This window comes from Myiozetetes cayanensis, unplaced genomic scaffold (assembly GCF_022539395.1).
Source record: "Myiozetetes cayanensis isolate MyiCay16 unplaced genomic scaffold, myiCay2020 scf7, whole genome shotgun sequence".
In the NCBI taxonomy this organism is placed as follows: domain Eukaryota; kingdom Metazoa; phylum Chordata; class Aves; order Passeriformes; family Tyrannidae; genus Myiozetetes; species Myiozetetes cayanensis.
The window spans coordinates 45511673-45583761 of record NW_026087964.1 but is presented as its reverse complement, the minus strand read 5'-3'; the positions used below and the strand labels follow the sequence as shown (position 1 = coordinate 45583761).

The 72089-nt window shown below is 38.6% G+C and overlaps 1 protein-coding gene across 2 annotated transcripts; it reads right to left on the bottom strand.

Moving 5' to 3' along the window:
- Nucleotides 1-27494: 27494 nt before the first annotated feature.
- Nucleotides 27495-69599, bottom strand: DKK2 (dickkopf WNT signaling pathway inhibitor 2). 2 transcript variants are annotated; one of them, XM_050338663.1, is made up of 5 exons: nt 69497-69599; nt 67933-68141; nt 31275-31425; nt 30452-30601; nt 27495-29926 (listed from the first exon to the last, which is right to left on the bottom strand). In XM_050338663.1, exons 2-5 carry the CDS (start codon nt 68065-68067, stop codon nt 29676-29678), a joined length of 687 nt encoding a protein of 228 aa, XP_050194620.1. In that variant the 5' UTR covers nt 68068-68141; nt 69497-69599; the 3' UTR covers nt 27495-29675. The 2 variants fall into 2 exon arrangements, with proteins under 2 accessions (XP_050194620.1, XP_050194619.1); XM_050338662.1 differs by lacking the exon at nt 69497-69599 and having other exon boundaries at nt 67933-68701.
- Between the last annotated feature and the right edge of the window lie 2490 nt (nt 69600-72089).

Here is a 72089-nt window from a genome sequence, read left to right as displayed (position 1 = left end):
GTACACATTTCCCAGTCTGTTTCTTCTTAAATTACCAGGAATGCAAAAATAACCAATAGTTTGACCTCTTAAATCACAAATTGGATAGGCTTACCATTAAAGGACATTGTAAATGTGTTTCCCATTATTTAGTTCATTTGGTGTGTTCAGCAGTGAGCTTTTGGATGTTTTGGGGTTTTTTTTTTAAATTCTTTACAGAAATCATTTGATAACTTTCTTTCCTGGAGTTTGATTAGGTCCTCTGGACCTACAATAAGGGAAACTGAAGACTTTATAATGAAGGTTGGGTGGAGCTATAATATTGTTGCTGTAGAAACTAATAGGTGCATATTTTAAAGTATGGGTATAATGAATAGAGTGACCTTCATAAATTACATCTATCCATCTTTTATATTTAGTGACTGGAGACAAAGATTATACCAGAGAACTGTCTCAAATTGAGATGTGCTGTATACAGTTTATCAGAGACTGTTTTTCTGCCTCAAAAGGAAACAATTTCCTGAGAAATTTCTGCAGAGGGTGGGATCTGTAAAAATTCTGCATGTTGGTCTGATCTTTCGATTTCAATTGATGATAATGTTGTGCACTCTTTTTTTCGAGTCCTGACTGAGCAATGTGTCTTCTTATTGCTTTCTGTAAAGTTTGTATTTGTCGTTCTTGTATCTCTTTTAATTTTTTTATTAAGTTTTATCTTTTAGTAGATCCATTCGTTGGGGACATTTTAATATAGAAGGAATGACAGTGAGGATTTTAGTGTTTGTAAAAAGCTCTTTTAGAACTTTTGTCTTCTGAATTCTTTTCCTACTTTCATTTATAATTTTCTGGTCTGCAAGTGTAATAAATTACAAATGGAACAGGAAGTGTCCTCCAAGTCGTATCTGTATTTGGGGTATGAGCTGGGAGAAATTAAGTGGCTGCATGTTGTTCACACTGTGGTAGGCTAGGTCCTCTTCACACTACTTGTAGGTAGATTGTGATTGCATTTTGACTGTAATTTGCTAGACTCTGCAAAAATTTGAGTTGCCTTTGTTTATTTAGCCATGTGCTAAAGCATTTGCAGAGTTAGAACCTGCTGGCACACTTATTTTTCTTGCGTTTGTATATTGGTTGAGAATGTAAGTATGAGGTTCCCAACTGACAAGGACAGTCACCTTCCTCACTGCTGCACTCTCATGGAGGACACGTGGTCAGCAACTCTTCTACAGCTGACAGGCTTGAGAGGTGTCTTGGTTCTGACCAGGAAAGGGATAATTTTTGCAGTAGCTAGGAGGGGTCATAGCCAGAACCCAGAGGTTATTCAATACCACCTCATGTCATTTTCTGGGGGTGGGGAAAGGGGTCTCTATCACAAAGAGAGAAGTGAATAATCAGGTGTTTTGGGCTCTACACGGTGAGCATTTGCATGTGAATCATTCCCCTCTCTTGTACACTTTGTTAGTAATATTGTTGGTGTTACTGTTTGTTCTCTTATTTCATTGCCATTTCCAGTAAATTGTTCTTATCTCAACCCGTGATCTTTACCTTTTGTGCCTCCAATTCTCCTCTCCAGTCTGCCACAGCAGGGAGCAAGCAAGTGGCGTGTGGCTTGGAGTGTTTCAGTGGGAACACTAAATTGGGGGATACCATTCCTAAACCACAACAGAAGGAGATAGGTGGCTTCATCATAGCTGTGACTATGCTTCAAAAATTTTAAACTCTTATAGCTACCCAGTTTTCTAGAAGGGCGTCAGTGCAAAAGGCAAACTTCTGCTTTGGCTTTGAAAGTCCAGTTCATAAGAGTGTATGCAAAATTAACTCCTGATCTGAACAGTGTACCTTTGTTTTTCATCTGGGGGGCATATAAAGTGGCCTGCTGTCAGACAGAGGAAATGAAGAAGAGATGAGATAAACAATTGGAAGTGCAGGTGGTTTTACCGTTTTTGTGATGAAACTGTCTTCTGCCTTTGATTCCTTTAAGGGAAGTATTCAGTACAGCAAACCCTTCCTTCATTTCAGTGCATGTGAAGGTAAAATGTGTTTCATTAAAACAAGCTTCTAAATGTGTTTCATTAAAATAAGATTTTGAAAAATATTTAGATGATGACGACTAGATTCTCAAAGATAGTTTAAGGAAATGTGCACAGCGTTCTGTGAACAGATAAAATGTCACCTGTAATTCTTTGGATATATTGCCTGTAATATGCACTGTCATCCTCTGTTTAAGGTCTTACCAGTAAAACATATAGAATAAAATTGCTATCAGTAACAGAGCATTGTTCTAAAATGGCTTTGCCTGTCAAATGAAAGTCAGGACCAGAAGGGGTATTTAACTGTGCATCTGCTTTTAATGGAGATACGCAAGCAAAAGTTACATAATAAATGTTCTTAAAATTTTGTATGGCTGTTTCTAACTTTTCTCTAGCCAACACATTTATAGAAGTTGTAGAGTAGATAAACAGAAAAAGTTCAGGATTCTACTTAAGTGTTCCCATAGGCTGAAACACTACTGATATCTCATGGAGTAAAAAATTTATACATAATCAGTCTGTGACCAATGCATCCTAAGATACTGGATGGAGGATGCAAGTCCCTGAGGTGCATTGAGGAAAGAAGCAGTTTATGTACATATGCAACATAGATAAAGGTCTTTTGCTGTCACGGCATTTTCATTAGGTTTTTCTATGTGTTTTAGTCAAGTAATTTGAATTTCCAATTTATTAGTAGTTTGATTAGTTTGTTCACCCGTCTTACTCAGTGTGTTTCCATTGCTTGAAGTACAGCAAAATGCAGCATGAAAAGATAGTCTGTGACCCTAAGAATTTATCATCTTCGCAGAAGAAAGAAAATCCTATGTACATAATAGAGGAGAGTAATAAAAGAATATTTGTCTACAGGACAGCAAGTGGTCTCAGCATGCAAGGAACTTAAACCTTGTCAGATTATTTTGGAAGAGCCATCTGTAAAAGAGGGATATGAACCCTGTGATATGCATACACTGAAATCCAGTGTAAATACCAAGGTTTCAATTCAGCCTGGATATTCAGGCAGTAAATCTTATGGGAACATCTTTTTTGGCCTGTAATAACTCAGAGAAATAAGTAGGACTAGAGTTTGCTGTCAGTCAATGAGGACAGGGTCTATTGAAACTAACAACACATGGTTAATTAATGCCAGGTCTCTGCATTCTACAAGCCCATATATATATATATATATATATATATATGAATACACTTGTATTTATATTTTCTGTTTCAAAACTATTTTCTTTTAATAGGATGATTGCCTATAGGAATTTGTGGCATACCTGTCTGTACCCATTTATACCATGTTTCAAGGAGGAGGGGAAAGTTTTGCAACAGAGTCCTCACCAGGCTGATTTCCCTTCTCAAGGAAAATGGTGAACAGTGGAAAAACAAACGTGCATAAGTTGTTGAAAAAAAGATCAGATTTCATTATGTTATTGACTAAATACCTACAGATACATATTATTTTTTAAAAAATAAAAAGAACTGGGGCAAACATTCCAAAAGGAAGAAATAAGGAGGTGAGGAAAGGGCTATGGCTCTGAGGCACCAGGAATTAGATTATTGTAACACCTGAAGAAAGAACAAATGGGAATGAGTTTTCTAGGGTTACTGGGTTAATGCACTTCAAGGCATGGCACCAATTGCATGGAAAGAATAGAGGAAGCAGCCCAAGGGTTATCTGGTGAAGTAGTGAATTCATGTCTCATTCTGAGGAGATAATTTCTGTTAATATCCCTGGTGACCTGTGAAGTTTCTCTGTCAGTGGAAATGACAAGAGAAGGTGAACAACCTATAGCATCACCTATCTTTGCTTTTGACAATAGATGCTAATGTGCAGCATCTTGGTCAGATAGAGAGAGGCATAACTCACACTTTTGCCTCCCAGAGTTATTCCAGCCAAATGTCTGTCATTATCAATACATCTGTCATGCTGATCCTTATGGGTAAGAGGTAATGGTGGGTGATCATTTATTTTGTGGAACTTGTGAGGGTTTTATTGCTGTGTTGTTTTGTGGGGTTTTTTTTGTTGTTTTGTTTTTTTTTAAGAAACTACTCAACAGTTCCCTTTATAGCCAAGCAGCACATTAGAGCATAGAGTAATAGTGCAATCAAATCCTTCTACAAGGAAAGCAGTGCTGCTTTTTTTTCTAGAAATTTAGCAGCATCCAGTAATCACAGTGATATATGCTAGGTTCATACGTTCTCCCAGGGAGGGAAGGTAAGGGAATAATAGCAGATGCTAGGTTAGGTATCGGTCTCTTGTGATAATAAAAACAACATTGAAGGTTTCAGTTGGGGAAGGCCTAAATGCAGAAAGTGTTGGAAGAGCTGGTTGAAGATTAGTCTTAAACCTCACGTGGGGAAAGGGAGGTGAACTCTTTTCCATAAATCATCCGGATACTTAATTTGATATCAAACATGAACCTTAACATGTGTCATATAATCTGGTTTAATACACACGGGTCTCATTAAAATAGTGCGAGCCAAGGACTGTGCTGATTTACACAGATTTGAGCAAGTCCTTTGCAAGGCTTCAAATATACCTAATTTAGAGTGCTTTCATTTAGGGATAGAATTTAGGATGTCTTTAACAATTCTAGTAGTTTTTCACATAATGGTGCTGATCGGGATCCTGTTGGTGTAATTGGAAAGATTCTTACGACTTTAAAAAGGGAAATTCATCCCTTTAAATGCAAATGTTTGTCTGGGGCATGGTGATTAGATAGTGAGAGAAACACTCCTGGAGTAACTGTGACCCTGTGTCCAAATCTGGAGCTGCTTCAAACTGGGAGACAAAGCTGAATGCTGTGAACACCCCTTTTTTTTCTACCCCCTCTCCTTTGTTTTTGTTTGTTTTTCTTTTTTCCTTTCTTTCCATGTTTTTAAATTTTTTTCCTTTACTCTTTTTGATTCCTTTTTGCTTGCTTCTTTCCTTCTTTCTTTCCCCAGCTTCCACCTTTTTCTCTTTTCTTTTTCCCTTTCCTCCATCTTTTCTCTTTTTATCACTGCTTCACACCAAATGTGAAGTCTTTGGTTCTGAGCTGGGAGAAAAAGTTCACATTTGGAGTAAAGCACATCACTTACTTTGTAGCTTTGTGACCAATATCAAAAATCAGCAGGTTGAGCAGACCACTTCCATTGAATGTGGCTCCCTCAGTTGGAATTATCAGCCTTCCTTCTCCCACTCATGCACTCAGTGAGGGCTCCAGGCTCTGCTTTATCAGTACACTCAAAAAATACCAGTAATTAAAGTGTGCCTAATAGGCTGATAGTTGAATGAAAATGGAGGGGGAAAAAAAGGCAAGTTAAGGAGGTGGGCTGATTTCTTGAAGAAGCATGATTTGAACCATCACCTAACAGGCAAGCCTTAGAAAAACAAATGGAGTAACTATATCAAAATATATGGAGAGAGTCCATTTTTATCTAATTGAATTTATATTGGGGGTTTTTGTATTATCAGTGATTTATATGGTGTGAGTTAGGTCACACTGTTGTCCATTGTGAGGTGTGGTGTTTGGCTTTTTCTCCAGTTAAATAGTTCCAAAATATATTTGAGTAACTACACAAAGAGATATACAAGAAGATGTGATAAACTTCTGAGTGAAAGAGGAAGACTCAACCTTCAAATTATTTTGAAGCGCAAAATGCCTGTAAAATAGTTGCGAAGATGTATCAGTTCATAAAACGGTATCTGTAACAGCTTAAAAATGAAGTGAAATCAAGGAATACAGGAACTGCAGGAATCCCTGCAGGAAGAGAAGTGCTAGTTGTGTTTGAATTTAGGAATTTTCAAGCTGCCCTACTCCAGTCAAAGGACAGAAATAAAGTTTTTTTATCTTGACATATTACAGAATTCCTACAGGAATCCTCATTTAAACAAACAAACAGAACAAGATGATGATTCTGGCACACTAGAAACATCTTAATCTGACCTATGAGAAAAGATTCCTGAAGGAATCTGGAAATGACAAAGATCTTAATTTAAATACAGGAAAATTCTGAACTTCTGTGACCGAGTCACAGGGAACTCAGCACTTTTAAAAGTGTTAAAAATACAGATGATTTATTACCATAGTTAGATGTAAGGAAACTTTAATCTTATGGGATGCCAGATCAGTATTTTTGATTAATCAAAACAAATACATAAAAATAAGGATTTATCTGATATATTTATATTATATATTTGCTCAACAGTATCTTTGTTCCTGTTTGAAGCTTCTTTTTTTAATTTTACTTCTTACATCTTGAAAGCATTTCAATCCTTTCTATAAATGTTTTGTGGCACTGAGAGTGTTCTATTGTTCTATTTCCCAAGTGTTAATAATAGGGAATAGTTTGTCTTGTGTTGGGATATGATCCAACACTTAACTGAAGGAAGAGGTACAGTTCCATTGAATTTAGCTCCAACTGAATCAGGCTAAAGGTGTTGCAAAACTGAACCTTCAGCACACATTGAACACATCTTTGAACTGGAAGAAAATTGGAAGCTGAATTCTGCTATCTTTCCTCTGGCAGAAGAGTTTTCTTTATTCGACAAAAAATTACTTCAGTGGGACTTTCCATGACGAGAGGTATTAACATCAGGATTGCAACAATGTCTCATAAATTTGATCAAAAATTACACACCAAAGAAAGGGTTTCTTTGGTTTTGGTTTTGTTTCCCCTCCCCATCCCCCCTCTTGAAGTTATAACCAAGACTCTAATTGTTCTGCAAAAGGGTTTGGAACTGCTTTGATCATATCACGTATTATTGCAGGGAGTCACACAAACATAATTCATGGGACTTGTGGGGTAATAACTTGGTGTGGTTCAAAAAAGTTTGAATGGTAGCATTTGGGTATGGTTATCTTTGTATAGGTTTGTTCTGTTTGTTCTGTTTGGTACTGTTAATTGAAGTGGTAACAAAAATAAGTGTATCGTACTTAGCCGTAAGGTCACTGCCTTGAACAGCTAATTAAAGAATCCAAATCTCCCACCAAAGGGACTGAAGATGAAAATGTCAGAACATGAGCATTATAATTTTAGAAACTTCATTTCTTTTGAGTTGGTAAAAAATACAAGTGCTTCTAAGTTGGAGAAAATATTTGCTTAATAGATTGACCTTTGAAGCAAAACTGATGACCTAAAACAAATACAGGATGCATAGTTTCCTCAGTCGAAGGAGAAATATGGTAGGTGACTTTTTTTCTGTAGCTCTACGAATCTTTCATTCAACATAGTGTGCTGACGGCTCTCTTTTCCTGTCTGCATTCCTCATAACCTGTCTAAAAGATGCACGATCTCATTCTCTTTAGTTCCTTCTCAAATACTCCATTCAGTGTTACCATACATAACTCCCTCTGTTTTACATGAGTGACTTTGCAGACATCTTGTTGTTTTTCGGGGTTTTTTTCGAGTGACTGGACATATGCCTGCACTTTTGGTTTAGACATTTAAATTTTCTAAAAATACTTCATGCTTTTCTTTATCTGAAAACAAAGCAATAATTACACACTGCAAGATCAATGGAAGAATTTTGGTGAAAACACAGAAAATACAAAACTTTCTGTAAAGTAGAGTGAAAAATAGATTGAGAAGTTACAAGAATATTTTAAAGGTCTCTGTTTTTAGTAAAGGACTTGCAGTACCTTATTTCCAGTACCTCTAATTTAGCTTCTGAGAGGTGCTTTTGATTTTGGGAGGGGAACTAAAACTCTCTAAGTAATCATTGTCCTTATTATATGAAGCACAGCAACTGATGAAGTCTTGTGTAGTGAAGATTGTATATGAATATGAAATTATATGATCGCTAACAGATGTCATTTAGGCTCAGTATTGTTTTTCTTCCATACCACAGTTAAATATAAGAAAAAAAATATGAGGCTGAATGTATTCCATTTTATGGTTGCCATTAGAGAAGAACAAACCTTGCAAATTTCATTTCATGATGTGAAAAAAATAACCAGCAGTGATAGCCTGTGTGCAAGAAGTCTGGCTTTGAATTCTTTTTTCATGCTAATTGTGTACCCAGGTAAGTCTATTCAGAGGAGTAATTCTTGATTTTTGTGATTGTAAACATCCAGAGAAAAGTTCCAATGAATAATACTTTGGCTTCCCTAGAGCCGATTTCATTGATGACAGAGTTTATCTCACCTAGATGATTAATTACACAGAAATAGAAAAGAAATAAATATTATTAATTGAGGGAGAGAGTAAAAGTACAAGCTGATCTCATTTGAGCTGACTATTGTCATTATTGTTACAGAATGCCTTGCCCCAAGAGTTTGGTTTGTAAAGAAATTCTGTATTTTCCTGATTGTGCAAATGCGCAATTAAATTCTAAATAAATAACTCTTTCCTGGAATTTTGAAAGGCATAATTTTTTCTTAATGTAATATCCATTCTTGTTTGCACTAAAACTACGTACTTCAGTTGATTATAATTTGAAGTAGTCAAAAATACTTTTATTTCAGTATCTCACTGAAAATGTGGCCTGTAGGAAACAATTTAAACTAGTTTATGTATGAGTTTTCTACAAGTTCATTATGTCACAATTGTTACTTAGCACCCTAAACAAGGCATCATGAAGCTTGATAAAAATAGCAAAGAACAAGCAGTCCAGTTTTTCAATATGCTCACTGTCATGGGTGTAAATATTTTATAATTTATATTTTATAAATGCATAGATTTATATTTTAAAATATAAAATTGTGCTTATAAATCCACACAGTTATTATTTTGTATTTATTTCACAACAATGCCTATTCAAATACAAAACTTTCAAGCCTCTCAATTCTTAGGCAAAATTTCACCAGTTCAGAAATTTTTTGCCAAAAACCCACATTTAATACAAACACAAAATGTAGGATTATTTTTATACAGATCTTTATTGCTTGCTTTTTTGAGTCAACCTGGATAGGTTTATATTCTCAGGCATTCTCAAATCATCACCTTCCTTGCTGCACATTTTCCATGGATATGTTAGATCTGTTCCTGTAATTGCTTTTTTATATGTAAAAACTGCTACAACGCATATACGTACAAGGAGATTAATGCACAATTTGGGGAGTTACAATGTGGAAGCCTTTTGGAAAAAAATATTCAGGTACAAAAGCGGCTAAAGAAAGTTACTCTGGAAGTGTAAGTTAGAAGGAGCAGGAGAAGAGGAATTTCTACTTGTGGGTTCTTTTCTTAATTTGTATTCACTGTGTAGAAATATTTGTCAAGCATAAAATCTAGGTGGATCAGAAATTTTATAGCAGAGTAGAAATCTCACTGAATTTTTTAATAGTGTTTCTTACTAATGGTGAAAGTAAGATATCTTAAATTTGATTTAGTAAAATCCTTTAACCGAGATAACGTATGCTAAATACAAAGCTAAATAATTTGGTTTACTTTAATATTTTTTGTTATCAAATTTCCCCTCTGTAATTATACTCTTGAACAATTCTCTTCTTGTATATGCTTAAAGAGGTTTTAGTTAGAGAGATTTAGATTTGTTATTTATATGCAACATGCTTTTTCAGAATGGTTTGTCTACATTATATTAGATGCAATTTTATGTTTTCAGTGGGGTAAGCTGTGGCATACATATGTCATCAGTTCAGTAAATTTAAGTATTATTTTATTGCGTTCAAAATTTTTCAGCATGCAAACTAGAGAAGGTTAGATTAATGCAAAAATTTGCTGTGAGTGTGAGCGAGTAAAGCCTTTTTCACATAAGTTGATTTCATTCTTTCTAAGACAGTGCTTTGGTCTCTATTCCCACTCCAGCAACAGTTTTAGTCCTGTTTCTGATCTTAAACTGAACCTTTGTTGATGACTCATCATTGATGGAATTTTTATTTTGCTTAGCATTATCATGTTGGGGGAATATTGTCAATTCACATGAGCTTAAATTTTGACCTGTGGTTTATGTCCCAGTATTACTAGTTTTGCTTGAGGCATAAAGGTGAGGAGTAGAAGGGCCTCAGCTGAGGGGGGGAGGAAAGCATTCCTATGCTAATTTAAACAAAATTATCCATCTTTCTGCTTCTCTTATTTAACTTAGAAAAATATGATCAATAACACTTAACTATCTCAAACTTTTTCGAGTAACACTGTATTGGAACATTAATTTTAGAAAAACAGCATTTAATGTTTTGGGCTCTGGATTTAGACTCAGCTAGAAGCTCTGTAGGCAGAATTTTGTTTTGAAGCCTTCCTTTACGTATATGATGTCGAAACACAATTGAGGGTTTGCACAATCATCCATTGACATCTATAGAGAGCTCACATCACAGCACAGAGCACTAAAACAGAGTTTTCTCTGAACTTGGTAGGGCAGTAAAAATACTTTTCCTGTAGTTGCTTCTGCATTGGTGGTGTTTGCAAATTTGGAACTAAAAGCTTTTTTAGGATTTGATCCAAACAGATAACAGATTATAATGCTGCTTAAAAAAAACCAAAACCATTTGTAACACAGTTGCCAAGTTTGAGAAAGAGCCCAGTTAAACCTATTTAAGTCCTCTCTCGTATATCATTAGAGATTTACCATTCAAAATCTCTCCATTAATGTTATTTATGGACCATTCAAGGTAATATTATTTTATGTTTGGGGGAAATAAAACTTTAGGGATTAAATATTTTACTTGTCAGTGTTCATTCCAGTAAATGTATTTTTCCCTAGCTAAATCCCAGTGTTCTTAGGATAATAGTTTGCACTTGTAAATACTTGTATCTGTGACCCTGATCACTCTGCTCTCATCAAAAATGAAATAATTATATTTCACAAATGGTTCAGCCAGCCAACCTTTGCTACACTGTCCCACCAGTTCTATTTCAGTTTTTCTGTAACCTGAGGCTGACATTTAATAGTAAAATCAGGAACATATCTATGAGGAATTTACTCCTTCTAGCAAGATGCTGGCTATAACTTTATGAAAGCAGAGGTAAATCTGGTTCAGTTACATACCACTCACACTTGATCTCAGATTTTAGAGTAATAAAGTCATCATTCAGCTCCGTGGTTTTGTAGGGAAAACCAGTTCTTCCAGCTCCAGCCCTCTCAATTACCGGCACCTCTGACAAGGACTGAGTGACAATTTGAGTTGTGGTTTTCCATATGTGATGGATAATGATATTATATGTCTGTCAGAGTCACCCTGAACAAAAATGTGGGTGCCTGTGGTATATGGGACAACAACTTTTGTTCATCTGATATACTCAGGAGTTATTGCATATGCATGACATAGCCTTTGTCCGTGTAGGTCATCCCTGTAAGGTCATTCTAACGAGTCCAACAAATCCAACCTGGGAGTGAGTCTACTGCACTCCATGGTGGGGGGTTGATTTTGGCGTAGGGAGGAAGCTTAGCACACCTGGTGTATGCTGCACTCCTCACACATCGCTGGTTACTTGTGCATGAGTCACAGTGCTAGTCTGCATGTAAGCAGTACTGAATTCTTTAGGGCTAAGTCTGACAGCCAAGACCAAGTCAATCACAACTGTGCCTAAAGTTTCAAGCTTAAATTCTTGCCCACAGCACTATCTTTTGTACATTCTGTAGTGTTCCACATTAATCAAATAAAAAGTAATGAATGGGTCAGAAAAGCACTTCCAATCTACATATGTGAGCAGAGGAAGAAAGTTTCTGGGTGATGCCTGTGACTAACCATACAATGCAAAGCACCTGTGTTCAAAACCCAGTAAATTGTGGGTTGCTTGATTGACATGAAGTAGATGTGTGAAAGTGCACAGGGCACAGCGCAGGAACAGAAAAATGCAAATTCTAGATTGACTTTATATTATGCAGGTTACTGGGAGGAAAAACTGTACTCAAGCTGGATAGGGATCTTTCATATGTTATGTTACTATGTATAAGACATTTTTTCCCTTGCATACTGTGAATGTATTTTGCATCATGACATATACATTTGTGTTGCTGTGGAAACACGATAATATTATTTTCGTTGTCCTGGGAAACACAGACACAACACCTGATAGTGGGTGTTGTACCAGTTCGGATGGAGCTTTGTTTTCTCTTCTGTCCAACAAAATCTTCCATTCCCCACTGTACCTGAAATAGCAGAGGTTCTTGTGATTGTTATCATTACCTTTAAGTATCCATTCACACAAAATGGGACAAGCACTTCATATATGAAAATATTCAGTCTCAGTGGTGCGAGATTCTCAGTCTATGGCACTGGTCCAGGTAAGTCACTTTTGTCCTTGCTTAACATCAAACCTGTGAGAAATCCCAGTGAAATCAATGGGGCTGCTCATGTGTTTAAAGTTAAGTCTGTGTGTAAAGTGCTTTATTGGATTGATACCAAAGTACATGACCAGCCCATGGTTTAGAATGAGTGCTTTGGAACCTGACAAAGTTTGTGGCTATTTGATTTGGTTTTAAAATGGAAGAGGATGTATTAGCTATTTGTGAGAGTCCATGTTTCCAGCAACTCAGTCACAGAATCACAGAATATGCTGAATTGGAAGGGACCCATGAGGATTGTTGAGTCAAACTCTTGGCCCTGTGAAGAATCACCCTTTGACCCCAAAAATCATACCATGTGCCTGAGAGCATTGTCCAAATGCTTCTTGAACTTAAGACAGGCTTGGTGCTGTGACCTGCTTGGTTTTTCCCTGGGGAGCCTGTTCTGGTGCTCAGCCACCCTCTGGGTGAAAAACCCAGATATCCAATCTAATAAGTTCCTGATATCCAACCTAAACCTCTCCTGACAGCTTCATGCCGTTTCATCAAGTCCTGTCACTGGCCACGAGAGTGAAGAGATTAGTACCTGCTCCTCTGCTTCCCCATGTGAGGATGTTGGAGACTGCAATGAGGTTTCCCCTTTAGTCTCCTCTTCTCTAGGCTTTTATTTTATAATTTTTTGGGGAAAAAAAGAGTTAGAAAGTGAATTTGAGGGGCAGTTGTACACAGGGGAACTGGTTGCCTTATACCATGGGAATGTATGGGTTTGCCATGGTTTAACCCCAGCCAGCAACCAAATACTACGTGCCTGTTTGCTCACTCCTCCACCAGAGGGGTTAGGGAGAGAACTTGAATGATAAAAGGTTAAAACCTCATGGGTTGAGATAAAGTCAGTTTAATAGAGAAAGCAAAAGCTGTGCACACAAGCAAAACAAAACAAGGAATGAATTCACTGCTTCCCATGGGCAGGCAAGTGTTCAGCCATCTCCTACAGGAGAGCAGGGTCCCATCACATGTAGTGGTGACTTGGGAAGACAAACACCATCACTCCAAATGTCCCTCCCTTCTTCTCCCCCCACTTCATATGCTGAGCATGATGTCATATGGTCTGGAATATCCCTTTGGTCAGTTTGGGTCACTTGTCCTGGCTGTGCCTCCTCCCAACCTCCCAAGCACCTCCAACTTTCTTGCCAGCATGGCAGTGCAAAAACTAGAGAAGGCCTTGGCTCTGTGTAAGCCCTACTCAGCAGGAACAGAAACATCTCTGTACTGAAACCCTGTGTTCAGCACATATCCAAAACATAGCTCCATACACTGTGAAGAAAATTAACTCCAGCCCAACCAAAACCAGCACATGGGTTGTTGTGGTGGTTTTCTGGGTGTTTCAGCAGAAGTTCAGGTTTTGTCTCTTCTGCTGCCCTTCCATCGGAAGGGAAGCACAGGCTAATATTATTGTTACATTATTTTATTACCAATGAAGACCCTGTGTGTAATTTTTAATTTCTTGACCATGTGCACATTTAGAGTTTTAATTTTTTTGATCCCAGGTGACTCCATAAAATCTGTTTACACAGAATCATATGATTGAAAAATTATTTTTATTTTATAAAGAATCTTAGATTAATTTTATAATAATGCATGCAAATGTAAAATGAGGAAATACAACTTCTTAGTAAAATCAGGTTCATACTTTGTCATACATGAAAAAAAATTATTTCCTTAGACTACAGATTTGTGTTTTATGCACTCTCGGTCATACATCCATAAGTACTTCCTCGTATTCATTCTCTTATGACTGTATTTGAATGCCTGTGGCAAAAACAAAAGCCAAACATTTCGGCATGCAAGAATGTATTTAGTCTATGTTTATATATGGACCAAAGTTCCTGGAAGAAAAAGTTGATAGGTTCAAGCATGAGTCCAGTATAATGATAAATTTTTACTCCCTATAGATTGCTTAGTGCTGACAGAAGAAATACCCTGGAATTCTGCTGACCTTTTTCCCAAAGGATCTGACCCCAGTTACTCCTAGTTACTGGCTCCATATAGTACTGTCAGTAAGAATAACTGCTCTTTATTCTTTGCAAAACTTGGTCATTTATCCCAAATGCAGTGTTTGTGTGTGCATGAGATAGAAGCAGGTAGGGAGGGAGAGGGAGCAAAGAGGAGCGGCTGGACTTGTATTTCAAGAAATATTTTATTTTTCTGTTTGGAAGTCACTTCTTCCCTTATTATTGTTCTAGCATTCCTTTCCCCACAATTATTGCTGTTTCTTGTTTTACTCTAAGAAGAGCGATGTGCAAAAGAGAAGATTGACCATGCAGTAGCCTAAGTGTGATTCTTGGAAAAAGCGTTAAAGGTCTCTGAGAAGAAATGTTTTTTATTAGAAGCTATCTTTGGTGGAGCCTTCATTCAGCTAAATGGGATGACAGGGAAGAAGGAAAAAAAAATGGAGAAAGCAGTTAATAAAACCTGTAATTCTTAGGTTTTTTATCCAATGGAGGAAGGGCATACTTGTCTGATTCTTCAGAGATGGCTTGGGTGTGGTGGACATTTCTGGCTTCATTCTCGCTGGACGCAGCGCTGGGTGTCAATAGCACGCAGAGCAGCACATCTGCATTTTCTGGCCCAGGATAGTTTGTTTCATTATTATATCCGTTTGTAGGGAGTAGAGAGAGAGGGTGAATCTGTTTCTTAGGGGAGGAAATCCAAAGAAATGTTTGTGCCAGAGCTGTTCTGTGCTCAGTGCACAAGCTATGTAACACTCGAACTGTGTAACTGAGAGCTGACTGCAATTCTATTCATAATAATTTATGTAGGTTTCTTCATGAATATGTTTTAATTTTATTGTGTTTTATTGTGTGAGAGTGAGAAAGTAATCTTCAGAGAAAAAGCAAAAGCATTCAGTAAAACCCGAGCGATCTGTGCAATGCTCTGCTACCTCCATGTCTGGGCAAAGAGGCTTCCAAGGACATGGGAGCAGAAAGGGCTGCCAAGCCTCAGTGCCGATGCTTCCTGCAGAGTGGGGGAACCTGCCAGGTGATGATTCAGACCACCTGAATTAAGAGCTTCACTTCCTTCCAGGGATGTCAGTAGCCCAGCTTCCTAGTGTAAGCGTTTGGTTTAGATGCAGTGTAAGAAGCATGGATTCCTCCACTATTTCTGAGCTGAAGGTTTGTTTCTGAAACTGGTGGGTCTACACGTCATAAATCAGTGTAGCTCCATATCACATTTGATTTTGGATGAATCAGTTTAACACCAAGGCTAAATTTATTGTTAGGCTCATGATGCATTGAAGTAAGTGGAAATCCTGACAGTGTTGAAGTTAAGGGCAAAATTATTTGGCTTCAGTTTATCCTTCAGTTACACAAAGATGAATTTAATCTCCTGTTAACTTCAAGGGGCTTGTGGTGGATATCCTCAGAGTGCCTTTACTTGCTCTTCCCTGCTGACTGCCAGTAACTGTTTTCTGATTTTTTAATTTTCTCTCTTTCTACCTTAACTTCTTTACTGTGCTGTCCCACTTCAATTTGCCAAGCACCAAGGAATTCTCTTTGTGTCATTCTTTGTATCATTCAAACCTCTTTTTGGAACAACTATTTTCTGTGCAAAACTCTCCCAGTAAAATTGTTTTCATCTGTGGTTTTACGTTCCTGCCTGTCTTGGGGCAGGAATGGATTGCATGTTTTATCTAGGGAGTGAGATGTGACAGTAGTTTAGATCTTGAGCCGTAAGTCTTTATCTTGCCTCTTGTTAAAATATTAGATACAGTTTCATTTCTCTGCTCCTTTTAATTCCTGTGTCTGATTTCCCATAAAAATTCTCTATCCCCAGTAAGTTAGTGAGACATACCCCTGCCTGAATTAAAGTACAAACGAGACCATATGCAGAACTCAATAATGTGGATTTTATTTAACAATACATGTGATGTAGACAGAAAAAAATAGGAAAGCGGGTGGGGAGGGAAAGAGACAGAGAGAGAGATCAAGTAGAAGATAGTCACCATCAGTCCTGTTGGTCCTTCTTCACCCTGGGCTTCTCAGTGGTGGGGCTCCCGAGGCCATTCAAAACTTTCACTATTTATACATTTTTGCAAACAAAGGAATTCATGCTCATTGGCTACACAGTTCTCTTGTTCTATTGGTTAAATTATTCCCTTGCTTCTAGTGCCTATTAGTCCCATGTTCAGTCTTTCTCTTCTTGGGAATCACTGGGTTTCATTCAGTGGGTGGGTTGTGAGTTGGTGGTCACAATTTCCCCCTGTCAGAATTCCCTTTTACCCAGTCCAAGCTGATTTCATCACAGTTGCTGAGTTGGCTTTCCTTGTGGCACATAAATTCTGCCACGATCAGTGGGACACTCATCTCCCCCGGCTTTGTTAACCTCCCCCTAGGCCTGAGCTAATACTCAGACAACAGTACCACCCTTCTCTTATCTCAAGTTCCCTCTGTGCTGGTTCAACTTACAGTCCAAGTTTCATGTATCCATGGGGGCATATTTGGGGTGGTGGGGCTTCAGTGGTTATTGGTGGTCACAGATACCATCTGTCCCATAACTTGGGGTGATCTTTTCTTTTTTACCAGTGACAAGCATATGAACAATTGCTTCTTTACACAATTTGCCACAGTGGGAATTTTTGTCTGGATGCATTACCCAGGACGTGCTAGCCAGACTTCACTTCCACCAGATCTGAATTTGGTGCCATTTGGTCTCTCCATTCTGTGCTTATCTCATGGCAAAGTCCTTCTGTGGCTTAAACAGCATTTGAGACAGGCAATTGTGTTTTTTGAGTCCTTACAACTTCCAATTATTGAATTATTATAGTCTATAAAGAGATATTAGCCTAAGAAAGGATTGATACCCTTTGCAATCAAAGCGAGTTTTTAGCATGTTGTATGAGCTCAAGATCCAAGATTTTTATGATTTGTAACCTTTGTAATAATGATAGATGGTGTCAAAAATACTCTTTCATTCTATATACCCTTTTTTTCCCCCTTTACCATTGAGTGACAAAGATTATAACATTAAAAACAATATAAGCATGAAACTGAAAAAAAATGTATGCTCCTGTATAATTCCTTCACCTGTCTTACCCATTTGGGTAAGAGCCTTATCCTTTATCATGAAGTAAACAAGGAGGTATTTGTTTGTAACATACAGAAGAAAATACATGATCTGTTACATCATTGTTGACCATGCAAATAGCTGTTTCTACTCTGTAAATTGGTCTTCTTTTATATGGTTGTTAGAAAAGCATGTTTCCATTTTCATGTGCTAACTGTTTGGGTTTGTTTTTTTTTTTTTTTGTAATGAAGACTGCCATTAATGTCTACCAGAACTCAATTAGGTATTATAATGATGAAAACAAATCAATTTACATGAATTGAAGTCTCACAGGCACTTGTTGAGGACCAGGTTTTTTATTATGATAAAGAGGGTGGGTAGGTTTGGCTAGGTAAACACACAGGAGCACAAGAGACCCTAAAACTTTGTTTTGGATATTGATTAAAATTTATATAGTTTGAATTTCTATATTTTAATAGAATTTATTAAACTATAACATATTTTACACAATTTATGTGGTCTAAATGTGAGCACAATGAAGAGCAAAAAGCAGATCTTCAGTAAAAGTTAATCTGGTAAGCAAAGGGACAAGTTAAAATGAAGAAAAAACATTGTGTCTTGCACATATAAAAGTGAAGATATGGTATGATCAGAGAATATGAAGGACACCTTAGGAAAGAGCTGTTACTAAAAGAAAATTTCAGCAAACCAATAGACTGCAATTGTCTAAAGCCTGAGACTGACAGGAGAGTTACAGATTGTCTTCAAATTTTCTCTGACTGTTGTCTTCCCATTGTCTCCTGTCCTTCCCACAAGTTGGGAATTAGTAAACATAGTATTATCTCACCCAAGTGAGAAGCAACCTGACATTATCTAAAATGAAGAAGAAGGAAGCCTGCATGAATTAGCAGTGATGAGCTGAAGGCACGGTACTTGCAGATGAGTTTAACAGTTGGGCTACTTAACAGCGTAGATGTGTATTTATAGCAATGCAGCTAGAGGCATGATCACCTGGGGATTTAGTGGAGCTTAACTCATGGAAGATTGCTCAGACTACAGGTTGGTCTGGATTGTTTTGCAGGTAATACAGACTGTCAGAGGTAACTCATTAGAGTGATAATGACCAGGCTTACTAATTGGAGATAAAGGTCAGAATATGAAGTGTGTGAAGGCACAGGTCAGCCATCCTGCCATCTCAGGGTACCCATTTCCATGCTTTATGGTACCTTATTATGCTCTACCTGATAGCCAGAAAACCACTATTAGCTTATCATAATAACTAAAATTAATATGGGATGAGAATAAACAATACACCGTGGGACTCATTATTTGTCTTCCAGATGCAGGGGGTGAGGAAAATGTGGGAGTTTCTGTCTACCTTACAGTACTCATATTCTGATGGCCACAGTCCAGGCCCTGACTAATGGTTTTGAAATGCTGAGGACAGAAGTTAAACAGGCATCTACATCCCAGACCCCACCAGGGAACTCCTGATTAGTGCGTGGAGGGTGAGAAGCAAGGGAAGCGCTGAAACTTGAAGCCTGGCCAAGAGCATAAAACCCACAGGACCTGTGGCTGTTGCAGGTAATAACAAAGGGACGGTGTCCACAGGAGGGTAAACGCGGCGGTTCAGGGAAGGGCAAGTCAAGAAACCCGAAGACTGAGGAATCAGATGGTCTGCTGCACATCTCAGTCATGGCTTAGGGAAGGCACGGTGACTGAGTAATGGATCTGCACTGAGACGTGCCAGTCCAGGTGTCTCAGCCATTGCTGCGTAGGACCAGGCAGAAGAACGATGGTCAGTGAAAATAGCAGCTCTGAAAAAGCCGTAAGTGCCTGTTGAGAAAACTAATGGGTAAGAACATAGGAAAACCTGGCAAACGCTGCTGGAAGTTTGTTTTATTGCTTTATCAAAGGAAGTTTCACAGGTTTCCAGAATGCTGCGCTCTTTTCATGCTGTCTAGTTTTTCATTGTGTTACATGGATTATCTGGATCTTGGTGTAATCATGCAGTTTAAAAACACTGTATAAAAACAACATGCAGGAGTTTGGGACAAATGAAAGTCTGAGTTGTGTTTTAATTTTTAGGTTTGTAAGAAACCAAGTATTGTAGCTGTATTATTTGAGTAGTGCAGAGAAATTTGAAGAGGAAAGGTAGTAAACATTAGAAATGGAAACATTTTATTAGGCCATGAGCAAAGAATTATAACTTGTCCTAGGAGTATAGACAGCTCTCCCATTTCAGTCTAAAGATAAGAATTTTCTACGTGGTGATACCATGGTTCTTTGTGTCAGAGTTTAGCTTGAGAAAATATCACTGTCAAAAGTCCTGGTGAGGAAGTTTCCTTGCTTTTCTTCTTGCAGAGGTTTTACTGGCTGTGTTATTTGTGTGGAAACCAGCCAAAGCCAGGTAGAGTTTTCTGGACAGTATACAAATGGCAGGGAAAGAGGCAATCTTCCTGCATCGAAGACCAGTATATAAATAGACAAAATGGGAAGGGAAGGGAGAGGGGTAGTACATAGCTATCAATATTGTGATGATAAATGACATGCTAATTCTCCCTTTGTGGCAGAAGAGATTAGAAAGACAAGGAAAAATGGAAATCTAGTAGGAAATAATAGGGGAAGAGAGCAAGATAAGAAGGGCTGCTGTGGAGCACTGCAGAGGTGAAGGGACTGAGATGAGAGCAGAACAAGCTCAGAGCAAACGTCAGTTGTCAAGGACAGCTGAAGTGAAATGAAAATTGTTGAAAAGTTCAACTTAAAAGTTAGGAAAATTGCTAAAAGGTGAATTTTCCTTAAAGTCTCACTTAATGTGACCTCATTAGACATCTTAGACAAATGACAAATTAAAAATGCCTCCCATTTCAGGACTCGCAGCTTAGGACTTCCTAATTTTCCTAAATTAAGTGTTTTGTCTCTGCCAAGAACTTATCATGTAGAAACAAATACTGTGAAATTTGTTTATTTTCCTAGAATTATAAATTCAATTAAATCATTATAACCATTTTAAATGTGATCTCATTTGAAGGCAAGAAGATTAATTCAACTTATTGCATATACAGGAAAAGAACATGGTAGGAATCTAGTCCTTGACATTTTTTATATAAGATGAAACTAATTTAAATGTGCAAGCTTTTTTTATTGAGCTCAAAATATAGATATTGGATTTTAAACACTGGCTAGGAACATGCCTTGCTTTAGAACAGCTAAGTAGTGTAAAAATCTTTCTTCATCCTGTTTACCGTCTAGGAAATTCCAAAACCATTTTTACATGTTATATTAAAGTGAATGTCTTTCCCTTCACCAATCAAAACCAATTCCAAAATATTGCTTCACAATTTGTGTCACTAAATACAGATTTTTTCATTTTGTTGTTGGTTTTCTTAGCTCAGATGCATTTGGAAAACAATGAAAAGGGCTCTGAGGTACAAAAATAATAGAAGTAAAACTATATTTTTTTGATTTTCTTAGAAATATGATGGTAATGTTTGGACATTTTTAAAAGAGGATGAATATTTTTTAAATTATATAGAAATGTGGTCCTTAAGGCTTTTTTTTTCCTTTTTTTTTCTTTTTTTTTTTTTTTTTTTTTTTTTTGAGGGAAATGGGCCTTTTAAAAACAATTAAAAGAGAAAATTTTTTTTAGGTTTTTTTCAGTGGAAAGAGTGATATAAACAAACACACGATGGCACAGCTGATCAAAAAATAACAAAAGAAGTTAATTCACACATGATATTTTTATCTTGAAAAACTGGGTGAATTACCTCAGGATTTGCAATGAACTAGATTTTGTCCCTTTAGTCCTTTAAGGATTGTTCTGAAGACTGTAAAGGTAATAGACTTACAGATTGGCTGCAAAGAGTGAGGGATACATACAGATAAACTCTGTTATGAGTCATTGACCTCATATTCCTCTGATGCAGTAAATACCAGCAAACAGAAGATGTAGCCTGATTCCCTGGAAAATATCTGAAAGGTCTTACCACCATAGCATCAACCTTCTCAGTTCATGTGTCTAAACACCCTTTCCCTTTCCAATGCAAAATAAATCAAAGAGCAGAGAAAAAAACTATCCTGAGCCAAGGCAACTTTCCAAAAACTAAATATAATGAAATTTAAGGAAAAAAAACTTCCATGAAACTCACCCTGACCAGAAATCTTGCCCTTCAGCAGAAGGATTGATGAGATAGTTCCATGAGAACTCTGGTTTTAATGTTTTGGTATTGGTTAGCAAAGGAAAGATTGATAGTGTTAGACATAAGGGAGGGGAAGAGGAGGTAAGCTCCTCTACTTAGGAAAAAAAGCATGACAGTTGTATAAAAAAGAGGTTTCTACATCCCACTTGCCTTTTTAAAGTCTGGCATCATTTTATGGTCCAAAACTATAGTGTTCACTTTGTTTGTGGGTGACAAGTGTTGTTTTCCCTTAGATCTCATTCTAGTTCATGTATTGCAATGAGTTCCTGTACTATAAAGCTTATTTTGAACTTATTTTCTTCTCCTGAGTTGGTAGATGAATGGCTCTTAATAACTGCTCGAATGAGCCTGGCATGCAGGATACCAAAGTGGTGTCGTGGCATTGGTCAGCAATTCCAAGGTGCCCAACCTTCATGGGCTCATGAAGAATCACGTCCATACAGGTCTGTCAGTGTCAGAGTTGTGTCCCTTTGTCTGAGTACTTTTTCTACACGCAGCAGGCACTTGCTCCTCTCCCCCAGGAGAAGTGAGCAGGGCATTGGACTGCACCACTCAGCTTATCTATCACACCTCTCTAAGGGCTGTCTTGCATTGGTTATGAACAAAATCACTCCACCTTTCCATATAGTACAGACTGTGATCCTGGGGGTCTAGTCAGGGTTTTTTATAAAACCACGGGTTCACATGGCCTCTTCTTTTTCCGAGGAGACCCCTCCTCATGTGCTGTGTGATGGCTTGGTTGTGTCCCCTTTCTTAGCTTGGTATGGCTTGAGCAGATGGCTCAACTCACACGGACACACCAGTGTGAGAGCAGCTCCTTTGAGAGGCAGTTGTCAAGAGGAAAGAAAGAATGCACCTCTCCAGCTTATTTCCACCTTGGGTCTCATTATAACAAAACTAAGATTGCCAGTTGGACCAAAAAGTTGAGAACTCTACTTCTCTGGGAATAAGTCCAAGACCACTGATCGCCATGTGTGTGGGGCATTTGACCATCACATCATCAGCACAAGACAGAGTCCCCTGGGTCATGGTTGTATTCAGACCAAGGTGCTTCAGGTGAAAGGTCGTGGGTTCTGAAATTGGCTTGACAAAGTGCCCTATTCTTATCACCTTCCTGATTAGTGGTTCTGTCTAGACCCTTCCTTCTCAGAATCAATTGTTCCATCTCCTTAGCTGGCCAAAGCTGGCACCTATCCTCACTTTTCCTAGCAGGCTGGTTTTAATTCATAGTCCCAAAGTATCCCTTCCATCACTCCAGGGTTAAGTTCTGCATTTTCCAGGCAATAGATAAAAAAATTAGATTGACAAATGAGTTTAGCATACAACCATCATGCATCAGTTATTAAAAAAAGAGAGTAACTGGAAGGTTCATTTACAGCTTGTTTGTCTTGCCCATATGGGAAACAGAATTTAAATTTCCACATTGCTTTAGGAGCAGTTTGTAATCCCAGTATAGTGAAGTCATATGTTTTTCAAGGGATGGAAACAGCAGATAATAAGAGTTTCTGCAGTTAGTATAATATCAAGCGTGATGGCAAGATACACTTTAAAATATACTTCTTGTAGATGGAAAAGTGCAGACACAGAAGCAGCAGTTCTACTTTCTTGTGAAAAGAAAATGAAGAACTTCCATCAGCTTGCTTGTGTTTGCAGCAGATACCTGCTGCTTCATTCACGTTCTCACCAGAAAGATGGAATAATTTCCCAGAGCTTGCAATAGGTTTACCTTTATGAAGAGTATGAGTTTTTCACTTGGTTTTTGGTTTGGGGGTTTTTTGAAAACTCCTAATTTTTTTTCCAACTTACTGTCATGCTTCCTAGTTTAAGGTCTCTGAACATAGGGACCCACAGTTTGAAAACTGTTGTAATGTGAAGCAGGGCAATGCTGTGTATTCATTTTGCTTTAGGAATTGTTAATGGAATAATTCTATCTGAAATTTGTGTTTCCAATCATATATGGTACTAAAAATAGGAAAGATAATAGACCTTTAGCTGTGAACTAGGATGTTCTTGTTCTAAGTGTTGTTCAAATATAGAAGAAAAGGTCAGTCCCAGCACCAGAGTTCAGACTTCAGAGAGGTGGCTGCAGACTGATGGAGGAATGAGTAAAAGAAAATAATAGAGCCATAACTGCTCAGACAGTGACACAAAGACATTGCCCAAGTAATTTTGAGGTGGATTTTTGTAAAGCCTGGGGTGTTCATTGGATTCATCAGTTTGATGCATTACAAAATTCCTGGCAAATTTCTTCTAGAACGGTATCATTCATTACTTTTAATGGATCTATACACCTTGATGTCTCCATTTAAAAATACTGTCATTAAGGAATGAAACAGTATCTGTGAGCCCTACACTTAGGATTACACTGAATTATAGAATATTTCATTAACAGTTGATTTTAAACAAAAAAAGTTTGCAAGCGTTTTGAGTGAATATTGTTGAATAATATGCTCTCTGAAAGAAATAGCTTATGAGGAGTAGAAAATGGGAACACACATGACCTAGCAGCCACACTGCTATACATTTCTCATTTGTTGACTACTCTTTGGCCATCTTTGATAACAGCAGTGAAGAATTACAGTACAAGTTTTGCCAACAACCCAAAGACTACAATTTTTGTCAAGAAATCTTTGTGTGTTAATAATATTCTCTTCTCTTTTTCTAAATACTTTTTTCCTAAAAATGAAATTTAAAAAAAAAAAAAAAAAAAAGCCTGTGCTGTGCTTCTTAAAGTCTTGGTTTCCTTTAAAGGATTATGTCCTCTCCTTCAGGAAGTTGACAGGCAGCAAATCACTTCTAAATCAAGCTGCAAGCTGGGACTGTAAAAAAGGAAGAGTTTATTGGTACCAGACATTTGTAAATATGTAATTGACACTTTTGTTATAACAATAAGCAATTCCAAAAAAAAAACCCAGGGAGCTGCCAGAATAAACAAATTTGCAGTGAGCTCTATCCAGTGCTATATCCATTAGGGTCAGTCACCTCAGTGGTGGTCAAAATAACAGCTCTGAGACCAGCTGGAGTTCTGAAATGCAGCAGTCATCTCCTGCTTTTGCCTCGTCCTTCCTACTGTGCAATCTTCCAGTGGGATCCCTAGGCAAGGGCAGGTTGTGAGCTATAGCAATGATGTCCAAACAATATGCCTGAGGGCTGGTGACAATTCCAAAGCCTGTGGAATTACTGGGATTTGGATACACAGAGAACCAAGGTGAGAGGCATGTTGCTTCCAGGGGAAATAGACTCAACCCTTTAGCTTTTGAGGGACCAGAATCACTCAAACAGGCCTCCCCTCTTTGTGTCATTATTGTGATGTCGTAGCTCAGGAACAAACACGGCGCATTTGCCCTTCCTCTGCTCTTGATAATTGGGTGGGATACCGTTAAGGTTCATGGTTTTTGCAATACCATCTAATTACATTTTAAGGCAGCTTTCACCCTGTACCTACTGTTTCAAGCTCCGGACTGGCTCCCACCCTTGCCACCTTGATCTTTTTCTGTGCTTTCCCTTTACTTCCTGCATTGTGGCCTTAAGCAGGTCTGCATGAAGCTGACAGAGCAGTAAGAGAGGGCTGCAGCCCACATTTGCTACCCATCAGTAACTGATAGCAGTCACATAAAGCTGAAGTGGAAACTAAAGGAAAGAATGGATAGGGGGTCTGTGTTGTGATGTAGGCACTCTTTAGTAGTGGTGAGCATGTGGAAAACTGAGTTGAAAGTTTCTGTTCATTTCAGTGAAATGTTAGGATTTAAAAGAGAGAACACAGAGCTTGAGACTAACTCTGTTCCTTCACTCATGTCCAACGCAGCAAAAGAAAGATGCCAGACCTCAGACTGGCGGGCTAGGTAAGAAAACATAACTTTATTATTACTGTGATTTAAAAACAAAATTAATGATGCCTTTGTGCACAGTGAAACTGTGCCTAGTGAAAAAAAATCCAAACCAATTGCATTCTCTTTGTCAGGGACTACAGGTCAGGTTGCTTGGGTGAGGAAGAAGAGTTTGCTCTTTCTTCCCCACTGTTATTTTCAGCACACATGACTAACAATCCAAAGAACTAAGAACTGTTTCTTTGTTTTTTGTAAATATGGTCTCGATATTGCATAACTCTCTTAACATTTAAGTTTTTGAAATTTAGAGGATTGATCTTAGGACTCCTAAAAGCCTTCAGCTTAGAGTCTCTGTTATATGAGTTTCTGTTGGCTTTGACCTTCAGGATATTTTTTTGAAATGGGTTTCCTGGAAGGAAAGGAAACCGGAAGGGATGAGAAATACAAATTTTCTTTGATAGCATTTACTTTTCCAAGTGGGGGTGATGATGCAAAGCTCTCAAGCAAAAGCAGAGAGGCTGGTGACAAGGAACAGTTTAGGAATGTCTTTTCTCAGCCTCTGCCCAAGAGATCTTATGGTGTTTGATGAGGGCTTTCTTGCTGTTGTTGAGACAATGAGCAGGAAAGTCAGAATACGCGGAGGATGGCTTGAATTCTGGTGAATTGTGGTTTAGGTGTCAGATGCTATCACATGTTAGATGTTAAAAGTATTGTATAGAGGTAAGCAGATAAATCTATTTTAATTGTTTTCATTAAAAAATGTTTAAAATCATAAATACTATAGGTCGCAAACAACATGAGACAAAGCAAATAGAACAGTAATAGATTCACACCCACTTTATACTGTAAATCAAATATACGCTGTTACAGAGCAGAGATCCATTATTTTTAGGAAAGCTAATAAATATTTCCAAAGAGATGTTGCATTGCTGAGGTTATTCTAAGCTAATAGGAAAACTATTTGAATTGTTGAGCAACATCTTCTGTACTTGTGTCATGACAGCAGATTTCTGAAATATTACTTAGCCAAAGTCATTCTTAATTCCTGTGATGAGTGACATAGTGAGTGAGAGCAATTATCCCCAAATTTAGCTGCTCTTTTATTCTTAAACTGATGTATATTTTCACAGAACAGTAACTGAATGGCTTCTAAGCAATCAAACTTCAGTCTTGCGAAACTGCTTGCATGCTACTCAGTTCAGCTATGTGGATCAGTATTTGTGGTGTGCAAGGAACTGCCTGTGCCTATTGTTTTTGTTCCCAGATTAGATCTCTGAAGGCTTTGGCAGTCTCTGTTGAAGTCCTTGGGCTCTGAAAATGCTCACAACTTTATGCTAAAAGTGTTAGAATTTTCAAAGGCCCACCCACCAAATATTGCAAATAACAGTAGCTCAACCTTTTCATTTTATAGAAATACCAGCTCAATTAGGAGACTATTCTATCCTCCAATTGTACATCTGTTTGGGCAGAGAGTTACCAGAAATAAGTAACAAAGATATCAAGACAATTGCTCAATAACCACAGCCATCATTTTGCAATATTTATTGCGCTCTGCAGGAGTTTTCCTGGGATCAAATCTTGGATGGTTTTAGTAACAGTATTTTCAGTTGTGTCATGTGGGTTGTTTTATGTTATTAGAGCTGAATGCTGTAATTTGCCATTTCATAATTGACAGTTATAAATTTTGCTGCAGTACATTTGCATGCTGTAGCCTATAGCAAAATGCTGTGTAACTTGAATATCACCTTTATCCATCATGAGTCCCTCTGGTATGTATCACTATCCAGGAAATATGTCTGGACAACTGTCCTATTTAACCTGGTTGATTTTACATTATGCAGTGAGATGCATTATTTTCAAAACATATTCTTAAGTATTTGGGTGTAAACTGACCCAAGAGAAGCATATAGATAGTTGTCACTTAAGCCAGTTTTGTAGAAATTATGCACAAGGATTTTTAAGATGACCTTCATGTGTTTTATCAAAACTCAGCCCACATAGTGCTCTGAGACACAAGTACAACCAAATGCTTTTACTTGTATAGCTAAAATATATGTTGGTTGGGTTTTTTTTCAACTGATTTGCATGTTTTTCCAGAAAGAACTATTCTTTTTAAGCAGCAGGAAAGGAAAAGAACATGGGTAACGTATTTGGGGAGGAATGGGAAAGAACATTTAATATATTTAATCTTATTATACATTTTTCTACATTAAAGTCAACAGGCTGCAAATATATTTTGCTACAAAGCTTTGTGTAAGAAATATCTCTATAAGAAAATACATCTCATTAAACATTTCCTGTAAATAAATTATCCCAAAAAGCTATGTTCTGCAAGAGCAAAATAGGGGGTAGGCCAATGACAGGAAGAGCTAAAATTTCTGAGACCCCATTTCTGCAACCCCCGTGCTCAGGCTGGATTTAATTTTCTTTTATATGTAGTGACAATGAGAGCACTCAAGTTCCTCTGCTGAGTAGTTGCTGCATCAGTGTAAATAAAACTTGCAAGATTGGTTCCTGGACTTTTTTAGTATCTTGAAATTTCTGAGCCTTATTCCTGTTCCAGTTACATAGAAAAAAACTTCAAAATAAGCAGAGTTGCAATGAGAGGACTCCAAGATAAAGCTCTGACTGAGGCTTAAAAATCAGAAGCCCCTGTCTCTGAGCATCCCTCTAGGTCAATAAAAGCTAACTCCAGTAGGGAAAGAGGTGTGTGAAATACTCTTCTTATTCAGGCTCTTATGAAAGATAAGGTCTGTGTTCTAATTAGGAAGGCTGAGTCTGTTGGTGTAGCTAAGCTATAGCTTTAAAGCATCCAACTGGTGCAAAAAGATATCTGGTAATGGTGACAGGTTTTCCAAAGTTAAACTGCAGACTGGTCTACCCACGTTGTTCAGAACTAAATAAACAGAAAAGTCCGTTGTGTTACAGAACATGAAAATGCATAATCATAAATGGGTAATTACAACTTAGCAGTAGGTCAATTACAGAATCAGGCTTCCTTAAAGTAATATCATTCTCTTAATCAAAGTCTATACAAAGGAATACTTGCAAATAAGTAAAACTAAGAAGGTTTGAAAAGACCTTGGAGACAAGGCAAGGGACAGAGGCTGTCCTTTTTTAAGCAGTACACAAACAATGTAGGGTTGGCAGCTGTTTCTACAGTCTATGTACTTCCATCATTCCTGGCAGAACACTCCAGAATGAGAGGACATCAAGTTCAGGCTTAATACATGCTGGAGGCTGGTAAGCTGTGACATCACATGTTGTTTAGCAAGTCATTTGTGGTCATACTATCTTCTTACATCCTTTTCTGCAGGAGAGGAGGTGCACACAAGACCCAGCTCCTTTTTCTTTGTTGTCTCTAAGAACAAATCCATTATACTGCTGCAGAGTGCGGTCAGTAGCCTGTTGCTACTAATAAAATGTAGAAATTTGAGTTTGTAGCAGTATGCTCTAAACACTTCAACAAATGTCTATATCATCTATTACAATAGCAACAGAGAAACAACTTCTTAGCTCTTCATGTTAGGCACTTCAACACTCTGCTATTTCCTTTGGAAATGTCTATAATGCAAGAATGCTTAGGCAAGGAAAGTATATTTAGGACTAATGAGGAACTGCCTATATATAATTCGGGATTCAGCATGCACACATATTTGCTTCATCTGTTCAACCCAATGTATATTAGCAGTAAACTGAGGCAAATACAAGTGATTAAGGGCCATACTATGACACTGAACTGCATAAAGATTTTCAATTTACCCATGTATAGGAAACAACACCCTGTTTAAATGCCTCCTCTTAGAGAAACTGCTGCCATCTTGAAATTTTGAGATGGCAAGATTTTACCTCCTTCATAATGACCTGCGAAACATAGCACTCTTGTCCTGCAGGAGTGCTTTCTCTGCTGAAGTGTCAGCCCTGAATGACAAGGGCATGTGGACATTCACAGTAACTTTATTTCAATTTCTTACACCTGCAATGCGCCCAATCATATGTCGACAGATGAGTCTTCCTGGCATGCACTGCTTCCTAAAGGAGTACAATGTATACAATTTATTTAGCAGTCATTAACACACTGGAAACCCACTCTAGCCCTAACACTGAACGCCCTGAAACATCACGGGACAATACAGCAAGGTAAGTGACATTCATTTCCACTCTACTTGTTTGCATACTAGCATTTCCCACAAACTGTAGAAGTTATTTACAGAAGAACTGGACAGTAGATGAACTCCAGCTACACCACCAGCTCAAAAAGTAATGCATTAGGTGTGACTTCTACTCCTACTCTAGCTGTTACTTTAGCCATTTCCACTTCCATTTGCAGTCCTCTTTTTCCACTCATGCCATAATGCATTTAACACATAAAGCCACAGTCACTTATTACTGTCTTCCCAACCCTCATTCAGATTTTCTGGCACACATGAAGTCTTGATTTAGAAGAGGAGGTCGCATCTTTCCATACTTTACATGACAGCCCCTTGGCACAGTCACATCGTTGGAAAATCTCCAGTCCATGGGACCCTTTCTTGCGCTGTTTGGTGCACACCTCCCCCTGGTGCAACACAGGCTTGCAAATTTTGGTCCAGAAATGGCGAGCACAGCAGTGTCCCTCTATACAGTCTGATGACCGTAGGCAGGGATCACCTTCGTGTCCTAAAAAGAGCAACCAAACTATTTTACTATTTCACAGGAAAACAGGACGAAGTTCAGACTGATGCAAATGAAACTCAGAAAAAGGAGAGGTGATATTTCCATCTGTGGCTATTTGAAGGATGTAAGCACAAGAGAAGATATTAATTAGGAAGGTTCCAGGGAGGAATTACTGAGACCTAGCATAAGACTTACTGAGGAGAAATTCAGCTAAAGGATTGTAAGCAGAACTACAAGTGTTCAATTACATGGCTGTTACAAGAGCAGGATATGTGCAGTCTTGCAGAACTGATAAAATGGATTATCAGTCCACATCTGATATAGAGAAGAAAGCAGATGCTGTTTCAATCACAGGAACTGTTGGTTGACATTACATCACTTTCTGAGTCATGCTGTGAATTCTCACAACAGACATTCACTCCCTGTGAAATTACTGCCTATTTCTGGTTTACATTGCTGTATCTTAGGAGCAATAGCATGATTCCTGACATGAAGAAACAAAGCCATGTAGTCCAAATGTGATCTTACCTTTTATGTGTGACAGCTTGGAGCGCGGCCTCCCTAGGTTGTGCCATCCCAAATCCTTGCTAGAATAATGACCATTCTTCTTGTTGCGTGGCCCTTCTAGAGCGGGGATATGGGGTGTAAGGATGCTTTCAGTTACTGGTATGCAAATACCTGCAAAGAAAAAGTGATGCCTCAAAGATCTGAATAAAAGAAAAGCAACGAAGAGACATACACTGACCAGGATCAGGACCATGAAAGGACTAGGACTTGGCCTCAGTGATGATCAGCTCTAATCACACCTTGATCTCTGATTCCTGGCACTTAACTTCACCACAGTTCCGCTTCATTCGCTGTCAGACAGTCTCACTGTCACTCTGGCTTTATGGTCTGAGCACCTGGAGACTTCCCTGTAGACACATCTCTCCAGTCTCCAGAGGAGAGTGTGCAAATGCAAACAGTATGGTTATAACCCTCCCCAGGGAGAGTAGATCAAGGATTCATCAAGTCTCCTTTTCTTCCTTAAAATATGACTTCTGTGCAGTCATCAGGTGAATCAAACTGCACTTTGGATATTGAGCTGTGATTTTAGGCAGCAGCAGCAGCATTTTTGGGTTTCCTCACCACAAAATTTGAAAAAGTCTGGTAGTACATAAGCCCTAAACATAGAAATACTATTAAAGAAAATGAGGTGCTGTGGAATGAAGTAGAAAGTTAAGTTTTCTTGGTTTAGAAAAAGAAGTGCCGTCACCCAGAAAAAAAGATACTGTTGCTGAGAACACATGGAGAAATAGATGTTATCAAAATGCTGCTTTTATGAAGGAAACCCAAGAAATGACTGATATACCATTGTTACAGCGGTTCCCAGGGCAGCACATGCCGTCTCTGTGGCAGCGCTTCTTCTTCCTCCGGCACACCATGCATGCAGACGTTGCTTGGTGAGGACTGTGACAGTATCGCCCAACTTCACATTCCTTGTCATTAGTACAAGGGTAGGCCTGGTGGGTAAAAGAAAGGTTTACAGTGAAGCAGTTCTTTGAGCAGTGAGTGTATACAGCCCATAAAAAAAAAAAAAAAAAAAAAAAAAAAAAAAAAACACCAACCAACCGAAAAAACCAAAAACTCCTCAAAAAAACCAAGAAAGCAAACAAAAACCAAGAAAAAAACTCCAAACAAACAAAGAAACTGATAGTGGAGATAACAATTCATGGGAGCTGGGAGAGACAGCTAGGGATACTTCTCTGCAGCCATAGAGCAATCTTTAAGCTCACACTAGGGCTGATCAACAGCTTAAAGAATAAGGGAGATACAGCTAGCTCACTTGTGATTTCATCTTTCCTTCCTTCAAATGTGTTGGCACAAGAGATCTCATAGTTTCACAGATTCAAGCCTCTGATTCATGGACAAGAGCTTTAAACTCCACAATGAAGAACCAATAGAGCCATAGAAGTCAGTAAAAACACTGAAACACACCCTCCAATAGGTAACATTTTGTTTTAAACTCCAAGGAGGCATTTTTCCTATGACAGTTTTCAAACACACTGATTGATAGTAAGTTCACTGTTGTCACAGTGAACATCTGCGTCACACACAAATGTCTTTGCAACTGCACTATTCCCCACTGGCCTACAGCAGTGGGACTCCTTGAAAGTGAACATCACTAGTCAGTCTTACTCTTTGATAACCTTTACCTTGCTTATGGTCTTAGTACAGTCCTTGCCACCTGCTACACAACAGTCTATGGTATGCAGCATGGAATATATCATAGAGCACAAAATGCCTTGTGTGTATAATTCCCTGCAAGCAGATACGTGTGTATACAATTCTTCCATATTCACCAAAACCAGCATTAACTTACAGGAAAACTGACTTAAAACAAAACAAAAAACCAAACAAACTAGCAAAAGAAAAACCACACATACCAAAAACAAAAGAAAACAAAAAACCAAACCAATCAAACAAAAAACACCACCAAAAAACCCCATAAAAACAAAAACCCCCCAAAGATGTAAAAGTAGAGACAGAGAAAGAAAAATTTATTCCTACAAAAGGAAAAGACATGATGCTTGAAGGAGATGTAATAACACACACTGCCACATTCCAAAATCCTTTCTGCTGACTCCCACACAGCTACAACTATGCTGTCTGAATCTAATTTGACTGCCTATTAAATTAATCATAGATTTTCTTTTTTTCCATTCCTCAAAATCATATTTAAGGAATTTGTTTGGATAAAAAAGATGACAATAAATTTTGAGCACTTCTTGGAAAATTACGTTTACACTTTTTCAACTAATTTTATCCGGTATTTTAAATAAATCAAACTATTGCTTTTACTGTTTCCAAAATGATTCTTGCAATTAATTGTTCACCCCAAACAAAAAGGTCAACTGACTAATTTTCAGTTTAGAGTGATTACTTTGCTAATAATAATATTTTAAATCAAGGTTTGATTTTATTACTCTCAGAAAAGAAAAACTTTGAGGCCACTGAGAATTTGCTTTGAAAATTGTTCTTTCAGAAGCAGAAACTCCTGTTTCTCTATCTTCATGCCATTCAGTTAGAATCACAGAAGAAACAAGAGGTTTGATAAGAAAACCAAGCAAGTTTGTCTAGTGTCAGTAGTGGAAGGGCAAACCAAGCCATTTCCCACGTGACTTCATGAGTTGCTTTCTTTGTCAAAATTTACTTTACAGTACCAAAACTCCTGGCTGGATATTTCCCAAGTGCTGTTGCCTCATTACTTCTGCCCTCTGAATACTTGTCTTTGAGAATTATTCCAGGGTGCAGCTGTTTGGAGTGATCTGATGTGTAGATCTTCCTGCCTTAAGAACAAACATCCTCAAGAGGATGAACATCAGAGAAGGCCAGGCCTTGTAAGCTAGGAGTATCAATAAAAGACAAGCTCTCACCTTTTTGGTACTAGCAGATTCTACCCATTCTAGCAAAGCAGAACTAAAAGACTCTCCCTTCAATCTTATCAGTCCTTTCCCTTATTTTTCCAGAAAGAAAGAAATAAAACTGACTCACAATTTATAATAGAGTTACCATAAAAGTAAGACTTCCCTTACTTAAAAATACCTTACTAATGTACAGTGCAAAAAAAGGATTTTATATAGACTTGTGCATGGTTATACCAAGCTTGGAAAATACTAACTCTGCTAGCTGGGGAAAAAGCAAATAAAAACCAGATGGACTAGCTAAAACCTGGAGATGAAGGCATTTTAGACCCTTGTCTGTCATCAAGACCTTCATAACCACATCTTTTTTCCAATATGGGCATGTGGTATACACCTGCAACTTGTCAGCAAGAAGCCTAGTTGCAGTTTTATTTTGGTTCCTCAAATAGCTTTTTAAAAAAAGAGTTCCCTGATCCTGAATGGTGCTAATGAATGCTCTCACATACCATATCTAGCAATTGTTTTACTTTTGGCTTTTAAGCTGAGTGATGTGTAAAAGATATTTTAAGATATGCATCTAATTGTCAACTCTAAGCTCTGTCTTTAAGTATGGTAAAAGTAAAAAAAGACAGTTTCATATTAAAAATTGCTAAGAAAAGCAACACAACCGTTATTTCAAATCTAGAGCCCATTCCTAAATAAAGACGATATCCTTTAAATTAAAAAATACAGCCAAAATACTGACCTAAGGCAAATGACTGCAGCACGTAAAAAAACCACAAAATTGTCTTACATGTAGGTCAGACAACAATTAGCAAGTCCATTCAAAACCCCAAAAGATTAGTTGCCAGCCAGTTACCTGAAAAACCCTCTTGCAAATGCCTGATGCCATCAACTGCCTTGATCTACCAAAACCACCATCCATTGGTAGCCTAAATATCAATCACAGGGAGCTTGAAACAAAAATACCTACAATGCCGTGTGTCTCTTTCCTACTCACTAGACATTCATTGGAATCATTTCTGCTCCCAGCAAAGTAAATTCTATTGCTGTGTAGCATTTATTATTAAAACATAAAAATAAAATAATATAGTGTGTCCATTGGCTTGACTAAGAGGAGGGAAAATGAATCCATAATTGTCCCATTGTTGGCAGTTGCTGAGCCAATCTAGGTATACTTGTTTTTCAAATATAAAGAAAACATACTCGTAAAAATGTACATGTCAACAATTGTCTATGCATAAGTCAAGGTTTTCAAAATCTCCTACACAGTACCTGGAACACAGTCTTTACGTTTAGAGAATTGCAGAGAACATTTCCTATATAGAACACAAAGACACAGATCAGTCCCAGATGGAGAGGGAAAAAGCAAGCTGTAAACCAGCTCTACTTCCCCAGCAATGATAACTAATTTTATAAGGCACATCATCCCTTCACATTCTTCAGCTATACATATCATTTTCTGTTTGTAAATCTCTATCCACTAAACACAGCTTTGATATCATGGGAAACCAGATGAAACTGAGATAAAATATGTAGCACTCCCTGAAGCTGCATTTAAACAATCGTAATTAATTTTTTTTATCCCAGATTACAGGCAATCAAGTCACCCGTTGCATGACATAAACTAGATTTGCCTGTGATAATGAGTCACATTTTCAGAATGTGTTGTCTGATCAAGAGCATTGTTTACTGACATGTTTTTTCCTCAGTCATTCCAATTACTTTTGTATCCTTGTATAAGAGATACTGTTGAATGCTTGTCCAAAAAATGTACAGTAAAGATGCACTGGGGTTTTTTCAGTGTTGGAGGATTCAGATCAGGTATTGAAATGGGTGCTGCTCATGCTGTGCCAAGATGTTGCCTGTATCAGTCCACCAAGACTAACCTTTGTCAGTCAGGTCACAGCAAAATGGGAATGTTAAACATTTCTTTTTGAGAGAGAGAACATAAATCTCCCTTCCTTCCCTTCTGGAATTTATATTCAAAATTCCAAAAGTGCATGATAGAAATACTCCAGGAAAATTATGTAGGTGATAGAAGAGAAAAACTGAGGATTTTTGTCGTTGATCAGGTCCTTCCAGGCTACTGAAGACCTTTTTAACTTCACAGGAAGGCTAAGGAACTGACTGTATTGATTTTGTGACTAAGTGGGTAATGTCCCATGATTTGAGAAGTGTGCAGCAGTGAGGTTTATGTCTATGTTTGTCTTCCCCTTTTGATAGAGGTGATCTCATTTAGCATCTTTTCTCAGTGCAATGAGATTTTCTTATTATTTTTGCTGGAGTCATTAGCTATCACACATATGAACCACAGAGTTTCACTGAAAGCTGGAGCAATACTAAATGGTGAGACTGTTGTGCTAAGAAGTCAAACAGCTTGAGTATTTCTGTCTGGCACTATAAAATACAGTGAAGAAGCACTTGAGGGGGAGAGTAAGACAGACAATGTAATGTGCTGAAGAGTAAGGAGACTGGTGGGAGACATACTTAACTGAGCTTTGGGACATAAGGCCTTGAATTTCAGCATGGCCTCCAGCAAATATTTGAGGACAGTATTCCTGGCCAGTGTCTTAGTCACCAGGCTCTCATTTGTTCATATTAGGATGTCTTACTTCTTTTTGTGCTGAAGCTACTCCATACTGGAGTAGCAAACTATGTCAGTAAAAGGCAGGAAGAGCCACTGGCATTTTTACCTCAGCTGTGTTATCACTTACTTACCTTTCACATGAAGTCCTAGACACTGCTGGCTTCAGAAGCACCTTCAACGCTGAGAGGGAGGAGCTGTGCCTAAACAAGTGTTTTGGTGGAACAGATATCAGAAGTGACTCCCCCAGAAACTTTTAACTTTTTTTTTTAAACACATCATGCAGTCCAAGTGCAGAGTCTGTCCTGGCAGGAGATCATGGCTACTACTATTCCCAGCAGAAGAAACAGCATGGAGTTTGTGCATTTACTGTGGATGCAGAGCAGCACTCAGTCTATTGCTCACTTGTTACTTAAGGAAAAAGATATTTCAATTAATTATACTTCTGTAAATTTTAAATTAATGACTGTAAAGAAGGTTGAAGCTGACCACTCTATAGCCAATATGCTAGCTAGATGATTAAAATGCTCCTGAACTATAGGCAAGAGGACAGAGTTTCCAACCTCCACTTAAGAGATGAACAAAGGTCTTGTTTGTCCTTTAGTCCTGGGCATATTGCTTAATATTCCACAGCCATCAGGCACAGTGAAGCAACCAACCAGCTCATGGTTGCTTGGTGAGAGTCTCTCCTTCCTGTCCTGCTTTGGACAGAATTATCTTTCTGAGGAAGGACTTTGTCCTCATAGAGCAAACATATGAAATACCCACAGGGGTGCCATGTTTTCTTTTGCTTTTCTCTTTCTTTAAAGAATTAGTAATCCAAAATAAAAGCAGGCCAATAAATTAGGAAATGCAAACATATGCTACAACTAAATAGCCTGCTGTCAAAACTAACTACAAAGAATGCAAGTAATTGTTTGGCTCCCCAGTCGGGCCTGATTCTGAGTTGGGATCTCAAATTCGTTTTGGCTTTTAACAAATCAACATTGGTAGGACAGTTGCATGCAACATGTGGCCTGTACAGCTAAATGAATACATCACATGGTGAGATTTTTCCCACTCGCCTCTTTGGAGACAGAGTAAAAATCCTGGCTATGAAAGTCAAAGAGAAAACCTAAAGTGATCTCAAAGGATGCAAACCCTTATAAAAATGGAAATAAGAGTTCTTCATTCAGAACCACATGAATGTGATAAAGTAAAATGGAGGGGATAAGAGGGGAATTCAAAGCTTTTTAATAAATGAGCAAATGAAACAAACAAACTCCCAGCTCTTCGTGTGTTGTGGTGGGTTTTTTTTTTTCTTCCCTGCAAGGCAATTAAACTACTTACTGAAAGCTTCTTAGGTGTACCCAGACAAATTCACATCTAACGAAAAAACTTCAACCTAACTTTCTCCTAACTGCTTAGCAAACATGTAGGTTAAGATAGGGATGAGAAATGACTGTTATTTACTACTACTTTATTATTAATCCCAAATGAGAAAAGAGTTTATCAACAGCCATCTGGAGCAATGTAGTTTTCCCACAGCACTGCTGATGTTGCTTTTTTCTATTCTTAGCTCAACATAGGCATAGATGATAGTGAGGGGTCTCACTGTGTGCAAGCAGAAAGCCATGGTTAATTTATCCCACAGAGGAAATCATGCTGTGCTCTCAGACAGCTCCAGACATGGATCCTGTCTCAGACTGAGAAACCAGAAACTCTCAGCTCTCAGTGACTGCTGTGGCGCAGACCATTCCTGAAAGCAAAACTCACAGTAGTTGCAATGAAACAGATTTACTTCTTTCATAACGAGTTTAAGGATTCAATTTTTCTCACCAAACCTTCTTCTTGTTAAAGTAATAATACATCTATGGACCACTTCTCTGCCAGACCCAGAGAGAAAAGCACCATCTTCAGCCTCTGGACTAAGCACAGGCACTTTCTTCTAGAGATAATTTATTTTTAATTTTTCAACTTAATACAACACTGCTGTTCCATGAGGTCTGATTCCCAGAGTGCTACATTATGGATACATGTACCACAGCTTCCAAAGATCATTCCTTAAACTGTGTGGATAATGGCCTCAGAAGCCTGCATTATTAAACAATAAATATGCATATTTCAAAGTAATTCTCAATCTACTGCTAGACCACCAGGGGAAGAACATTTCTAAAACATGTAGTAGTCCAGCTCTCATGATTTGCTAGAGCCAAAGAAAACTCAGATCTTAACAACCAGAATACAAACTTCACTGAGGTCCCTCTGAACAAACAGGCTGCAGGGCTCCCATGGGTCCTGTCTCAGGTTTTCCTTGTCCCAACAACAATGGCATGGAAAAACAACAGTTATATTTCCAAATAATTTAAAGGCCAGCACACTATGCCCAAAATATGCACAGATGGATGTTGTTTATATCACAGAAGAGCATCAAACTGTCTCCAGAACACAACATATACATTGTTGTCCCCAAGGCAGCACAGTTATGAATCTTCCTATTATACCCCATCTGTAAGGCAAATTACCAACTTTAGATCCATATTGCCATCACTCTGCTGAATCCTGCCATCTGAAAGGAAGCATATTATGTTTCCTGCCCCATGCACAGTGTCCATACACAGGTGCTGAAGTTTTACCTCTCTACCTCATACCAGACTATGAGATTACATAGAAATGTTTTCTTCTCGACATTTGGAGAGACCATGAACCACCTACACTGCTTGATTTTGAAGGCAGCTTCCTGTTCCATCAGACATAATAAAAGAAGGTACAGAAATTTGGAGAACCATCAGTTTGTCCCCAAATTTGGCAGACTTTGTCTCAATGTGTATGACTCATATTGTCTGGTGAACTACCAGCAGCAGACCGCCAAAATGATGTTAGGTGATCTTTGAAATCCACGATGTAGTACTAAATCAATGTGACAGGAAACCTCTAGATCTTGATTTTACGCCATTTTCCAATGCATCACCAAAGGCTGCTCAAAGAATAAAGGTTTGCTAACATGCACTCTGTTCTGTGTCCAGCCTTTTTAGCAGACTCTTCTTGCCCTTTTATGTCTGCCATTTCTCCGCCCCATTTCTGATGGTTTTGCTTTTTAGTTTTGCCTCTAATTGGCTATTAATCATCTGCTACAGAGTGAGATTCTTCTGGCTTTTTGATCAACATGTTTACTGCAATGGATGAACAGTGGGTTGCCAAAAAGAGTTTTCTTTATAGATTTATTAACTCTAGAATTCTGGAGTTTTAATAATCTAAGAATACTATCCAGATAAAAACAGCTAGCAGATCCTACAGCTCCTAAAGTACCGGGCATTAAACTAGAGGTAGATACTCAGATGTTGTGGTTGGGTGTAGAATAACACTGCTGGGAACTGGCACCAACTTATTGTTTAACACGTGGGTCTGAACATCCCCAGATCATGACACACTTTCAAGGTGGAGTTTTATTGACAGTCATCTCTGCAAGCATATATTCACAGCCAGAAAAATGAGATGACAGTTTTGCCTTCTTTAGCATACTTACTAAGCAAGTAAACTACCTTTGCTTTTAAACATTCACAAAATCTATAAAACCAAGGGAGAAAATCTGTCTTATTGAACTCAGTGCAAAAACTCTCCTTTGTCTTCTACAGAGCATGGAGAGAGAATGCTCTCAAATTATAAACATTTGTGCAGCATCTGCAATCCTCACCCTGGAAATGCTTCTTACGTATTCCTTGTAGAATACAGTTTGCACTGCAGAATACAAAGCATTTAAGACATCATTTTTCAAAATGCACTTTCTCTGGTCCTCATATATAAAATGACACCCCTGAAAACATGAGTTTGTGTCAGCCAGAGAGACAGCCAGATGCCATATGTCTGAGAAGGATGAACTGCAGTCTTCACCTCAGCAGACTGCTGACTGCAATCTAACATTTTTATCGAATGTCAACATTATTGTATCCTTCCTGATGGTCATTTATGTGAGAACACCTGGCTCATATGCCTCTTTCAAGCCCAGTTCTTTATGCATCAGAAACCACCATTGTCATCTAATATTCCAATCATCTTCCCTGTTTTCCTACTCTGCATGATCTCCTCTGCAACGTGATGGCTGTGACTGCTCCATTGTGAGGGGAACTGAGAGGGCCCAAGTCCTTTGGACTCCCAAGCACCTCAGTTATCAAAAATCAGTCACTCCAGATTTAACATCAGAACAAACCAACAACTTCGGGGCACCTGCACCAGCTCCCACTCTCCATGCACCTCGGAGGATTCAGAGACATGGCCACAGAAGTCCATGAGTTTTAAGGAAAAAGAAAGAGAAAAAAAATGTTAATAGTTCTTCAGTTTTTACAATTGTTCTGCATGAGTGAGACTGAGAAACAGGACAAGTCAATAATGTAACTTGGGGCTTTCCTTTTGTAGCAATAGGAAGAATTACAATATGAGAGCACGGCTCCTCATCCTGAATTGTTCTAGGACCAGTTATGCTTGTATGAGGAGCCAGCACTGCTTATACAGTGGGACTACCTGCAAAAACACAGCTGTCCTGGAAAACCACTCATTCACAGTCCACTGAGGGCATGGGAAACCTCTGCGAAGTGCTTGCACTCATATTGCTGCTCAGCAGACTCCTCAACAAGAGTAAAATAAAAAATTTTAATACTAGACTATTAAGGCAAATTATCACATCTTACTCAAAGAAGGCCAAAGATGACAGAAAGGGAAAGGACCCCTAACAGATTCATTAAAAATGTCATTGTACTCCTATTAAACGATTAAGTTAGAGCTGCCTACCAAACTTCAGCCTGTGGTAAATAACTAACAATCAAGGTTTCAACACTATTTACCCTTTTTTCCCTTTTCTTTTAAAATGCTCCTGGTTAATTTTGCACAAACAAAAAAAGAGGAACAGCACAGCAAGGCAAGAATAACTTGTGAGTAAAACCAGATGAACGCTAACATATTTACATAGTGTAATGACTTCACTATTAATTCAAACAAACCCAGACCCCAATTCTCAAAAGAGAGAGCTGAGCACATGCAATCCAGGAGGCAAGAACAGGGTGGCTTCAGACTACATTTATGTCTGCAGCCCCTGAGTTAGTAGAGACTGCTCTTAGTTTCAATCTGCAATAGTCACTGAGGGACCATCTTTCATTCCAGACATTGTACTCCAGCTACACCCTCTTCTCAATCTTATGGGCCCCTTTTTATTTTCAAGCAAGACTTCCTTCAGTGGTAGTGACCATAACACGGAAGAGACAGAACAGTAGGATTTCAGAAAAAAAAAAAAAAATAGCAAAGGCCATATAATATCATAAAAATGAAACAAAAAAGAGAGAGAAAAAAATTTCAGACTCACTATAAGGCACAGTCACTTCTTGATAAAGGCACCCAAAAAACGCCCAAAAATTTCAAAGACGAATAATCCTATGCAATTTCTGAATTAAGCCAAAATGGACATTGTCCTATTCTAGTCATTGTCAGCATGCAATTACCTAGAATTCTGGCATTTAACACTGAATTAACTGTAAATCTGTTCTCCACTCTCAAAATAAGCTATTCTTCAGCTAAGACTTATATTTATCCTCTTTGCTGCTACATTTTATCCTATCTTCTCAACTTATGTTTTCAAGCACTCTTTATTGCCTGAAAACAATATTCTTTATGTGGAGTTATGGAATCTCTTCTTTGTTCCTAGATGTCTTGGATGTTGGTCAACAAAAAGTCATTAAGAAGTTTAATCCTCTATGTTTGGCACTACATCAGACTGAGAGCAATTTCTTTGTAACAGCCTTTGGAATAAATATCCATTAAAGGGTTTTTTTTCCTTATACTGGTCACCCGCACTTTATAGTGGGTGGCCCTTTCATTTATCCCATTACTGTATTTCCACTTCTAAAGCTAAGCCAGATGCAGCAACCTGATATTACTTTTCAGTTCACGCAACTTTATTGTAATGAAAACTTCCGTGTATATCTGATACTTGTTAGGAAAGGCAAAGAAACAGGAACCATGGTAATATTGCACCACCTTCTTGACAACTTTTATTCTGCATGAGTTGGAGTCTCATGCAGAATTAGCATGAGACTTCATGCTTAATTTTTTGTGTTTAGATGCCTCAGAGTGTAAACACAGTCAACCTGTATCTGAACTCCTCTTGTTGGTATTACTTGCACTATAACCTTGCCCAGAGGCAGTGTCTAGGAGTTATGCTTTCTTAAAATTCTACATGATCAGTTCTGTAATTGCTAGATAGCCTACATAAGCAAGACTGACCAGGACAGAAAAGATTTTTAGGGTTTTATTTAATTGGTTTTGTCTGCCTTTTCTTTTATTTATTCCTTCCTTTAAACAGATGGACAAAAGGTAGAGGAGTTTAAATGGCTTGGCTATGACAAGGCTACATAAGAAGTACACAGCACACATGTAATTTTCCTGAGCCCTCATCCATTTATCTGTATGATTCTTTCTTTTTTTTCCTGAATCTGTACCATTCCTTTCAGGTGTGCTAATTATAAGTGACTGTACCTGTAACAATTATCTCCTCTACACAGAGATACAAATACAAATCAAGATGGCCATATTTACCAGCCAAGCAGGAAAAAATGTAGTCCTACTTTCAAGAGATACCCGTGAAAGCATATTTTACATAAATAACTTGATTTCCTGAAACACATTTTACAGACAAACTTAGTCTATTCAACAACTGCCAAAAATTTCTTAGAGCACAGGTATGTGCAGAGCACTCCTTAAACTTCATGCTGAAACCAACCATTGACCATGGCTGTATGATTATGGCAAAGGAAGATTTCCTTCCTTAGCTTTTTGCTAGAGTGTTTGCTGGAATATGTGGAGATGCAATTTATTGTTTTCTCTATACTTCACACAACAATCCAGGGGGAACAAAAAAGGGGGAGGGGAGAAAAAAGAAGAGAGAGGAGAGGAGAGGCAAGTAGGCAGAAAAGCAGACTAGACTGATGAATTAAAAAGTACTTCATCACAGAAAGGTAATGAAGTAACACGAGATGGTTTTCTTCAGTCATGAGAAGGGTATTTCCCAAGTCAACCAATTCCCTTTCAGTCTCCTGCTCCTCTAATTCTCCAGGAGACAGGACTACTCAGGATACTTTTCAGCAGAAACATCGAGACAGCACATTTCCCTGGCAAGGTGCCCTTTGTGCCATGCCTTTAGCACTGTGCTCTGATGAGCGCTTGGGCTTGGAGATTTCTCTCCACCTGCACTGAACTAACAGTTATGTCTGTGGTGGTTACACACCTGCTCTGCTGAAAGAGCTGCAAAACCCACCAGACAGCTCTTGCATATCCAAGTGTCTAAATTCACCTGAGTGTTCGCATGTTTTGTGAAAGTACACAGGGAAAAAAACAAAACAAAACAGAAAATAAGCCCTTTCCCACAGACCGCTCAGTCTCAAAAAAGGCAGAATTCCCATTGTCTTCAGAAGCTTCTCCCAAGCAGAAAAATCAGTCCATAAAGTAACGAAGTATCACTGTTTAAATGTTAAAGTGTTTCCTAAATTTAGGGCATTTTCCTTGAAACTAATGCAAAGCATCATATGGAATAGGAGCAAACAGCATTTTGCCTGCTAAGAGGAGCTTTCTAAACTGAGGCACTGGGGCACAGCCTTGTTGCTACTTTCTACCTCATTAATTCAGGAATTTGACTCCCTGGGAGTCATGCAAAATGATTACCAGAATACAGTGGAGAGGGGTGAAACATCAGCTTTTGCTGTAATTTCCGAAGCCAGTCTCTTGCTGGCATTCCTACATGCGTAGGGAGGGAAGAAAGGAGAGACTACATGACCTTTGTAGTGCTTTGCTGCTACAACTTCACATTCTGACCCCTGTCCAGGGAAGGGCTCCCCCTCCACTGAAATGCTGAAATGCCATTTTCAGTGGTATTCATTTTCCCCTGGTATCAGTGGCACAGAGGCTCCCAGCTTCTACTGTAGCCCACTTTACAGGTGTTAATGCTCCATGTGCTGAGTTACTCCTCCTAAAGGAAGGAGGAATGAGTCCCTCCACTCTCAATGCCTGCAGGAGAAGGAATAGCTGCTCCAGAGTCCCAGTTCCCACAGTGGAAACTGCGGCTCTGAACACTCCCATAAAGGCCTTTCGAAAGCCTGGACACTCCGAGGCAGTGCTAGAGTTACGCTGTTACAAATTAATCTGCTTTGGACATACGGTGCATAGCAAACACTGGTTTTATTCCTGCAAACCCATAGTTGGTCGTTTGGGTGAACTGTTCTCATTGTAATCAGTAAAACCTCATTTAAATATGACACTTCAGGACGTGGCCTGAAGGCAAGACAGTGCTCTACCTTAAAGGGTTAACAGCTGGGATATATATATATATATATATATATATTGCAGATAGGTAAGATGTGTCATAAAGGGAAAACATACATTTACATCAGTATAATTAAAATAATTGGACAAAATTCTTGCTTTGAGGGTGTCAGGCTATCTTGAGCAGCAAAAATAGGGTATATGAATTACTTAATACTTCATTCAAGTTTTAGATAGCACAGAGTGTACTTACAGAGATTTCATCTAATATATTTATCCAGGTTAATTCAATAGAAGAGATTTTTTTCTCAATTAAATCAATATAATCATGCTGAAGCCTGCAGGCTTACTGTGTGAAAGAGTATGAACAGGGATACTGGGAAGTCCCTCAGTAGATTGTCACACAAGGGTACTGTCCAGGTTATCAGTTAGGCCTATGTATACTTCAGAATATTTCTTGAACATGACATACAACTGCATTGGTATTTCAACATTTTTCTAGCATATTCTGAGAGAGCATAATAATTCTGCTCCAAAACATCCCTTTCCAAATCTTTTCTTATTTTATTTCATCTTGGATTAGCAAGACTTACATGCTTGATCGTGAGCCCTGGAAAAATAAAGGAAGAAGCACATGCTAGTACACTTAGTCCATTTTTCTTTAAACAGATGACAAAGTTGGTCCACACACCTTACAATCATTGACCTATTTCTCCTCTGTATTTTTAAGTCCTCACTGTAAAACTCAGCAAAGGGAGACTGAAGGCACTGACAAATATCAGCATTAGCAGCAGTGCAACAATCTGTCACACCACTTAAACCCAGCTGTTTGCAGAGTGATGGCCAGTAGGGACTGCATGCTAGGAGCAAAATACAAATGCCTGGATCCTCCCCAGCACCTCTTCCAGCTATTTATACAAAACTTTGCTGACCTTCTTTCCTTGTTTCTTTTCAGTGTCAGCTGCTTTTTACTCATGGCTAAGCCACGGTTGTTTACAATACACCAAAAATCCAAGTTAATGATCTTAGAGTCTTCAAGTCTAAGCACATCTGGTATGGAACTGAGACTCTGTCCTAGGCCCATCTTTCACATAAATACACACACATCTAAATGGAAAAACACCCTGTGTGTTACAGATTTGCTAAGGAACGTGGGGCAGTACCCTTATCATTCCTATCGAGTGTAACTCAAGAAAGACTTGAAAAGTTCAAAAGAAAAGCAGCAAACTGCTGTTTAAACGAGACTCCGTTAGGCAGAACTCTGTTCATGACTCTCCCAGATCATTGTTTTTATTAGCAAGCTACATGGATAACAGCAAAGCTATTTGTACAGCGCTCATCAGGTTGGGTGCAGGCTCCCGCCCTGCCAGAGAGCTCTTTTAGATGTTCAATCCAGCACTGCTGTTATCTGCTCTGTGAGTAAAAAACCTGATGGAAATGAATGGAAATTTTGTGTCTGGCCAACAAAGGGGCTTTCCCAGACAAAATCAGAATGAAGATTTCAAGTTACTTGGTAAATTAAAAGGCTAAAAAGCCATGATCTTTTAATCTCTCCCTAATGTGAGTAGTCCTCACAGTGATCCCATGGTTTCACTGAGCTTCAAAATAGATTTACTCATTACAGACGTAGAACATGAGTCAAGATTTCAAGAGCAGGTCATCAATACATGACATCATAAAACTATTGAAATGTAAATTTTGTATTAGTTGGAAGCATTCACTTTCAGTTATTTTAGAGGAACTTGGACAAACTTTTGAAAAGAGGCATGGAAAAGGTCAGGTTTATTCATGGAAAAGCTAAGACCATGTCTGTCAATTTTTCTGAAGCACCACATCCACTCATCTATATACCTAAAAATGTCATGGTCTGACAATATCCTCAAAAATCCATTTTGTATGACTGAAATGAAACACTTCCAAAGCTTAAATAATCTACTTTCACAGACAAACCAAGCCTATGAATGTACAAGTTATTAGACCATTACTGCATTCAGAAAAAGCAGCTGTAGAGCACTCCATAAATCTACTTCTGCTTCCTCTGAGCAAAACCTGTTCCAGTTTCAGAGCTAAGACTCCAGTTCAGTACTACAGACCAAACACATCTGAGAGAATAAACCAGACTACTTTTTGATCCTAAGCCTTTCTCCATTGGTAGTTATGGCTGAGACAGTGCTTACATTTAGGCTGCTCCATACAGCCACCAAACCTGCTCTAGAAAATTACCTTACATAGCTACAGAGTGTCCTTCACACGTGGCCCCACTGATCCTGATGGGATTATTGACTGAAGGTTTTGTCCTAAAGCAAGTATAACAGGAGCTTTGTATTTCGAATATCAGGCTGCCTGTGATGAAATAGAAAAAACCTCTCAGGTTTGTAGTCAAGTCCCCACTGAGGAGAGTGCCGGAAATCTGTCACCCACTGTCAGATCTAACTTCAGTGTTGCTTCTCCACAGGTCCCTGCTGGATGCCTTCTCATGGATCACACAGGAACTAATATGCTTCAGAATACATATGTTATCTCGAAAACCCCACCACTTTCTACTGAAGAGTTTCAAAGAAACAGGACTATTGAAAACCTACCAGCAGTCTGACATGGATTCTCGAAGAATCTCCAAGCATCACAAGCAGGAAAAAACTTCATTAAAAAAACCAAACCAAAAACAAACAAACAAACACCAAAACCAAACCAAACCAAACAAACAAAACCAAAAAAAAACAAAAAAAACAAACAAAAACAAAAACAAAAAAAAAAAAACAACAAAAAAAAACAAAACAAAACAAAAAAAAAACAACAAAAACAAAAAAAAAAACCAAACCATTTTTAGAATGGTCTTGGGAATAAGACACCAGCAAAAGGAAAAACAGCAACAAAAAGTACTAAGAAGCAGATATAGAGGTACAATTTAGAGACTGGTCTGCATCCAAAACCAGAACTGATGAGCACAGCAAGCCAGCCAGGCTGTCACAGATTCTATATGAATGCTGACATGATCAGGATCTCAAGGGATGGAGACATAAATATACTTCCATGGCTGAAAAATGTACTGCCTATAAGAAAAGCATTGATTAGTTCATTTTAAATATTCATTCACTTATCTAGATGAACAAACATGAATATATAGGAGAGATATAACATGAGACCATGTTGGTGTATGGCAAATGATAACAGAATATAATAGCAACTAGATAATTTGCCAGTATCATTATAACCATGTTGTATCAGCTTATATTTTTTTTCTACTGAGGGTCAGCAGAGAAACCTTGGTTAGAAACAAGACCTGCATTGTTCTAAGCAAAGTAGAAATAGGAATCTAGTGCAAACGTCAGAAAGGTTCAAATGCAGCTCTGTAGTGGATTTACAAAGAGCTGAATGAGGTCCAAAGCCTTTTAGGATATGTCAACAAATCAAATTAAAAACACGACTATTCCAACAAGCAATGCTGTACATACTTACATGTTGCCTATTGGTATACCTGCCATGTAAGAATTTAGTTTAGTTAACCTAGTTAGGAAACTCTTAATTTAAATTTTATTTGCTTCTCCCTTTTGAAAACAGCTTACTATTTTCCTTTTTTCCTTTTATGGGCCACCAAATTACATGTGACCAAATGTACCTATTTAGTGAAAATGGGTTCCATTAGTATGTAATCTTACACTTGCATTGTTTTCTTCTGAAGGAAAATAATGGAGAACAGGTGGTGATGCTTAGCATCAGGCTCCTGTTTCTAGAATTACAATCTACTGGGAGCCACCAGCAATCTCTGAAAGCTGTCGTAAGTGCTCAGAACTAGTATGATCCAGAGCACACTCAATACATTAAAGCTTCTTTTTGAAAATTTAAGTAGGTGTGACAGGAGAAAACTGGCTGAATGGTGCAGGGATTCTAACATGTCCCTGCAAAGGGTCATGATTTCCTTCTGCATCCCACAATAAATAACTCAAGCTGGCCTCCATTTCCACAGCAGAAATTAGACGTTTAAAAAATTCAAATAGGTACCATATGCACTATAAACCTTTCTGGTTTAGCATTCAAATACATGTTCATTCACGTTGTTGGAAAATATGGGATTTAAATTCTCCTAGAAGAACTTCAAGCAGCTCTTCCTTTACACTATTTATTCTTTGCTCCATGCCACAGAAACAGCAGTGCCAATAAATATCTCCTTGATGTAGTTTGAAAACCTGCTGATGTCACACGGCATGAATAGTTTTACCCAGTGAGACACAAAACCACAAGTCAAATGGATATTTCTTTATTTTAGCAACCCCATCCTTACCTTACCAATTAGGAAGTGGTTTAGAAATAATTCTATATAACCAACTGTATTTCCTAATGAGTTCTCGTGATAAACAGGAGACAGAAATACCAGGTAAGAGATCTGTCTGGACAAAGAAGCAAGCATTATAGCCATGTTTTAAAATTTGGCTCTGAAGCTGAGGAATAGGACAACGACAACACATACTGATAAGGCAGTTCCAACTGACATACAGTTTTACAAAAACAGACGTGGAAGGCTGGCTGGCATCCCTAGCTACTGCCAAATATTAGATATGCCAAGATGCACACTTATAGAAGGAAATAATTAATGCAGGTTTGGTTTGTGCTGTTTTAGTTTGGGAATGATAGGAGTTAAAAGAATATAGTTATTTGCAGGGCCAGATTTTCTGTTGGTGGAAATTGGCAATTTCCCACCACTTTCCACAGGACTTCGTCAAGTAGTACCAAATAGTTAGACTGTACTTAACAATCCAGATTTCTTGCACAGCTACACTAGATCAATATTGCATTTATTTTTACTGTGGTTATTTCTTTTGGGAGGACCCTAGTCAAAGTCAAAGTGGTCCCTGCAAGTTGAAATTAATTTATGCCAGGCTATCTTCAACAGGCCTCGGGGCAGAATGTATGTATCTTAGCCATCTTTACTGCCACCTGTGTTACCTTTCCCCTAAAATAGAAGGCAGTGTGATGAGCCACAACTCTATAGGAATCGTATTCTTATTCAAAAGTGCTCAGGAAATTCTTTCATTGCTTCTGGTTTTCCTCAAAGTCTTAATGGAGTGACTGGGAGAGACAGTAAAAGGCAACAGTGTTAGGGGAAAGAGGATGGTAAATACTATTTTTTTTCTTGGCATTATGCTAAAAACCAAAGATTTTTCTCTCCATCTGAAATCAGCTCGCTGAAGTAAGGGATTGTGTTAGATTGTGCCATCAGATCCATCTAAAATCACCTGTTTTCTGAATTTCCTTAATACAGTAAATATTTCCACTCATTTATCACTCCTATTAACCTGAATCCACTTAAATGACTGAAATCTTCTCTAGCACAGTACATCAAAAGCAAAATTCTTGACCAAAAGACAATCACAAAAAAATTATTATTGTTAATGAGTGAATCAGCAAAAGTGTACAGCCTGATCCCAGGGAAGATTTTATCTCCAAAATATAGAATAATTCCCATCCTGTTTGTAAACTGACTAAATTTAAACTTTGGAAAACAATACATACAAAAGCACATGACGCCATTTTTAAATAAAACTGTTTTTTAATAATTTTACTTTAACTCCAAACTCCAAATTTTTCTTCAAAAAGTATTTAGAAAAAGAAATTTGCTATGCTTTGAGCAGTGAATAGGACTGAAACATGAAAATTAAAATTATGAATAATTTAGTTTTCTAGAGATCTAAGTTATTGAAGGTTTTTTCCCAAAGAAGAACTGAAGGTTTTGTGTCTTTATCAAAACTTCTTGAACTTTCTTGTTTTTCTTTTTCCTGATACTAGAGATTGCAAAAGCAGTTCTAATAACAGAGTATTAGTAAAAACAACACAAAATAAATTAAAACCTTCCTGCTTAATCCAAATAACATAAATGGTCTTAGTATATATATGCATATATATTTACAGATATATATCAGATATAATGTAAAAAATTATACCAAATTAGGATATGCTATTACAGTTGGAAAACCAGAGACATTCTCCTTACTATAGCATCCCTAAAATTATATCCTTGGCTAAAATTCTGAAAGTATTTTAAATGTAGAACCACTTTACTTACCTTCTTAAAATCTTTTTCCACAGCCTGACAGATTACTTGCTAAGTCCATTTAAGTACAAATTCATCTTAACCTGGAGCACAAAGATACTGCATTTAGCTCTTACAAATACTACAAACTTAAAGGTATTGTATTGCTGAAATTTCCTTCCAATTCAGAGAACTTGCATAGGTGGAAAAAAATATTTGCAGCTTAGGAAAAATGAGGTTTTCCAAGTTATAATAGCTTACAGAGATTTTTCTTTTCAGAAAAAGAACCTTGGATTTCAAATTGACATTGCTGTTTAAAGAGGCAGCAGTTATAACACTGCATTTTAATAGGATAATTGGCCATTAAGTCCCTACACGCTTTCCTCCATCCTCGATAAGATACTACTACTACTAAAGTTAGCTTCATGGTGGAAGTGAATTCTTTTCCTCGTGAAAAGAGAAAATAAAACCAGTAATCATGAATTTAACCAAGGAACTACAACACGGACCTGAGTGTCTGGTCTTCTTTGATCAGTAGTTTGATCAAAAGACTCATTTTTATTGCCTTCCAGACACAATAGCCTTACTATCTTTCTTCAAAGAGTAGAAATCTTAATTTTCAAAACAAAGCGTTGAAAGATGAATCTGTGCTGAATTGTATCATTCTGAACTAGCTGGTAGATGGTACATATACATTAATTGTATGTAGTTCATGAGGGGTAACATTCATGGTAGCATAATTTCAACAGATTGTTGACAAACTGTTGAATTTTTGCTCAGATTGCACTTTTCTATAAGCAGATCATTAGTACCTTGTGGCAGCATATTTTGCAGACAAACTGCATTGCACTGTGTATGACAGAGTTGTTCACCCTTCTCAGTTTGTAGAATCTGGATCCAATTTTCAAATGAAAGATCACTTTGCTGAACATTTATTTTTCCTGTGGAATTACTGTTTGGTGAATAGGCTGGTTTTGGCCTTGGGGGTTTATTTATTTAGATTTTTGTTCTCTTCAAAATATTGGTGGAAAATGTTTGTCTGCTTGAGGGGTACCATATGCTTCTGATCTGAAGATTGACTGATTTCTACTGCCTAAAAAGTGAGTGAGCAAGTAGAAATACAGATGGGAGGTTAAATGATCATTAAATATCTAAATGAACTGGAAATTACAGTCACAGGTTCAAAAGTCTGTCAGATGAATTGAGTTCCAGTCTAATTCAGAGTTCTGGGAACTTATATTTCTATACACTTTAAAGTTTAATATAATATCTAAAAGAGATGGATGAGAGAGAATGAAAGCTGAGAAGAATAGAAAATGAATGCAGCAGTAAGCTGCTGGTTCAAGAGCAAATGAAGGTTCCCAAAACAAATACTCTTTCTATCTGCAATAAATTGTGATATTTTCCTGCTTAGCATCTGTACAAATTGTGAAAACACCACTTTTTTTTCCCCATAGAACAATTAAAAAGAAAAAAGCAGCTTTTTATTCCCAGAATTTTTATGTGAAAATAAAGCAGTCTCAGTGAAGCACTACAGTTTCCATTACATTTTTTTCTGTTTCCTCTGAAGCACTGAAAGTACTCCCTAAGTTCTGACGTTTCCAGGAATCCTGGAAGCAGAATATTTTGTCAAAAAAGAGTTCCAAAAGTAGAAAATATGTCAAGTATGCAACTTCTAAAAACAAATATTTGCAAGTCAAGTTTAGAAAAACTACTGTTTAAAGGAACATTGATTTAAACAGTATAATTTTCAACCTGTGTCTTTCCTGTTAATCTTCATGACATTTAACTTCTGTATTTGTCTTCTCTGAAAATACTCCCCATTGTGTAAATGTTTGGATTGGTTATCTATGCTGTCATCTTCCAAATGTTTTGAATTCCTTAAAATACCATATATTTGTTTCAGAGAAGGGCATTTTACATGATCAGGAAATTCAGATACCATACGATCACAAGTTTTTGGAATCAATGCCATAGAAGTTTAGCATAACTGATGACTGAGCCAACCAAACATTATGCCTAAAGTCATAGGTTCCACTCATGGGTGAATTAAGTGGTCCCTTTATGCTTCTAAATGAGATGGTCATCCATTAAATACAGCTCTTGAAGCAAGTTTCATTATATCCAGGTAAATTTATGCTCACAAAACAGTGGACCATCTTGGGAAGGCAATTCCACTTTTTCTCCGATCCTTTGTGCACTGAGGACTATTTGAAAGACTCAGCTTTCTATTTCAGTTTAACTTGTGCTTCAGCACCCTTTAATATTAGTAATGCATGCGGGTAATATAACCCTGAATTTAAAATATTTCTTTTTGCCTACATAGAAAGTTTTTCTGAATCACATAGACCCGGTTAGATGTCTTTCATAAAAGAAGAGGTGGAATTCTGCTCCAAATCCAGCAAATTTTAGTCTCACCAGTGCATTTCTATCAGCAACATAGTGCTGTGGTATCAAGATGAAAGTTGCAGAACAAAGTTTTTACTGCCAGGTAATGCAGAACAGAATTGCCTTGGGCAGCTGACAGTGCACAGGCTGGAAAGTCCTTAGGAACTTCTCCATTCACGACCCCATCAATATAGAAGAGATACATTGTTTTTTTTATTGGAAGTTTTTGATTAATTTGTGAAAATGCTGAAATGAGAACTGACACAGACAAGAGTGGAGCTGTGGCCCAGGCTTTCTCTAGACATCTAGAGGAGTGGGTTGACTTTCAAAGCACCCAGTGCCTTACAGCTACAAACTATAAGTATTTCTGGAAGCTCAATTTAAAAATATCACACTAGGTACCTACAACTGTGAAAGGGACCTGACAGCCCCACGTTAGTCTGAAAACAAAACAAAAAACCAAAAACAAAACAAAACAAAAATGAAACAAAAACAAAACAAAACCCCAAACCAAAAAAATAACAACAAAAAAAACAACCAACAATGCATTTGTCACCCTTGTACATATTATATCACCTGCCATTAAAAGCAGTGTGCTCTGATAGTCAATATACCATATACACAAAAACAGCAAAATGAAAAATACACAGCAATAGTTGGGTGATTTTTTTGCCAGCAAAAATGATGCCAAAATCAGAGATTTCAATAAGCAGGCAAGTTCAGGATAGCAAGTTCCTTTCTACATCTTCTTTAAAGGAGGGAGCAGACTGGAGTTGATCACATCTACCAAAAATCATGTACTGCATTAGTAATAAATGCAACAAGTCTCTTCACTTGTGACTCAATCAACAAGTTACAAGACATCACATCTTGCTCTCAAGCCCAGTGGAGAGGCAGTGCCTTGGCTCTGCCAAGTTTTGTACTGAACCTGGGTGGTTGGAATCCAGGTCTGAATGCCAAGGTATTTTAAACATGTGTGTTAACCATGGCTTTTAACTGGTTTGGAGTTTGCAGGTAGAAGAGGACATCAAAGGAGAGGTTTACATGGTTTTTTTTAAATACTATTGATATTCATTTAATGAGAGATGGTAACCAGAGATTGCTGCTAGGGGAAAACAGTGGAGGAAATAATATTTTTTACACTCAGCAAACTCCCAGTTTCGCCTGATGCAGAGGAAGACCTGGTGAAAGCAAGGAAAGACACACACAGACACACGTAGGGAAAGACAACACACATACACACATGCCAGCACTTATAACACTGTGACTTTTATTTAGACTTCTAAAATCTCTGGCCAAATAGACTTGAAAGATAAAATAGGAGATTCTTGGGTTGTTTGACTGTAATCCTGAGTTGCTCTTTGTCCTCAGCTTTCTGTATCTATTTGTAGACAGAGCCCACTGACCCTATACTTCCCTGACATGAGAGTAGTTTCCATCAAAATCATAACAACTTTGGAAACATTGGACTTTTCAAATATTTGAAGATACTCAGCCTTGTGTGTAATGATAATTTGTGAGGGAAGAATTTACTCATGGGAAAAAAAAACACTCAGGGAAGTAACAAAGGAAAGCAAAAAGACCTCCCAAAACCCAAAACCTTCATTCTGTATGATAAATGACATGAAAATCCAACCCTTTTTTGAAAATTTAAGGTATTTACTTCTGTAGCTGACTAAATGGTAGTAAAAATCTTTGAAAAGTCTCCCTGACTTGTGCATCCTACATACTTTGTAATCTGTTCTAAGCCTTTTTGTCCATTTCTTCATTTTTCCATTTCCTTTTCAATATAGTCATGTTTTCCATTTGCTGCAGCAATCTCTTTGGACTATTTAACATTTTGACTAAAAGTCTTACTGGATAACAAAGCCTCACTGGAGTTCATGGGGATATTAACACTGATGTCCGTGGACGTTGGAGAGGATATAAAAATCAGTGTTCACAGTTATAGATCCAAGGGTTGAGTTCAGCTAAGTAGTTAAATTTTTACCTGACTAATGTTTGTGTATGCACATCCTAATTGAGGCAAACAAGACAACACAAATGCTTACATTGAACCAGATATGCTTAAGTTTCCTGATCAGCTGAGTTAACAAGCTGGGCTTATTTATGATACTGATAAAATTTAAATTGTTAATGATTTCTATGTTGATAAAAATGATAAACTAAATAGGTACATAAAAGTCACCATAATGTATGAGAGCAAAGTGAATATGACAACATCCTGCTAGTTGCAAATACTCAAAGGAGTAAGATCATAGGCAAGTACAGAAGGATTTCTCCCAGATGCATTCTCCCAGCTTCAGTCAACAGCAGTTCAGACACATCTGAAGCTGGCTGGTTTACCACTGTGTTTAGTTTAGATGCATCTGAAGCTGGAAATTTAGTACCTACCAGTGCAATCTCTCATCTCTGCGTCTGTCTCATCTCTGTTTGAGGAGTTCCATATGGCTTCCACAGCATCTTGTGGCAATGAGCTACAGAACATGAAAAAGTAGTTCCTGGCTGTCTGATAATTTCACACCGTCTGCTCTTGGCTCTTCTTCTACAGCAAATACTGAGTGACTGCTCCCCATTCACCTTTTCCTGATTCTTAATTACTTTATATCTTTCTGTCCTGTTCTCTTGTTGGCCATCCCTTTTCCAAGGTGAGTCTTTGCATCCTATTTACTTTCTCCTGTGTTAAAGTAGTTCTGCTGTTCTGATCATCTATGCTGTCCTTCTCCATTTAATCCTGACTGCCTTTATGTCTCTTAATATTTATTCAGCACTATGAAATAAGAACCAGTTTAAAAATTTCCTCCATTTAGTTTTCAGTTCCTGACATTCCACTGGAATTTTATTTTTTAATATCATTTTAGTTTTTAATTTTTGTCTCTCTGTTGTTGTTTCACCATTAAAGATAGCTAAATTGACTCTAAATTACAGGTTATCACTGCGTGTGCTTAACTGCCATCATATTATGCTCTGTACATTGCTTTATACTTCCAGAAATGAAATTCTACCCATGGGGTTTAATTCTCAGATGCTCAGTATCCTGGCATTTACTGCAACTCTTTGTGGACCATTTAAGTTCTTACTTAAGTTCTGAATACATTTTGGTAGAAACTCCTGTGCCTCATTAGCCCCCACATTTTCCAGAACATTTGACAATAAGCTGAACAGCATCAGTCCTGAAAGATTCATGTGAAACTTTGTACTGTGAAACCTGGCAGTATTTTTGATCAGTTAGTTGTTATTCTAATCAGTTAGAAATGGGTTCTCCCTTGGCAGTTCAGTTTCTTTAAAGTTTTTGTACTTGAGCTATAGCTCCACTGGAACAAGTATTTGAAGAGCAGAAATGGTGTAATTTGATTTTGATCTGTCATTAGCCTGGCAGAAGAACGTTGTTTTGAAACCTTAACTTTAATATTGTACCTCTGTATGTGATTAAGGCTGAGTATTGAGAGGGTGTTTTTTGAGGTGGGCTGGGAGGAAGAGGGAATTCTCAGCCTTACAGGACAGAAAAGCGTCAGAGATTTTTTTTGTTCTGAAAAATATTCAGATGAAACATACTCTTAGAATGAACTTCAGAAAAAGCAAATGTTCCCAAAATGTCTTCTAGTAGCTACTTTTCCAACTGATTCCCTGTCAATAGGTCATTTAGGACAGAAGGGGGTCAGAAGTAAAAGCAGTGTGATATTTTACTAACAAATGGTCAAAGTATACAAGTACAAAAGCTTCAGTGAAGTCAACAGTATCAGGAGCAGTCAAGCTCCCAGCACCACGATAACACACACAGGCATTGTACCACTGACAGCCCATGAACTGTGTTCATGGTCAGCCTTGTCTGCTCATACTATTTCAGCAGTGTGGATCACCCTGGCTGAATTTCAGCCCTGTGCCACCCAAGCAGCCCTTCAAGCTCTGCAGATGCTGTCTCACAGAAACTGGTTTGCCTTTTGGCTGAGGGGTAAAATTGGAATTTAAAGGGCTAAATCGTAAACCAAGAACTCCCAAAAAAACCCAAATAATCCCCCACACACATACACTCACTCACTCTACCAGTTGAGAACCAAATACTGACCAACAGACAGAAGGAGCACTGGAGGTCAAACCAAGAAAAGAGAGAATCAAATCCAGAAACTGTCAGTCTCTGTTGTGCAATCTGTTTTCCCAGAATCTGAACTAGTGAATTCCACTTCAGCTTTTGCTCCTACCGCCACTATATCCACAGTATCTGGGAAATGACTTAAACACAGCTCTGCAGAACAGCATGGGACCGGTGCATCCAAAAGGCCAAAGTCAAAACGTTCATATATCAGACACATGTGCCAGGGTAGCCGTCCCAGCTGCACAACATATGATGTGTCAACTGCTTTACATAGGGCGGGTCAGGAAGAGGCTCATTAAAGACAAGCACTACAGCTCTACAGCTCTGCTTGCAACATCTCTTGTCCAGTTTTACACCAAAAAAAAAAAAAAAGACGCTGGTTTAAGGAAAGGGTTGCTCTTCATGAAGATTGAAACCCATACAGAAAGGCCAGAGTAAACTGTGTTGCGTCCATTAGATACAGATCCATCCCTGACCTTTCATATAATTATTTCATCATTGATGGGAACAGTATAAATTATTCTGATTTAAGTTTTCTGTAATAACAAATTATTCTGACAACCAAACTCAGACTATCTTATATAGGTGTTGAAAGAGAAGCCCTTGTCCCTGAGCATGAATTGCACTGCAAGAGTCTCAGATAGACAATTTTCTCTGAGCTGAATTTCTCTCCTGCATGAAAAAGGCCACAATCCCACTCCCTAAATGCATGCAGGACCTAATTCCCACTGAAAACATTCAGGGACTTAGGTATATAATAAATATAATAAATACACTTCAAAATTCATCCTATCTATAAACAGGGCCAAACCTTTCTATGCAGAAGTGTGTGGCACTTCTTGGAAAAGAAGGGCAATGAAACAGCACATTTTACAAAGTTAGGAGCTGAAGTGTAGAATTTCACAGCATGAACAGCATGTAGAATTTCATCTGCAGGAAAACAGTGCTGAAGGGGAGTTATTTACATCAGTTTTTGGGGGTACTGAATTGTCATGACCATTATGGATGTTACCCTCAATGCACTTGAAGGCTGTTCCAAACAAGACATCATTACATGGCTGTCATAAAAGATAATGTGTTTTCTCTCATTTCAGCCATCCTTGACCCTTGTATTCCAACCCTTTAGCTGTAAAATAGACTTCTGTCTCACCAAACTCATGAGTGACAACTGCACTCTAGACCAAGGACTATCATACCTATTCATACAATGTATGCCCTGACTTCTAGTCATCTCAAACTTTTAAAACAGAGTTAAGACAGTGCTCTCCTGCTCATCTGTTTGTTCGTATTGGAGGAGGATGCTGTGGGTAACTCTCAGCGACAAGAGCCTGAAAACAGATACCCCCTCCATTGTTGAGTGGTATCTCAGCTGACTGAGACTGTCTGTGGTATATGTCTGTTCAGAAAAATGGAAGATTTCCAGAGAGCTAATCCCTGTTACACAGACAATCTGCAGCCCATTTTCTATTAGTGCTTTTTGGCTTTATTTTTTAACAGGGCCTTAAAACATATTTTTCCTTAAAATGACAACATTTTTTTCTGCCCTCTTTGTTCATGGGGCTTTGTGCACTCATAAACAGTTTAAGAGTTCCCTTCACACCTGCAGTGCACATGTGTGCCTGTAATAAAGATTCTCTTATCTATCCTTCACTGATAACTTAAGAGAACAGTGTTTAAGAGAAGGTGTCATCCTTGCAACTGTAATGGACAAAATCAAACCCAAATCCCAAACATACAGCAATGACAGTGAGGCCAGTATGCCTGGAGAAGAAGGGATCCTCCCTAATGGCCTCAAAGTTAGAGCAGAGAGGCCGAGGGGAAGGTAAGCAGACCTCCAACTCCTTTCTAGCTGGCATATCCTGCTGAAAGACACAGGGAAGCAGCCTGTACAATCCCAAGGTCTTGCTGCATCTTTTATTGACCCTCCTGGACTCTGTGTTGCGTTTTTTTGAAAATCATCCCCCCCAAATTCTTCCCACTTAGCATAATCTGAGCTATGCTGAAGCTATGCTGCTACTCAAAAACATCTTGCTCAGAAAATGCCCCCCCCGTAGCCTTGTTTACACAGCGGGGGAGCGGATCAGCACGCATGGGATTGCAGTGCTGTGACTCCTCTTCTCGGCTGGCTCGTGCTGGTTATAGCTCTGCTGGCGCTGGCACCACTGACCAGGCCCCAGCACGAAGGCCTCAGCAGAAGGAAAACCCTAAGTCAGCCTAACCACAGAACAGTTTGGGATTGGCAAGACTTTCCCGGCCTCTTTCAGCTTAAGCAGTGGTACAAAGTCTGAGAGAAATTTTCCTCCACAGAGAAAACCTTAATCTTCTGGTTAGACAACATCACACACTACAATTTGATACTTAATAAATTGTCATGAAGCTATAATACAAGTATTCACTTGGTCACTTATCCTTTTAGCAATAAAAAACAATTGGGATTGAAATTCAGTTGCAATTTGTTGCAGCTGCTGTGGCCAGGACCCCCTCAGAAAGTAATTTTCAGAGGATTCTTCTTGTTAAAAAGCCATTTCCTTGGCGAGGAGTGGGATGTCTGGAAGATAGCAATGGGGACAAAACCAAGCACAGACATTTACAAGCATTCCTAAAGCGCATTTTTAAAACTCCGTATTTATTTAAACAATTACAAAAACATTTTATGCAACTAAACAGTTTAGTGCTACCACCAAAATATAAAGTAGACTTTTAAGCCTAAGCAATTTTCCTCTTTACCTGTAAAATGACACAGCATCAACATTTAGCTCCACCCTGGAGAAAGTGTGGAGAGAGGATGGCAACCTCTTGGTTTCCCAGTCCTTTCTTGGTTCCCAAAATTTCCATTTTTCAGTTCTGACCTACACTCACTCTCTCTCCCCACCACAGGATTAGGTTTTGAATAATATACATTGTAAATTCAGTTTTTTTGGGAGTAATGGGAACTGAAAAGGTCTGGAAGCACAACTTTCAGTCTCACTGGGAAACCCCATAGTGTTCAGCTCACACATAATGATTGGTTATGTGACTCAGATGGTATCATTATTGCTACCTGAGTGCATGAGAAATTGAAATTTAAGAATGATAGGTTTGCTAAAACATGACCACTTGACATCTCCTCTCTCCTTCACTCCTTCCTGAAGAATGACAGGGGAGATGATGCTCAAAAAAGAAATTATCCAGCCAGTACACATAGTAGAAGACACAGCTCAGTCTCTGTGTCCTGGGCAACCTAGAGCCTCAAAGGATACAAAGAAACAAAACCCTTTCTTTTTTAAGATAGAAAGCACCTTGAGTCTCCCAGGAAATTCACAATGAACTGGATAGGAGGCAGGCTCTGTTCTCTCATTTTCAAGCCGAAAGAAAAGAATCAAAGAAATATGGCAAACTCTGCAGTATGTACCAGCCCTGAGAGGTCAGGTCACTTCCGAACAGAAGTTTCATTTGGCCATTTTTCACTCAGCTGTTACTGAAGAGACACTCTGCAAAGACAGATGGTGTGCCAGCCCATGGCTCTTGACACTGGCCATTCAGAGTACTGTGGCTCTACTTCATGAAACACTAGTTTGGCAGTGGGAAAAAAAAAAACAAACCAACAACAAAAACCCAAAACCAACAACCAAAACCTTTGACCAAAGTCAATTGAAAGCAAAAGGGTCAAATACAAGATGGCAACACATCTGTCAGTACCCTTTTTTAAAAATTTTTTGACACAACCTAAACCTTTCTGATACTTCTGAAAATGAATTGAAATAAGTTAATGCCAATTACATTATTTAGGCTTAGCAATTTGCATTTCGCATTTAAGCTAGTGGTTTTACATGCAGTTTTCTCCTCTGCTTCCATAGACCTTGTTTTACAGTAAAATGTCCAATTTAGTATCTTTTCAGACTGTCAAGAAGAGATGCACCATTTTCTGTAGGTACATATGGAATAAAAAAAAAAAAAAACCAAACAACCCCAGTTCTGAAAAATGCCTTGCTTTGTGCAAAAGAAAAAGAGCTCTTTCCCCATTAGATCCATTACTTCCCCTGATGCTGTTCTAGTTAAGAATGAGATTCCAAGTATAAAAGTTTCCTGCTGCAACATAAATGTATTGTGTTCCCAATTTCTTTAGGAGATCTCCACTATAGTCATTTCAGACTTGCAGAGAAGAGATCATGCTGACAGCAAGTCACTGCTTTACTCAAGGCAAGCTGCCAAAACACGTAGAACTGAACCCTGTCCTCTCATTCAGTGGACCGATAAATATGCTTTTAAAAGCATGCACAGCCTGGTTCACACTTACATGATGCACAGAGAATGAGGCAGAGGGCTTGCAGAGTGAAGCAACACCTCATTCCCGAGCATGTGCAGAACAGTCTGTCTTTGCTCACTGCTAAAAATGCTAAACCAGTGCCATTTGCACTACATATGTGCAACATGCATGTCTCAAAGATTCATTACTATGCATATGAAAATTCAATCATATCAAAGCTAGGCTTTAAGAAAGTCCCAAGGGGCTGAACCGTGTGCTTATGTGCTTTGAGGGGGAAAACCCAACAACTTTTAAGCCTTTTTTTTTTCTTTTTGTAGCGCTGCCCTGCTCTTTCCGTTAGTAAGAACAAAAAAGCTGCTGCATGAGTGGACTCCATGTTCCCAGTGTGTGTTTATATCCATTTATTTTCATAATTCAAGTTTTGTTTCTGTGAACACAAACGTATAAATCATAGATGGATTCAAGGCCAATCCCAAGAAAACTGTAATTAAGATGAGCAAAACTCACTATTTTATGAAGACTGCTGTGCTTTGGTCATTGAGTGTGAACATATGTATCCTTTTAAGCCATCTCACTCTCCCTCTAACACTACTTTATGTAGCTCATTCCAGAGCAAAGGGTTCTGAAATTAGCTTGGAAGTATAATAAATTCACCTATTTTCACATTTCCTTGCAATCTGAAAACCGCTTTGTGTTCACAAAATTTTTCATTAAAACAAATCTGCCCTTCAATCTAAAAGGGAAACATTTCACTGAAGAAAAGTCATGGTTTAGGGCACACACTGTCAATGCATATCCTATACTTGATGAAAAAAAGGGAGATGAAGGTTCATGTTCTTGAATGAAAATTAAGACTTTTGCAGCCAAAATTAATTTTAAAAGAAAAAGAAACAAACCTTCTGATCTTCTTGGGTTTTGTGTTGACCTCTCACACCCATGGATATGAAGCCCACAAAAGCTGGTTTCAACCTAAAGGTACTAGAAACACAGCTTAGAACATAGTAGCGAAAGACAAAGATTTTAAAAGAATTATCCTCAGTCACTTAAAAAAAGAAAAAAACCCAAAACCTAAAATTCTTAATACACCTGGAGTTTTACAAATGCAGGAATAGTAGAATGGTGGCTTCTAGTTTTCTTCACCATTTTTGTAGTGTCATGTAAAATTCAGCTCCTCAAATCTATCATAAATATTTCATGACTGCAGTGCTAAAACCGACATGAAGCTCCGCAGCATCGGGACATGGTGACAAGCCACGTGGCACTGGTGGGCCACGCAGGGTCTGCTGGATCCAAGTCTAGTGCACCACCCCCTGACTCTTGCCAGCCATGACCAGTGTGTGCATTTGGGGGGCAGCAGAGCTTGGTAGGGACTGTGGAAGAGGAGCTCTCTGCTTTGAAAGTGTTCTCCAAATTGAAATTTTTACATCTATATAAAATGTGTTCGGATATAACAAAAAAAAAAATAACAGATATACAAAGCCTGGAGAGGAAAGCAGTGCTCAAAAAGCAAACAGAAGCAGAAGCTTCATGGGACTCCTCCTTTGCAGAGTTAAATTCCTCCTAAACGACATTTCCAGGGTGAGGCATTTGTAAGTACAACTGTAAAAGGACCAAAGGCTCAACTGACAAACCATGAGATATGAAGTGCTTGCAAGATACATCCGGTGTTGAGATAATTAAAATCAAAATTAAACTTGTGCTATATTGGCATCTGCAAAGCATCAGTTAATCAAACATAATGAGTTAATCAGACTCACTTTTCTGAGGGCAAAATGTAATCATGCTTCATCATCTTTTGTGTTGTCCTTAAACTCTGACAGACTTTCCAGACAGAAACTGACTCTTCCCAAGTACTTGCACACCCAGTAGCACAACAGAGTTGTAGAAAATTTCTAGGCATTGTTGCAAAGTTAATAGGAAATAGTTGTAGTAAAGCTACTTTAAAGGGAGCCTCTGCTCTATATTAAAATGTCAATTAATAATAACAATTTGAAGGGGACACCAAGCATGACCCGGGAAGGAAATAATACTCTGCATCCCATTTTTGCAATTAAGAGACCAGCCACTCAGTTATTTAGCAAGACTGCTGCCAGTAAACTAGTATGTCGTCCAGATTCCTAACAGCAAGAGCAAAGAATAGATTCTCTGATGACCTCTGCAGATTTAGCAATTCTGTATTTATTTTTTTAATTAAAAAAAAAAAAAAGGCAGCTATTGCTGGATGTAATTTCTAGGTATTGTAATTAATTTATTTTTAATTCCATGGAGAAATAATTTATACTGTCTTGGTTGCTAGCTATTTAAGATATTGTGGTTACATTTTTTGTGTCTTTGGTACATTTTATTGTAACATTGTCAGGGCACTGCATTCAATTACTACATCTCATGCTGTTTTACTTGCTAAAAGCATCATCCAAACATTTTCTATCCAGTCCTTGTGGGTAACTACATCCTGCCCAAGAAACACATGTATGTCCGTGCGTTAATAGGTATGAGATCAGTATCAAATTAGTCATTTGAATTAATGTCTTTTTGGTTTGGCTTCTGTGGTCTCAAACCTCTTAGCTCAAGCTGCAGTGAAACTTAAAAAAAAAAATACATTTTTAACATTAAACCAAGCGTATTTGGAATACTAAGGCTTATCTGATAGCCATCTATTGCGCCTCTGCCATGTTAAAACTTGACCCAGCTTTTCACTCCTCTCTCCCTTTTCCAGACCACATTATCTCTTAGTCAGCCCCACAGTTGTTCTGGTCCCTTCTCCTGGATGTCCCAGTTCTTCCCTTTATTGCTGCTGCTCCCATCATGTGCACAGGGGTAGGGGCAGTTCCAATGGGAAGCACAAACTCTAAAACACCTATGCAGCAGCAAAGAGAATAAGAGACACATCTTGCTGGGGAAAGAGCTGAAACGATGTCTTGTGGCTAGGACGTGGAAAGGGCAGAAGATAATAGCACCCATGGACTGAAGAAGGAGAACAGTTTAAAATAAAGTTTGGTAGGTCACACCCTGCTAGATCATTAAAGGTGGTTGAGTGTGAAGGAGTGCAAACCCCAGCACTGACAGAGGGAACAAGCCTCAGAGGAGAGAGGAGACTATAACCCAGAGGCAAGAAGTCAAAAAGATGGTGAAGTGAATGAAAGAGGCTACAGAGCCATTAACTAGGAATCTATGGAATGGCTGTTCTTTTCAGTCACAGCTATGATATGTGGAATTTTCCCTTTCAAGTTGCATCTCTATAGCTGAGCTGGAACACTCGTGGGAGAGCTTGCCATACACAGTGGAAGTTACAGCTAACACGCAGAAAAATTAATCCACCTTCATTGCCAATTATGATCCCGTTCACTGTATCATAATTATCCAGAGAGATGATATATCCAGAACAGTTTCCCAGAGAGGCTACACTACTGTGTTAGATGTCCTTAGTAGCCATTTCTCTAAATCAAGTTCTGAAAGGAAATTCATGGCAGACAGTATATAATACTGACGCCTCCAAAGTAACCTAGACTAACATGCACTGTACAGTCCTATTTCTGAGCATATTTTTCCCTTGTGTAAATGATGTAGATACTTTCTGATTCTATGTGAAATGGGAAAACATTAACAGTTTGTAGAAAGGGAAAAACAGGACAGACAGTGAAGAACAGTGAAGAGAGTGAAATCTCACCGATTTAGCACATCAGTGCTTCTCATTCATTGCTGATCCAAGGCAGTAAAGGGAATAAGAACAGAAAATAAATAATATTCCTCAGAAAGACATAAAAGTGTCTTACTAAAATCCACATTTGCCCTGCTAGCCTCTCTGCAAGCCGGATCAGCTTGCTTTGCTCATGTATTTTCATTAATTTGAACTGGAACTTTGCCTGACAAAGGAGTGCTGGATCTTCCCTTTCTGGGCAGAAGCACTGTAACTACCAGCTGAAATACATCAACACTCTAGATAAGCCATGAACTATTGTATCTGTTGATTTATTGCTGATTAAAGACTCCCAAGTTGGTCCTAGTCCTGAGAACTAACACAACTGAAAAGCAAATATGTTACAGGCTGATGGTCCTTTCATCAGTTTTGGTGAGAGTCCTCTGATTTTCAGTATGTGTATGTGTAGATTTCAAAGCACAGCTCAGAGCTGTCACAACAGCAAAATTCTATCAGTTTTCCCTTTATTTGTATATCCTTGGTCCTTACTAAAACTATTTCCAAGTTTATAAGCAAGACACTCAACTCACGACTTAATGTTGCCAAGTTATAAAAGGTACTCTTACTTTTGAGACATTATGAATTCCGCTAATTCAACAGATTGTTTTAGAAAGAAAAGCATATGCATGTTCTTTTGCAAGTGGCATGCTAAACTTCAGTGCAAAGTCCTGTAATCTAAACAAATCAAGCACTAACTTAATAAGAGAGTACTTCTAAAAAGATTATGAAAATGTCATGTCTCAATTGGTTGATATACGTGACACTGCTGTTAAAAAATGCAGGGGCTTACCAATCCTGCAACTGGAAATGTCACCAAAGAGAAAACATTATCACAAAAGAGTTTTCTTTTCTTTTCTTTTCTTTTCTTTTCTTTTCTTTTCTTTTCTTTTCTTTTCTTTTCTTTTCTTTTCTTTTCTTTTCTTTTCTTTTCTTTTCTTTTCTTTTCTTTTCTTTTCTTTTCTTTTCTTTTCTTTCTTTTCTTTTCTTTTCTCTTTCTTTTCTCTTCTTTTCTTTTCTTTTCTCTTCTTTTCTCCTTTCTTTTCTCCTCTTTTCTTTTCTCCTTTCTTTTCTCCTCTTTTCTTTTCTCTTCTCTTCTTTTCTCTTCTTTTCTCTTCTTTTCTCTTCTTTTCTCCTCTTTTCTTTTCTCCTTTCTTTTCTCCTCTTTTCTTTTCTCCTCTTTTCTTTTTTCTTCTTTTCTTTTTCTCTTCTTTCATTTTGTTTTCTTGTATTTACTTGTCTTTTCTTCTTTTTATTGCAATTCTATGTTAACCATGTTGCTTCAGATAGATGGCTGAAAGTAGCATCTACAATTATTGGGACCAAATCTGTGTCATTTTCACACACATTTGTGTGAGGTCATGCAGGATCTGGAGACGGAGTCTCAGAGAAAGGGGTGAAATGAGCGCTGACAGCCCTTGATGGGAGGTCAGGCCTTGCTCTCTGGGAGTCAAAGCCACCAATTCTCTGGGGGTCTTTGGTTGTGCTACAAATACGACATGTTAACATGCATGACATCTCTTCTACCACTAGAGATACTTGCAGTGCTGACTCTCACTTGAAATGTGCCTCATGAGTTCAAACCAGTAACCAGAAGTCCCCAGCAAATCCCAGTCCAGGTTAGCCAGTTAGGGGCAAACCTTGCAAATGCCACTGGTGGGCAGTACAACTTGTTTTTCAGGAACTGAGTCAATTATAATCAACTACTCTCAACATTGGACTGAGTACACATCGAGGTGCTGAGGACGACGTACGTAGGGAAAAGTGGCAAGACTTCCCAAAAAGGCAAAAGGCTGTACACCCCCCCTCATGAGTCTTATAGCACTCAGTGGGAAACTAGGACTTGTACATTGATGTTTTGTGATTACGCAGAAAACAAAAAAAAAAAATCCAAGGAGAACATATAAGAAGGTGTATTGGGCTCCTCTATTTCCTGAAGGTGATTCAACATAGTAATTGTTACAATGTGAAGTAGAAAAGAGCACAGTACTTTAGTAATATGAAACTTCATCACAGCATCTGTTACTAAACTTTGCTGAGAGGTAAGGAGAGGCAACCAAATTCTGAGTAAATTATAAAACAATTGAGTGGCTAGGGAAAGAAAGCTTGGAGGATTTTAAAAACAAATTTCTCACACACAAAACCCAAAACTACCACTGCTGTTATTATGCCCCCATATGAAACCAAATGATAACATTCAATTATTAGGAAACTAATGTGAAACACTTTAGCAAATTCAGTGGATTACTTGAATTTTCAGCTTCTCTGCTGCTTTAAGGAAAATGTAAGCAAGAAACAGACCCTTCAGGCATTGAGTATTTTGCCTTTTTAGTGCTGAACGTTGGCAGCTCCCTTGCTGCTACGCTGTTGCTTATGAAAAGCAGCTGTATTTAGAGATACTAATAATACCCAATAGTATAAAATCTATATTTTCTGAAGAAGTCTATCTACCTCCATCAACATCACAATGTACAGCACACATACCATCCAAGTTGAGACTTGAGAGGGAAGCAGAGGACTGATGTCTTAAAATGCTGCTTTATAGTTTACCACAAAGATAGTTGAATGAAGATTATTTTCTATCAGGCTTGTAAGTTTCCAGGCAGGGTAGAGAGGAAAGAAGACGGCACAAACAAGTCAGGATCTTTTTTCTTCCCGTAAAGTTTCTATAACCTTTTCTCTCTTCTTTACATTCAAATTCTCATAATCAAACAAAACTCCCACAACCAATGGAGCATATTCTGGACAAGAAACCTAGAATTAGTTTTCTGTCATTTTAAACAAATGACTGTACCTTAAATCACTGGGGCAGCATGCTTTTTTATTCTCACCATGGAGCAAGATACCAGAGATCAATTCATTAGGTGTGGGTTTTAAAACCACATTTGTTTCATTGCTGTGAAGTTTTTACTTAATTTTCAAATTTTCCTCCCCTCTTCAAATTCAATGCATTTAATGTCTGAAAGTTAACAGGAAATTTCCTCTTTCACTTCTAGCTGCTCTTTGGAGGAGTCAAACAAAGAAATACTGAAGATAATAGCTTTTTATATTGCTCTTTCTTCCATTAATTATTAACCCTACAGAGAAAGATGAATGGTTTAAAACCTCCCGCCTCCCACTTGCACAGTTCTTAACACCAATTACGAGATGATATGTGCCAAACAACCTTGATGAAGTAAATTAATTAATTTAACACATTAAAGCTCTGAAAACAATGTGAGGGGAAGACCCGCAATTATTTGCATATAGCACGCAGATGGACAGACACTTGAGCAATGAAGCGATGTCCTACCTCTCCTTGCCGGTGATAGTGCTTGGGAGGTTTTCCCATCTGCTCTAGCATTTTGCCCTTCTTACTGCTAGCAAGCATCAGTCCCTGGTGGATGCCTGCAGATCTGTTGGTTGCCTGAGTTGGAGCCTCCCCCATCAGGGTGGACTTGATGGAGTTCACCTTGGAGCTGGAGCTGTCTAGCTGGGAGCTCTCCACGATCAGGACCGCGGCTAGTAAAAGGAGACAGCAGGAGCACTTATTCCACATCAGCACGATCATCTCCCCTCCCCCAAAATTATTTTCCTTTTTTTTTCCTTTTTCTTTTCCTCTCTTTTTTTTTTTTTTTCTTTTGGTAAAGAAAACAGAAGAGAGGGGGAAAAAAGTTTTTAAAAATATCTCCCAAAGTTGTTAACAAAGCAATGGATTTCAATGCCACACACTCAAGGAACTGCTGTTCTGAAAAACAGAGGAGAAAAATAATTTTAAAAAAGGATCCCCTAGGAAAAAACCAAAAATGTGTCAAGTCTATAGGCACTGAGCAACTATCAGGTCTGTGAAGTGATGTCTTTTTCCTCCAGGTCCTCTAGAAGTCCAGGCAGTTCTTTAGTAACTGAGAGCAATAAGATGCGAGGCAACTGCACCCAGGGCAGCTCCCGGCCAGCGCAGGCAGCAGCACATTTGCTTAAGCTTCAGAGGAAGACTGAGGAGTTACTTCCCCCCACTCCTCCTCTCTTGCTACACAAGCCAGCAGAGAGGAAACTCAAACCAGATCCAATCCAAGCAGCACCGGCAAAAGCTGGGCTTAGTTTTCTTTCACTCTCTCCCCCCTCTTTACTTTTTATTCCCCTCCTCCTTTTTCTGTCTTTTGCCTCAGCCTCTGCAGTCAGCAGGAGTGAAAGCGCCTGGTCTCCTCCTCCTCCTCCTCCTCCAGCCCGGTCGGTGCGAGGCGAGGAGTTCTGAGCATCCGACGGCGTGGGGGAGCCCCGAGAGTGGCCCCCACTCGCGGCGGGACCCGATCGGAGAGGCAGACCCCCCGTCGGGCTTCCTGCGCTGCTCCCCTCTCACTCGGTGGTCTCTGCAGTCTCTCCTTGGTCCCCTTGTTATTATTACAGCCGACAGCAGCGAATGCCCCTCCCCAGCCCCCAGCCCCGAGGAGCGGCACGCCGCACAGCGACTTTCGTCTCCTCCGTGCCCTCTCCTCCCCGCAGCCTGGCAGGCTTCCCCTCTCCCCGGCGAGGTCTCTCCGAGGCGGAGATCCCGCTCCCGGCCGCAGCTCCGCTGCGGAGCCCAGCCCCAGGGCGGCCGGGCTTCCCCGCCGTGCCTGTCCCCACGGGCTCCCTCCCCGGCGCTGGGCTGCCAGACTGACGCGTTTGTCGAGGTGCTCCAGCTCCCCCGACACGCTGGGAAGTGCAAAGCCCGTTATTCCCGCAGAGATGTGAAGGCATAGGGATGGCAGGCAAATCCCCCCGACTCTGGTGCCCGAGCCAGCAGAGTCTGCACGCCCAGCCATGAATGCTGCTCTGCACTGCTCCCACACCTGACCCTTCCCAGTGCCACAGTGCCACCATCAATCCGAGACACTTACTTTGTATTCATCTTCTCGATTTCCTTGGCATGAGTACACATCCGATTGCTGTAAAACCCCCAAGTGCTAAGAACTACACCACACGGTTCAAGGCATCTCCTTGCTACAGCACCAAAACAGTGTATTTCAGAAAAAAAGGAAGGCAAACAGGGACACAGAGCATGAAATCAGCAGAACTGTGGGAAATCCAGCTCTTAACTTTTCCCTGCTACATGCAAAAGATCTAGTGCAGAGCAGAGAACATCACCGTGAGGCACTTGGTTACTGCAGTGGAGCAGCTAGAAGCCCTCGTCTTTCCCCTGGACATGAGAAAGGGGTGTGGAGAGAACAAAAGATGGTGAGGGAAGCAGTGTTCTTGATGTCCTACATGTTCGTGTACAAACATTACCTTGTCTGGGAACAATACCGAAAATTTTCAGGTTTTCCCCCTCTTCTGAAGGGTCCCCCCTCTAATCTATCAGTCCTTTCCAGTTACTCTACAGTTTCACACAGCAGGAGGGGTGGAAGAAGAAAAGTGTAGCTGAAATTTCATTTACTCTCAATTAACTGCTGAGCGAAAGGCAAGAAAAGCCAAGAAGGAGTCGGGCATTGTTTTGGCCTCCAGAGATGCTGCTCCCTCAAGGTGAGCAGAAGCCCTCCTGGGGGCTTAGGAGCTCTCTGCAGGGAATGCGTCAGGAAGAACACCACCTTAGGTAAGTTTTTTCATCTTCACAACATTTCCTTTCTTTTCTTTGTGCAGCCTTAAATAAATTAAAATTACCTTTCTGACTTCATCCCCAATAATTCCTAGAGACATTTGTAAGGAAATGTTACTAAAAGATCATAAAGACATTTGCAATTTCACAGGAAAGTGATATAAGCAAGTCTTTTTTCATTGTTTTTTACTTGGTTTTTGACACCCAGCCCTCATGTTGTTTCAGCCCTCCCAAACCCCAAATCAAACAGCTATGAGGAAAAGCTCTAACAGCTAATTTCATGGAAAGTTGGCAGAGAGCCATATAAACACCACCCTCACACAAAAAATGGGTAAAATCACAGTCACAAAGAAACATGGAAAGCGCTCAAACATCCATACGTGGTGTATATACACACGTGTGTGTAGGCAGCGTTATGCACAGGAGGGCTGACTTCCACCCACCCATTCACATTGGATCAACCTGAGGTGGAGAAACACAAACCAGTAACAGCTCCCCGGTTTCTAATAACAAGTCAATCCTGCATTTCCTCTTTCTGTTACTGTGGACTGCCCTACTCATATTTTGTTTTCTTTCTGGGGATAAATACACTGCAGAGATTACTGAAGGTACAATTCACATCTCTCTTCCTTGAGGTCTCTATATATGCCACATAAAGCCTTAGCCCTGATCTGTCCCACTTCATGGATGGCACCAAATCTGAAAAAATATCAAGTTGGCAGATTTTGCAGGATTGCTGCAGAAAATGGGCAAACAAAATGTCCTAAACATTTAACAAAGTTATAGGTGGGTCTGGAATATTGATAAATATATGGGATGGTGTGTTAATTCACACTTCAAACAGCTCACTTTTCCAAAATGCTTTATAAAATTCAGAATTTATGGCACGTCTAACTGGGCTCTGAATCTAACTGTCTAACTGACATGTTTGTTAACTTTGGTGACAACAATAGCAACCTCCATCAAATTATAATTTTTTGGATATTATCTCACCCGTGTTTCTTTTACCCAGGAAGGAACACAGCTTTTCAAGTCAGTGGTGGAGTATTCTTCACCAGAATTTCTTGGAAGATTACAAAGCTAACAAAATAAATCAATGAGACATGCAAAGAGAATTCATGACAATAAATATGCAATATGATGACCTCATGCGAATATCATTCAGCTCTTCTTGAAATAAATGGACATCTGTGGTATTAAAAGAAGGCCACAGCACCTATGGGATCAGATAGCAAGGAGACTCTGTCTAAATTAATTAAATATATATCTATTAATATCTTATTAAAATTAGTACTTGAATTCATAAATGAAAAATGCAAGCCATATTCCAAGTCCCTAGATGCAAATAACAAAGTCCCTGTATATTCATAACCTCTAGAAATTTGAAGAAAACTGGGGAGGAATGATCAAAGCTTTTCAGATATCTAAGAACAAGTGCCCCAAACTTTTTTTCTCAATCAGTCCAGATTCTTCGAAGTATGAAATTCATCAGTAAGTTGTATTCAACTAAGTTGCCAGGCATTAATTTAAATGTAGTGGGAATGAAAATGGGTATCTTTCCAACAGGGTAAGACCTATCTTGTAACTCGCTGCTCTGAAGGGAAGATAGTTTGCAACATCTCTGAGGAAATGGAAACAAGTTTTGCTTTATTAGCCTGACAGACATTTCCCTCCAGAGGAAGCAACAACCCACTTCACTGCAGGGCAGTTGTTGTCACACCAACATGCTGCTCAAGACCACAAAAATCAGAAGTACATGGGCAGGACACTAAATCTGTATTGGGGAGGAGCTTCCTGTCCCCTCCCTCTTCCTTAACAAAAACGTGATACATAAGCATACTTGAAGAGAAACAAGCTATTTCGTAGTTTGGTTGTGGGAATTTTGGTTTGGGTTTTTT

Coding starts and splice junctions, on each gene's coding strand:
- DKK2 (XM_050338662.1), bottom strand. CDS start 68,190: ATGATCGTGCTGATGTGGAATAAGTGCTCCTGCTGTCTCCTTTTACTA. Junction 30,602..31,274: donor TGGGAACCGCTGTAACAATG/GTATATCAGTCA, acceptor TTTTCTTTGCAG/GTATTTGCATACCAGTAACT. Junction 29,927..30,451: donor CAAGCTGTCACACATAAAAG/GTAAGATCACAT, acceptor TGCTCTTTTTAG/GACACGAAGGTGATCCCTGC.